This window comes from Hemibagrus wyckioides, linkage group LG21 (assembly GCF_019097595.1).
Source record: "Hemibagrus wyckioides isolate EC202008001 linkage group LG21, SWU_Hwy_1.0, whole genome shotgun sequence".
Taxonomy (NCBI): Eukaryota; Metazoa; Chordata; class Actinopteri; order Siluriformes; family Bagridae; genus Hemibagrus; species Hemibagrus wyckioides.
The window spans coordinates 12,352,445-12,424,533 of record NC_080730.1 but is presented as its reverse complement, the minus strand read 5'-3'; the positions used below and the strand labels follow the sequence as shown (position 1 = coordinate 12,424,533).

At 37.3% G+C, this 72,089-nt stretch overlaps 3 protein-coding genes and 1 long non-coding RNA gene across 6 annotated transcripts in view; 3 read left to right on the top strand and 1 right to left on the bottom strand.

Moving 5' to 3' along the window:
* The window catches only part of ipo9 (importin 9), a 43,365-nt gene extending 38,849 nt beyond the window's left edge, over window positions 1-4,516 (top strand). Inside the window, exons 23-24 of the mRNA XM_058373126.1 lie at window positions 3,490-3,566; window positions 3,660-4,516. Coding sequence (XP_058229109.1) covers window positions 3,490-3,566; window positions 3,660-3,770 — 188 coding nt within the window. The 3' untranslated portion in view covers window positions 3,771-4,516. The remainder of the gene's footprint in view (window positions 1-3,489; window positions 3,567-3,659) is intronic.
* Window positions 4,517-12,450: 7,934 nt separating this feature from the next.
* Window positions 12,451-30,278, top strand: shisa4 (shisa family member 4). Its single transcript, XM_058373124.1, has 5 exons — window positions 12,451-12,663; window positions 22,558-22,735; window positions 24,760-24,896; window positions 25,200-25,391; window positions 25,599-30,278. Exons 1-5 carry the CDS (start codon window positions 12,606-12,608, stop codon window positions 25,622-25,624), a joined length of 591 nt encoding a protein of 196 aa, XP_058229107.1. The 5' UTR covers window positions 12,451-12,605; the 3' UTR covers window positions 25,625-30,278.
* Window positions 30,279-31,454: 1,176 nt separating this feature from the next.
* On the bottom strand, window positions 31,455-37,171 carry LOC131342353 (uncharacterized). 2 transcript variants are annotated; one of them, XR_009203026.1, is made up of 5 exons: window positions 36,875-37,171; window positions 36,599-36,672; window positions 36,226-36,342; window positions 34,329-34,457; window positions 31,455-32,634 (listed from the first exon to the last, which is right to left on the bottom strand). It is a non-coding gene; the product is annotated as an uncharacterized LOC131342353 (long non-coding RNA). The 2 variants fall into 2 exon arrangements; XR_009203025.1 differs by having other exon boundaries at window positions 36,599-37,171.
* A 141-nt stretch (window positions 37,172-37,312) lies between these two features.
* Window positions 37,313-41,256, top strand: lmod1b (leiomodin 1b (smooth muscle)). 2 transcript variants are annotated; one of them, XM_058373122.1, is made up of 3 exons: window positions 37,313-37,733; window positions 38,608-40,294; window positions 40,727-41,256. In XM_058373122.1, the coding sequence occupies exons 1-3, from the start codon at window positions 37,467-37,469 to the stop codon at window positions 40,840-40,842; spliced, it is 2,070 nt and encodes a 689-aa protein (XP_058229105.1). In that variant the 5' UTR covers window positions 37,313-37,466; the 3' UTR covers window positions 40,843-41,256. The 2 variants fall into 2 exon arrangements, with proteins under 2 accessions (XP_058229105.1, XP_058229106.1); XM_058373123.1 differs by having other exon boundaries at window positions 37,314-37,733; window positions 38,608-40,365.
* The last annotated feature ends 30,833 nt before the right edge of the window (window positions 41,257-72,089 follow it).

Below are 72,089 nucleotides of genomic sequence, written 5' to 3'. Positions count from 1 at the left end.
TGTTTTGATGAATTCATCCAAGTTGTATTTTTTTTTTTTTTTATTCCTATTTATTTTGAACTTTCAAGCAGGAACAACCTTTATAAGTTTATACAACAGCACAATATGGAATGACAGTAAAAAACTGAATCACTCAATCACTTGCACAAATAAAGATGTGGTCTCACATTTTTGTAGCAAGATAAAGGACGACAACTTAAACTCGAACACCCTGGATGTAAATGCCTTCCAGAATATTCAGCTAATGCAACTGCAAGGCATGCTGCACAATGTACCTTATGTCCCTAGTGCTAATTCAGTATGAAGCAGATGTGTGCAGTTATCTAAATGAACAAAAACAATTTGACTTTTTATTCAACACAGGAGCAGAGCTAGCATGCATTCCCACAAAACTGGCAAAGAAACCCCTAATGAGGAGGGGGCACTTGTGAGACGTTAGCAATGTAGACATTTTTTGCAGTAGCTTTGCAGAAATATGACTTTTTTTAAATTTTTATATATGTTATTTTGCAATGTCTTCTTATTACCAAGTTTTAATATTGAAGCTGTATACAGTACAGTTCTCAACTTTTTTTCACTTGAGGGTAATATATGGTGATGGGTCGAGGGAAATCTGATGTCTCTAAAGCGGGCCGCAGTAAGTCTTGGCTATCTCTCAGGCCTGAATCCCTGCAACAGCTAGCGCTAGATGCTAATGAGAGTTTGTTGTTGAGTATGAAGCAAATGATGGATGAACTGTGTTTAAACAATTTCAGTAAATTTGACTCTAAGCTCAGTGGCCACTTCCCAGGTACTGTTGATCAATTGTTAGGTGTCTTCTTGGTCTCATGATGTCAAAATGTGAACAGCATGATGATGAGGACTGTTTAAATACCAATTCTAATTGAACCAGAAAATTTATTGGTCGATTCATGGATCAAACACCAGTTGTGAATTTTGCCGTTAAGCACCTTGTTAGAGAACAGCAAGTTATGCAGAAAGTACTGAAACACTGAACAGTTGGACATGTGCATTCAAAAGTGTTGAGAAGGTCAAATTAAATTCACCTGTAAAGGTTAGAATGCATTTTGGGTGCATCCTGAAATTTCACCCGAAAGCCGAATATCCTTAATTTTTTGTGAGTAGTGTATGTTTTCATCTTGGACCTAAACACTGAGACTGTGTCTGAGCCCCAACACTAATTGGAAGGCTGTTCCATAACTGTGGGGCTTTGTAAGAAAAAGCTGCCCTACACCTTGCTACTTGTGGTACTACCAAATAGGCTGCACCTTTTGATCGAAATGGTGCCAATAGGAGTCTATACAGGCCTGTGACAAGTCACAGTTAACTTGATTGAAATGCTAAACACAAACAACTCATATAGATCTTTGATGCATAGAGTCTAATTTAGAGTATTGGTCGAACACAGTTGGGAAACACCCTTTAAATATTCCCTACAGAATGCTTTAATAATGTGGGTGTAAAGGTTTCTTAGCACCTTAGAGGGCAGATTAAAGTCTGTTAAGCCTAAAGACACCTGACAGGCTTTCCTTAATAGGGTTTTGATGTGAAGGACCATGAACTAGCTCCGTTAGCTGCTGCCTCAAAGTCAAGCATGCTTTGAAAACGAGAACTGCTTCTGTAAACATGTTGTCATCAGGGCTGCACATGAACATGTTCCAGTCTGTGTCATGCAGTGTATCTTGCAGAGTGGCCACAGACTGGTCTGTCCAGCATGCAGCCTCACTCTGAGCCAGAGATCCTTGTTTAAATCCAGCCATTAAAATGATGGTGGCACGATTTGATTGAATGACAGTAAAATATATGCAATGTTAAATAACCATGTAGCTTTCCTAATTATCCAAACAACATTACATATAAGTTATAACCAAGGTGGTGCACTTTTCCTTATCCTCTTTTACTTTTCACAATGGCTACCATCAGATACACTGGATCCATGCTGGCCAAGCGAGAGGACCCTATCTGAAGGGGAACATCCTGCTAGCTAATGTCCAGTCTCTGGAAAACAAGCTCAACAACCTCAGGGCCAGGGTTAAGTTCCAGAGGGACATAATGTACTGTAACCACCTCTGGTTCACCGAGACCTGGCTTACAAGGAATCCAGCTTACAAGACCATTACATTCAGCCGACCGAGTTCTTCTGGGTTCACCATGTGGACAGAAAAATGGACGTCAAGAGGGATGTGGAATGCGTCTGATGGTATACAGCTGGTGCATGAGCATTTTTCCTCCCATGGTATTCCTGTACACAGAACCGGCAGCCCCCGGCCATTAAATAGCACCTTTCTACCTTCCTACTTTACTCATAGTTAGTACTGTTTATATTCCACCTCAGGCAGACATTGATACTGCCTTATGTTTACTACATAAGCATTTCACTTTACCCCAGACTTTTCACCAGGAAGCTGTGCTCTTTGTGTCGGAGGACTTTTAACAGCGCAACCTTAAAAGTGCCAAAATTCCACCAGAAAGGGGTGAAAGGATTCTGGACCACTGCTACACTCTGTTTAAAGACACCGTTCACTGCTTGGCAAATCAGACCATGCCACCATCTTTTTAATGGCTGGATTTAAACAAGGATCTCTGGCTCAGAGTGAGGCTGCATGCTGGACAGACCAGTCTGTGGCCACTCTGCAAGATACACTGCATGACACAGACTGGTCTGTCCAGAATCCTTTCACCCCTTTCTGGTGGAATTTTGGCATTTATACTATTATAAATTATTATAATTATATAATTATATATAATTAATTAATAATAATATTATAATTATAATATAATTATAATTATATTATAATTATTATATTATACTATTATGCTATTTATACCATCAGACGCATTCCACATCCCTCTTGACGTCCATTTTTCTGTCCACATGGTGAACCCAGAAGAACTCGGTCGGCTGAATGTAATGGTCTTGTAAGCTGGATTCCTTGTAAGCCAGGTCTCGGTGAACCAGAGGTGGTTACAGTACATTATGTCCCTCTGGAACTTAACCCTGGCCCTGAGGTTGTTGAGCTTGTTTTCCAGAGACTGGACATTAGCTAGCAGGATGTTTCCCTTCAGATAGGGTCCTCTCGCTTGGCCAGCATGGATCCAGTGTATCTGATGGTAGCCATTGTGAAAAGTAAAAGAGGATAAGGAAAAGTGCACCACCTTGGTTATAACTTATATGTAATGTTGTTTGGATAATTAGGAAAGCTACATGGTTATTTAACATTGCATATATTTTACTGTCATTCAATCAAATCGTGTCCCATCCAGAATGCAGTTTTCCAAATGTGTTTCCTCAACTACTTAATATACTTGTGCTGAGACTGTCTTAACCTGGAAAAAATGCAGAACACAAAATAACTGTTTATTTGTGCATATAAGAAATAAGGACTGAGATGGTCTTTTAGGGTCTTAAAATTGTTATGATGTCAGTTTGATAAATATCACCATGGGCTGTTGTACTAAAGAAAAATGTATTAATTTTTGTCTGTTTAGATGAAGATTTTTATGAGGATGATGATGAAGATGACCCAGATGCTTTAAAAGATCCTATATATCAAATAGACCTTCAGGTAACTTGATCACTATAACTCTGTACTGCAAGAAGCTGTGTCTTACCTTTTACAAATGGCTTTTATAAATTTTATACATTTTCTCTTCCCCAGGCCTATCTCACTGATTTCCTGTCTCAGTTTGCCCAGCAGCCATGTTACAGCATGTTTTTTGGCCATCTAAATGACTCTGAGAGAAGGGTTTTGCAGTCCATTGGTATTTAAACTCCATCATGAACTTTAAAAACGGTGCCCTTGTTTACCACTTAGTTGTATGTTTGCAAACTGGAGTGTGGTGCCATTGGAAAGATTTTTAGCCTGCAGTTGTGAACCCTGAAGACAATTGAGGGCTTTGTATTTTTTCCTCTCAAAGACAATGCAATGCAATGTTCTATCTCCTTATATACATAAGGAGATGCAGAAGAAATCCATCAAGGATCACCCAGGATGTAGGCCATGCTGAAGAACATAATACCGTTAACGCTCAAAATTATAGTTACCAAGGCACAAAAGTAAGTGTAATAATTTGATCTATAGGCATTACAAAAGTATTTGAAAGGAATTTGCAAAGGATCTGATACCATGAATGATTAAAAAATATACTGTCATCTGTTCTCTCTCATATTATGAATTCATGGAGATTTACAAATCATTCTGTAATGGAATGTATAGATTTTGATGAACAAAAGTCGAACTTGATATGGGGAGAAATTTACATTTTGTCATGAAAAGATATCATGATCTGCATTTTTATGGCCATGGAATCGGGTTGGTGTGAATGATTTTGTGTGTCTTGGTATAAACAGCCCCTCCTTGTACCAACAGAAATCCTGGAAACATGTTTAAAAATAAATCTATGAATTTTCCAACTATGTTCTAATTTCCATCTTCATCTGTATGTGTACAGTATCCAAAATCCCAGTTCACCAAAACACACCATGCCTGTGAACACTCCAGACCTGCAGATTTACTATTCTGTTCTCCTTTTTTATTTACAAAAGGCTTTACTATACTGTTTTTAGCTGAACACTAGTTGGAAGGCTATTACATAACTGTGGGGAAACTCTGCCCTTGCTATAACCTTAACTATTTGAGGTACTATTATATAGCCTGCTCCTTTTAATCAAATTAGGTGTGGCATATAAAAGACCAAAAGTTTGACTGCAGCTCAATTATTTTGAACATAGTAAAATATTTTGAACATAGTAAAAATAATTTTTTTAATAAAAAATCATATTAAAAATTACGAAAAAGCAAATCTAAGATTATTAAACCTATTTTTAGGCATTTTACTATTTGAAAACAACCTTGTTCTTTTAGCAGATTATTTTTGCTTTTTTTAAGCATTAATTTCTAAAAAGAAGCAAAATTATCTGTGATAATTTTGGTGATTGTGGTCATATCTTTTAGTTCTAGAATGCACCCTTGCTGCTGCATTCTGGACCATCTGGAGCTTGTTTATGAAGCTACTGGACAGTAATCACAGTAAACAGTAACACGTTACAGTAATCAAACCTAGAGGGAAAAAAAGCATGAATTAGTTTTTCTACATTGTCTAGTGACATCATGAGGATATCCTAGTAAAATTGTGTTTGAACTTCAAATTATTGAATCCAGTCTTTGACACTGGTCTGAGCCAGTGGTTAGCAATGGTTTCTAGTGCATCGAGGAGAATTGTTAGGACTAATAGTGTCAAAAGCTGTTTGAGGTTTATTTATTTGTCTATTAAGGCTGACAATAGATAAGGTAAGGTTTTTTCAATCAGGTGTTTGATAACTGCTAGTTTAAAAGATTTATGTACATAGCCTGTATTGAGAGAAAATTTGATTATATTAGACAAGGTTTGATTGCCTGTTTAATAATTGATTATTTTGATGAGGAAATCAATCATTTCTAATCTTTATATTATTATTATCTACAGGGTTAGCAAATTTTGCTACAGTATTAAATAAAAATTTAAATAAAAACATCTTTATCTTAATTAACTTAATGTACTTTCCAGAGAAACATCTGCTAGATCAGTCCTAAGTACCAAATTGAATACATGTGGGGTATGCTAGAAACCTTGAGGTAGTCTTGTGTACAGTACTGTGCAAACGCTTTAGGCAGGTGTGAAGAAATGCTGTAAAGCAGGGGTCTTCAACTAAAATTGCTTGAGGTCCAGAAAAATGAACCCTCCTTGCCAGCTGATTGCCAAACAATTATATATACCTGCTTATATATGCTCTTTTTTTTTTGCTGAACTGGAATTAACAATCATAATTAATGAACGCAAACCTCACTGGTTCAAACAAAACAAAAAAACAGCAGAAATCTCATACAACAGATATCTATATGTTGAACCAAACATGCTCAAGGTGTGTAGTGCCACTTTTCTAAGACCAGGAAAAACAGCCTCTGGCACAGTCTGTATCCAGAAGGTGGCAGGATCACAACCTCCACTCTGCTCTTTCAAAGCCAAATTTTCTTGAAGATCAACAAGTTCCATTTGTAGCAGTCCCACATCTGCTCACTTGTATAACTGTTTTGCTTAAAAATGTTTTTACCAGATGGATTCTTAATGAAAAGGAGATGCTGGTCTCCAAGGCTGAAGTTCTCAAAGTTTCCAATCAGTTTCTGTATGAACTCCACATGAGAGGAAGCATCTATCTCATTGATTTGTTTCAGTGCAGGAAAATGTGTGCAGTCCTCTTTGAGATCCTCTTTGAAAAGTTTTCCAGCTTCTTTTGGAAAGACTGGACAGCTGCCACCAATCCAACAGATGAGCTACTGTTGCTCAAATTGCTGAAAAAGTTAATGCTGGTTCTGATAGATAGGTGTCAGAAGTCCCCTTTGCTGCCAAAAACAGCCCTGACCCATCAGGCACTGTGTATTCTGACCAACACAATATTAGGCAATAATATAATGTTATGCCTGATCATTGTACATGTCTTCTCTGGTGTGTGTTGTAAGTGCTGTAAAACGTAAGATGTTCTCAATGAAATCTTTTTTCTCTGCATTGTAAAATCTGGTGTACACCACAGCATTGTCATTAATATCAGTCGATTCATCAACTGCCAAAGCTATGGAAGGTGCAGTCTGAATAGCAGCATCAAGTTGTGACTGCACATCCTCTGCTAACATTTCAGCTCTTCTTCTGGCTGCTGCGACTGAAAGGGGTGTTTAATTTTTTCTCTCAGTTCATGTCTTTCATTTCCATATAAAAGTGCTTCACACGCAGCCTCCATGCACTCCTTTACTATTTCCCCATCTGTAAAGCGCTTGTTATAGATTCTCAGTGAACACTCATGCTCTCACTCAGTGAGTGAGTGAACCCGTGTAGATCGCTCAAACTGGGCTTTGAGCCATTTATTTTCCATGCCCTGCTGAGGGTAAGTTTTTTCAAAGTGTCTGTTTAGTTTCGTAATGACGTTTAATGTTTCCACTTTTGACAACCGCAACAGACTCCGAGCAAAAGAGACATACAGGGTTCGTAAAGCTTGATGCATGATAAATGCGTATTTTCCCACCCATTCATCTCGGAAATCTCGGATTTCAGCGTCAACTGTCCTTATTTTTTCATTTTATGCCATTGTTTTTCACTCACTGAAAGTTTTATCTGTTTTCACACCGCTCTCTTCACTGCACACACAACTGCACGTCTGAACGCAGTAACAATGAGCATAGTAACTGTAGTAGCAACCCGTGGTGCCGTAGGGCCCAAACGGCTCTACTGAGCTGACCTTGCTGCGTCAGATATAAATTTGATTTTATCTGAAAATAGTGATTGGCATATATTTGAGACATTCCAGAATTAGAGGACAATTTAGGCACCAGAACATTTGAAAAATGTGAAAACCTTTATTTTATCATTTTCTGTTATGTATTAAAAAAAAAACAAGTAATAATCTGTCAAATAATTTGATTCGTCCAGCTCAAACATCAAAGGTACACTTTTTATAAGATATTTTATTTGTTGTGTGTTCTGCTTGGCGCAACCATGTTACAAATACTCAGGAACCTGAAAAATGTGTATTTTAAAATATTGCTTAATAAATCTTTTACCCCTAAGTAAAGAAAGTCACATTCACACTGAATTCTCATTTAATTTCAGATAAGACTTGTCTTATTTTAATGTAAACAACTTTTGAAATCTATCTTTCTCAACTTTTTGGTAATCACACATTTATTTTTACTCATTTAATTATTTATTTTCAAATATTTGCTCAAACACTATGCATGCAATCATTGAAACTTTTAAAATGACAATAGCTTAAACCCTCACAAGCTTATAAAAGCATTTAAGATTATTTTATGAAAAAATTATATGATAACAGGGTTGAAATTAAAGTAACAGGGTTGAATGGATACATTTCTTTTGATTGTAGATCATGACATAAATGTGACAAAGAACGAATGTTATTTAATGATATTCAAAAGAATGAATTCTGTATGAATGAATGATAACAATCAACAAGACCACAAACTGGATCTGATCAAATATTCGGACATACGGACATAAATAAAAAATAGCCATGTTACACTAGGCTTACGACCTGGCATTAAAATGAATCATCAAAAACTGAACAGTATGACCTGATCCATATTTTAGAAAGCATGATGTTCATGTTTAATTTTCTTGGCTGGCCAGCGTATTCCATATCTCTCTTGCGATGGCCATATGGCGTGAGGTAACATTCTCTGGGGGAGGAATGAGGGTCAGCACATTCTTAAAGGGATACCAAAGAAGATCGTCCCTTAATGGCCAGAAAAAAACAGTTTACCCCCACTCTATGCATACATTTCACCTGACAGTGGGTCTCATTCACCTCTTGGATGATCCCTGGGTAGATAGTGTGGTCATATACCAGGGCACACCATTTCCCCACAACCTCTGGACTGTGCCACTGCACTTCTTCTGTTGTGCTGTACATGGGGCCTTGTGTGTGGTCACCTGTCAGATTAAAACTGAAGTAGTTGTTTTTTTGGCAGTCACACTCCAGATTCCCTGTTGCAGAACACATGCAGCTGACGTCACGGTAGATTATTTTCCCAGGTGAAAGAGTGTCCACCTGGTGGAGCCTCATTGTGGATGGTACAGCTGGAAGGGCAGCTGGCATTTCTTTCACTGCATGGTCCACTGCTTGCTCCTGAATGTAAAACAATTTCACCTTCAATTGTCCCTCACTAAGAGCTTGGTACAGTGACAGTGGCGTGGGGATATCAACTCCTTGGCTAACAAGTCTGTCGGCCCTCCTTTTCAAAGTGCCACCCACACCATCTTACCATGGTTGGATTTGAAGTAGTTCCAGGTTCCTTGTATAAACCCCTTCTTGGAAATTTCTGAATTAACTCGGTAAGAGTCAACCCTGTTACTGTAGTGCAACCCTGTTACTCTAATTATAGTAACAGGGTTGCAAGTAACAGGGTTGCAATTCAATGCTAATTTTAGCTTTTTCTCTGGAATAGGTGCTAGCTGTGGAATATAACATTACTGTCAAGGTCCAGGACAAACTTAGTTATATAAATAAATAAAAAAATCTTTGAAAATTTTTTGCCTTACTCTGATAATATGAGTAACAGAGTTGCATTGGTTAGAGTGACACACTCACTTGAAAGGTTGGATAGGTTGGTAAAATATGAAAAATAGAAGAGAGGACCTACCTTTGGTCTACCCATGGTTTTAGCAAATGGCTTGATGATGTTAATTCCTCGTTTCATGTGACTCAGTTTTTTTTTTTTCTTTTACTCTGCCAGGCTAAATGGTTTTGGTAACAGGGTTGCATGCATGTTGTGGGACATGAATTCATGGCATTATTACATTTATTTAAAATGTGTTGATCATTAAAAAAATGTTAAAACAATTGTAAGAGACATATATCAACAAAATCATACAAAAAAAAGGAGATTTAAAACACATCAGGAAGTTGGGACAAGAGAAAAAAGCCATTTTAGGGGGTGCTTGAAGGCTATTTGATATATTAAATAATATTATAAATAAGATTATATTTTAAATAATATTTTGGAACCAGTTTTTCTGCAACTGTATTCATATTTTCTCTCAGGGAAAGTACAATTTACACAACAAGTGCATGATTTAGTATATTGCTTATGGATTATTTGAAATTTCACAGCTGGGACTGAAAATGTCCTCCATTTCTGGAATGTCTCATTTATTTCATTATGTGAAAAGGATCTTGTGTTCTGGATTCAGACCAGAGTCCGCCAGTTGGCGACCCATGGGCTACATCATGACAAGGTGCTGAGGAGTAGCGGTGTTACTTCACAGTGACTCGAATCTTTTTATTCCGTTCAACAAAATGATCCTTACACCAGTAGGTGGCATTAGTGAATGTCTTTTTAGATATTATGAGTAAGTCATTTTTTCATTCTCTCAATACATTCATTAAGAATTTTAGAATTATGATTTATTGTAATTGTCATGTCCAGTCCACAAAAATGTTATTAGTTAATCAAATTTGTTCATCTTGTTCATGAATGACAATTACCAGTTTATTAATTTTAATGATGAATGACAATTACATTTGTTCATTTTGATCACAAACTGCAGGTACCAAAAAAAAAAACATAAGGGGCATATTCATTCAATTCTTCCAACCGATGATGATGCTTCTTCACTGACTGTACTCTACTTTGTGTTATATCTGTCTTTGAAGCCTGAAGGAGACAGCCACAAAAATCAGTCATGTCAGTTGCTGTTTGTTGTCATCAGAAACTTGCTGTAATAGAAGAGGCTTTTTTTTTTTTTTAAATAAAAGTTTTATACAAATTAAAAATTAATTAAATGACTCCCCAAATAATTAAAATATTTTCAGTGATAGATAGAAAAACATCAATCATTACATAATCATAAATAGGGATTATACGTTGTGCACAAACATAAAACCTTTCCAAAGTGCTACATTCTTTTTTGAATTCTCATAGCAGGGCCTCTTGCCCTCCTTCTCCTCTTAAACCAGCAAGACTCACATCCACACTGACTGAACATGTTTATTCATTTTGTTTAAGACTGACAAGTTCTGTTTTGATCATAATGTTCATGAACTAGTACTAATAGGTTTCAACCAATGACATTGCTCCTTCACAACATGTAATATAATGCAGCCTTTAAAAAGCAGAAAAAACTGCCAAAGCAGTCACATGTTTTACATGGCTGGGACTTGGATGAAAAATGTGAACAAGAACAGTTCATTCCCTTAATTAATCAGTTCAAAAACAGATTTGTTCACAAACAAAACTCCACTTCTGTTGAGTTGTGGGTGTTGTCATCAATAGGGGGAGGTGTTAAGTTCAGAAAACTTTCTCTTGACCTATAAGTCTGAGCTGAAATGCGAGATTCTGCATCTTTATGCAAATCTGTAGTAGTCTCATTTAAGACAACGTGGTTGTTTAAAACAAATGACTGATTAACTATGAGCAATCATAAAATTTAACTATATCTAACTATATTTCTTGTACATGTGTGGAGTTAAGCATTCACTTTAAATCATTTTTTTAGATAGCACAACTTTAAATCTTGTTTTAAGAAAATAACAAACATATATTTATAAGAAAGTGGAATTCATTCAGGGCTACATTGAGGATGGACAAAAAAAAATGAAAAAAGAGGATGAAAAAACATCTAAGACCGTCACACTAAGAACTTGCTCTTCACCCTGTTGACCCATGATTGACAGATGACACAACTGTAGTGGGCCTCATCACCAACCGGCTAACTACAGGAGCGAGCTGAGCCAACTGATCCAGTGGTGTAACAATCTCTTCCTCAACATGGAGAAGACCAAAGAAATTGTCATCAACTTCAGAAGAGGACCTCCACAGCACCCCCCACTAACCATCAACAGTGCCACATTGGAGAGGGGGTGTCATACTGCTTTGTGCATCTGTCTTGCACCTTACAAATGCCTTTATATTCAGAACTACTAAACGTTTACATTTATTGGATGTATATTTGCACCTTATGTATAATGGACTTTTGGAAGCATATTTGTATATTAACAGAATTCACTGTTTACATTTACTCAGATGTATATTCATTCAGATGTTTACAAGATATAGTCACTTGGTTTATTTATATCTATATATTACAAGTACACTGCTGTTACCTTCACACAGAAATCTGTTTCTATATTGCACTGACTGCATTGACAATGTAAACATTTGATGAGAGAGAAGAAAACGGTATTTCGATTCCTCTGTATGTCTGCACATATGGTGGTGTTGACAAATAAAAATGTTTACGTTTTTACATTTCAGTTAAATAAGTCTGTATCTTATTAGACTTAAAGTTGAATTAATGGATGAAGAGACAGAAGTTCTCTTAGCAAAGTCAGGGTTTTAAAATCTTATGTTTGTTAACTGTATATATTTGACCCAATTTGTCTATAGCAGAGCTGACTCTTTTTTTTTTATTATAGTAAATATTTTAAATCTTACAAGTTTAAGATCAGCATTTCCTGTACACTGAAGACATTTCTGTTTGAGATCAAAAGATGAATATGAGATGATGGATCAGAATTTCAGCTTACCTTCCTGATATTTACATTTAGATGTATATATGAATATTATTAGGTAAACAAATCTAAAGGAAAATATAGTATTAAAGTTAATAACAGTAATATAATTTACATTAAAATTCTCAAGTACTATATTAAAGTAAAATTGATATATAAATGTGGAGGTGAGGGTTACAGAAGCGTAGGTAAAATTTAGAGGACGTAGCTCAAGCATGCACTCCCCTGAATCCTGTGAGTGGTTTACAAATATCCCATGAAAACTAGGGGTTAGCTACGAGAAGGCTTTGTTTCACCTTTTTCTTTTTAAATGTACTGTACAACGGTATGGCTGACGCAAACAATCGTGTAAATGATCGTGTGCCTTTAATTGAGGATGTGCTGAACTGGCACTGCTTCACATAACCTGGAGCGCAGAGGAAGTGCCGCGATGCGTAGCCTATTCCGGCTTCTGGGCCATTAAAATTGAAATAATTATTTCAGCATAAGCAAATGTAGCACTTACCTTCTACAATTTACCTGACAGGAGAGATTAGCTGGAATTGAAATGCCGATATCAGCTGTGCTGATACCGCTACTCTGCATGTTTTTATCTGCTTGGCATGGTAAGGCGGTGTTTCTCCACAGGCCCTGATCGACTGGCACATATGTGAACGCGAAGCACGACAATATTAGCTTCGATTACACCCAAGTGTTTCTGTATTATCCGGTAAACTGTTATATAGGCTACGTAGAGATCTTTTAGGGGAGAATGGGTTGGTTGTCCAAAACGTATATCTGCTACAGTTATCTGCTGAAGTTAACGTTGCCCATGCAGTTCAAAGTGGTATTTTAGAGATTTTTTTTTTAGAGATGTCACTTGGGGTTGTAGACCATCCAATTGTTAGCAAAATAGCAGATAATATTAAACTAAATAGCTTATAATTTGGTTCTATATCCCTTTGTGATTTCTTGGCATTCTCAACTGATCTAAGATTAGGCTAAATTCTTCCACATTTCCCCCTTTGTTGTGTGTTTTGGATGATGAAAACCCTCCTCATTAGATGCATTTCTCTGTAAATTTACAGACAGAATGTTTCTGTAGACTTATTAATTTATTTTGCTGCTTCCACCATGAGTTACATCATCAATAGGGATTAGATGAGCTTGTATGTTTTTGATCATGAGCAGATCCAGATTCTTTCTCGACACTTTGGTAGAGGTTAATCTTGGTTGCGGAACCTTTGTGGCTTATTGCTGTTTTTCTTTGTAAATTACAATCTGATACAATCCATCTGATTCTTGCTGCTGATGAGTGGATTGGATCTTATGGTTTCTAGATTTCTGCTGTCAAAGTCTTCTTTGAATGGTGGTTTTGTCACTAAATGTTGTTTTTGTTACCTTTTTGTTTACTCTCACAGAATTCCAAGAATTCCAGAATTTCACAGAATGTCTTAAACTTTGTTGTTTTTCTTGGCCTACCTGTTTCTTTTTTGTTGTTAGCACAACAGCAGTTTCTTTTTTCAGTATATTCCAAATTGTTGTACTTCCAAACAATGATTACTGTCTGTATGTGCATGTTTTCATTCCCCACTGGAAAATCATGATCTCAACATGTACAAATGTACAACCTCATTACAGAAACATTGCAGACTGCAGTAACTTTGTTGGTCTGTTAGCCGCAATGCACTGTGCTCACACTGTTCACTGGAGGATGAACCGCAGGCTGTGAACACAGACACACACACACAAACAAAAGTCTTCATGACCCTAGTGCTAACTCCACCAGGCCAGAGCCTTGTTTGTGCAGATTTTCCCTATTTTCTCAACTTCAAAATGTCTTGCTTCTCTTTACTAGAGAACTGGCACATCTTCATGTGTGTCTGTACTTTTTCATTCACAACCACTCTATTTTTTTACTGGTAACCAGTGACCTGAGCTTTTTATTTTCTCTTCTCCACCACAACCTCTAAACTGTCCAACAAGCAGCTCAACTCTGAGCCAGCCTTTATGGATAGAAATATTAGGTATGCTTGTATAAATGTAATGGTTAAAGATGATGTAAATTATGTGTAAAGTGCAGGCAGGGACTTCGGCAAGACTAGTATGACAGCATAACTAAAAAGGGTTAGCCAGAAGGTGACAGACAGGAAGGCAGATAAAGCATCTAACCACTCCAGTCAGCAAACCTGAGCAACTTGAGAGTGGTAAGGTGACAGCATCCAAACATCCCAGTACAACACTTTATGCCCATGAACCTTCCATATCTGCTTTTACATTTAGATACATTTTACCTATGAAAAACTATACATAGACAGCTTGACTAAGCAAATGTGTTTTAAGCCTAGACTTAAACACTGAGACTGTGTCAAAGTCCCAAACACTAATTGGAAGGCTGTTTCATAACTGCGGTGCATTGTATGAAAAACCTCTGCCCCCTGCAGTAGACTTTACTACTTGAGGTGCTACCAAGTAGCCTGCACTTTTTGATCGAAGTAAGATGGATCATAAAAAAAGGTCACTCAGATACTGCAGCACAAGGCCAGTGCTTTATAGGTCAGTAATAGCATTTTATAATCAATGCAAAATTTGACTGGGAACCAGTGCAGTGTGGATAAGATAAGAGTGATGTGTTCATATCTTCTGGTTCTTTATTTTTTGTTTATGCTCCCACTGGACCATCCAGACAGTAAGGCATTACAATAATCCAACATAGAGGTAACAAAAGAATGTACTGGTATTTTTGCATCATGTAGCAACATCATATTTCTTATCTTAGCAATATTTCTGAGATAAAAGAAGGTTACCCTAGTGATATTACCTACATGAGCTTCAAATGAAAGACTGGAGTCAATAATAATAACTCTGAAAGATTACTTCTGTCTGCATGTGGTCCTAGTTCAAGCACTTCTGTCTTGTCAGAATTAAACAGGAGGAAGTTAATAAGCATCCACTCTCTATTGTCCATTACACATTCTTCAGTCTTAATAATCTGGTGTCTCTCATCTGGTTTAGCTGAAATATATATCTTTGGGTAATTAGCATTACAGTGAAAGTTAATACCATGTTTATGAAAAATTGTGGGTAGCATATACAGTGCCTTGCAAAGGTATTCACCCCCCCTTGGTATTTTTCATGTTTTGTTACATTATAACCTGTAATTTAAATGTTTTTTTAATCTGAATTTTATGTGATGGATCTGCACAAAATAAGTTGGTGAAGTGAAATGAGAAAAATATATATGAAAAAGAATTTTTAAAAATTAAAAATCTGAAAATTGGCATGGGCATATGTATTCACCCCCTTTGTTATGAAGCCCCTAGTTCTAGTGCAACCAATTACCTTCAGAAGTCACATATTTAGTGAAATGAAGTCCACCTGTGTGCAATCTAAGTGTCACATGATCTGTCAGTATAAACACACCTTTTCTGAAAGGCCCCAGAGGCTGCAACACCACTAAGCAAGAGGCATCACACCATGAAGACCAAGGAGCTCTCCAAACAAGTCAGGGACAAAGTTGTTGAGAAGTACAAGTCAGGGTTGGGTTATAAAAAAAATATCCAAATGTTTGATGATCCCCTGGAGCACCATCAAATCCATCATCTTCAAATGGAAAGAACATGGTACCACAACAAACCTGCCAAGAGAGGGCCGCCCACCAAAACTCACAGACCGGGCAAGGAGGGCATTAATCAGAGAGGCAGCACAGAGGCCAAAGGTAACCCTGAAGGAGCTGCAGAGTTCCACAGCAGAGACTGGTGTATCTGTGCATGGGATCACAATTAGCCGTACACTCCATAGAGCTGGGCTTTATGGAAGAGTGGCCAGAAAAAAAGCCATTACTTAGTGTTAAAAATAAGAAGGCATGTTTTGAGTTTGCCAAAAAGGCATCCCCAAATGTATGGAGGAAGGTGCTCTGGTCAGATGAGACTAAAATTGAACTTTTCGGCCACCAAGGAAAATGCTATGTCTGGCACAAACCCAACACATCCCATCACCCCAAGAACACCATCCCTACAGTGAAACATGGTGGTGGCAGCATCATGCTGTGGGGATGTTTTTCAGCAGCAGGGACTGGGAAACTGATCCGAGTTGAGGGAAAGATGGATGGTGCTAAATACAGGGATATTCTTGAGCAAAACCTGTTTCAGTCTGCCTGTGATTTGAGACTGGGACGGAGGTTCACCTTCCAGCAGGACAATGACCCGAAGCATACTGCTAAAGCAACACTCGAGTGGTTTAAGGGGAAACATTTAAATGTGTTGGAATGGCCTAGTCAAAGCCCAGACCTCAATCCAATTGAGAATCTGCGGTCAGACTTGAAGATTGCTGTTCACAAGCGGAAACCATCCATCATGAAGGAGCTGGAGCAGTTTTGCCTTGAGGAATGGGCAGAAATCCCAGTGGCAAGATGTGGCAAGAGACTTTGTAGAGACTTATCCAAAGCGACTTGCAGCTGTAATTGCCGCAAAAGGTGGCTCTACAAAGTACTGACTTTAGGGGGGTGAATAGTTATGCACGCTGAAGTTTTCTGTTATTTTGTCCTATTTGTTGTTTGCTTCACAATAAAAAAAATCACATCTTCAAAGTTGTAGTCATGTTCTGTAAATGAAATGATGCAAACCTTCAAACAATCCATTTTATTTCCAGGTTGTGAGGCAACAAAACATGAAAAATGCCAAGGGGGGTGAATACTTTTGCAAGGCACTGTATAAGGAGAAAAGCAGTGGATCTTAAACAGAACATTGTGAAACACTGAATATAGCCTTAGTATGCATAGAGAAGTAACCATTTAGTCTAAGACCTGAGCCAGGAGAGGGCTGTTCCCTTAACACCACCTTTTTCTGGCCTATCAAGTAGAATAGTATGGTTAATGGTGTCAAAAGCTTCACTAAGATCAAGCAACACCAGCAAGGAGACATAACCTTGATCAGAGGCCAGTAATAGATAATTTACCACTTTAACCAGTGTTGCCTCTGTGCTATGATGAGGCCTAAGTCCTAAGTGATACATTTCATAAATGTTGCTCTTATGTGGGTATGGGTATGTGCATATGTGCTGTGCTTTAACCTTTTCCAGGATCTTGGAGATAAAGGGGAGATTGATATTGGCCTATAGACAGAAAATATTAGTAAATTTATATCAGACATATTTATATGTCTCTCGAAGGGGAGTAAATCATCCTAAACACTGATCAGAAACAGTACTCTTATTATCTGATGGATTATTTATCATTATAGTTTGGTTGTGACAGTTCTGGTTTTGAATTTTGCTTATCCTGAGTACAAGCTTGATCTTTCCCTTGTTTTTGTTTGGCAGGCTAGATTTGTATATAATCACTTGTTTTTTTGTTTGTTTGTAAATATTGATGTACTCAACATACTGTATGGGTGTGAAGGCAGTGAGGGTTATGTTGGGAGTGGGGTTTGTCTCTGTTTCTGTTGAGGGGAGTTTAGGGAAGAGAATTGTGTCTCTTTTGTGTCGTTCAGTTTCCCCAACACCATAATTTTTCTGTTTGTTATTTTGGTCTACCCTGAAGTTTTATTTTGTTGTACATATTTCACATTATATATCTCAATATCCATTGTGTGACTGCAATACAAAAAATCATGTCAAAGCTTGCTTCTCAGAGCCAACTACACTGTCCCTATTTAGGTGGTAGCACCACTATACATTGTGAGGCATGTATCCAAGTCTTATATCTCTGACATCACACTGACAAATCAGTTAACAGGAGAACTTGAAAAGGACCTTTCCATTTCACCTTCAACAGATCAAGTGGAATGATTTTTGATTATTACCTACTGTCTTGGCAAAATAGTACAAGGAGTCCCATCACCTTTTCAAGACCTCTTTAGCACATAAGAGGTAAGCTGCACATCTGAAAGGACCATGAATCAACCTGTAATGATATTGTATGAGTATGAGAATACTGCAAAATAGTCTGATTTTGAAGCTCCAGCTCTCCAGAAGTTTGAGGCCTATATGGGTAGTGTGGCATCCATTGAACATTTATCATTCTCCTGTATGATTTTGTTAGAGAATTAAGTTATGTTGTCTGAATAAATGCATTTTGGCGATCTCCCAGATCAGGACCATACTTCTAATGTGGGAGCATTACAGTACATGTCCATCAGGGAAGACCAAATCTGCTGTGTGTCAGACTTCAATAAAATATGAGGTTTTTATGCCTATGATCACTACAGAAGGAAGACTGCATGCATCTTTAAATCCTGAATCAGCCCAGCATTACCTCATGCTTCAGCAGTGTCAGGGGAGAGCAGTAAGCCTTGATCTTACTGGCACACACCCCACTGAATAGACTGAGTGTTTACTACATTAGCAGCTGTTTGCTACCAAGTAGACAAATGCATTTTAACATTCAAGTCTCTTTCATATGCCACAAGATTATCAACAAGCTAACAAAGACTCACCTACAAAATCAAAATAAAAAAGGCCTTGCGTAAAACAAGAACATCAGTGATGGAACACACAAACACTTGAGCATAATGCTGTATTTACTCTATCAAAGACTTGTTTCAGCCATTGACAGTCATCTCTTTACATCTTTACAAGGCCATCAGTACATTTCTGTTATCACAATAAGCATTCAACCTCTCCACTTCAGTAGGCAGAAATATCTGAGAGTGTATGGATATAACATTTAAAGAATGCAAATTGTGAATTATATGTGAATTATATGAGTCAGGAATGGACCCATACCCATTTTTAAAATCTTTTGCCATGCCATCTACTCGCTACAGACTCCTCAAACCTTTTTTAACTTTGCCTCTGTGGGGTCATCTGATTCTATGTCAAAAGATGACAAATACTGAAGAGTGTGTCTTTGATTGGCAGTTAACCTTTGAGGAGAAGGATACAGGTTTTTTACTTTAGAAAGTAAAGCCAGTGTCTGTTTTTATAAACCTCAATCTTGCCTTGAGTAAATGGAGTGTTGAGACTGCTTTCAATTTTTTAATAACAATTACCCTGGAAGAATTACATAACTGGTTAGAAGGAGCCCATGTGATTTACACAGAACCTAGAGCAGGGAACTAAAATTGCTTGAGGTCCAGAAAAATGAACCCTCCTTGCCAGCTGGTTTCCAAAAAATTATATACCTTAAAACATGAGGGTGATGCTGATGTGATTAGATGCCCTGAGAAAGTTGATCAGTTGAAGAAAGTTGTATCCATAACTTCTGCATACTCATCTTACAGAGTGGAATGAGCACAGAACAGAGTGGTGGATAATGCATTGATATGAGCACAGGTCTGGATTATCGTCTTTCATCCAAGTTACTGCTTCTTTTTTTTTTCCTATCATGGAGGGTGCTCTATCAGTGGTGATTGACACAACATGTTTCATTTCAGGTTGATCCCTCTTAGCGTTAACATCTCTTTACTGGCCAATTACACTGATCAGCCATAACATTATGACCACTGACAGGTGAAGTGAATAACACTGATTATCTCCTGCTCATGGCACCTGTTAGTGGGTTGGATATATTAGGCAGCAAGTGAATACTTTGTCCTCAAAGTTGATGTGTTAAGAAGGAGGAAAAATGGGCAACCGTAAGGATTTGAGCGAGTTTGACAAGGGCCAAATTGTGATGGCTAGACGACTGGATCAGAGCATCTCCAAAACTGTGGTGTTCCCGGTCTGCAGAGGTCAGGTTGCTGAAGAAGTTAATGCTGGTTCTGATAGAAAGGTGTCAGAATACACAATGCATGACGGGTCAAGGCTGTTTTGGCAGCAAAAGGGGGACCAACACAATATTAGGCTGGTGGTCATAATGTTATGCCTGATCATTGTACATGTCTTCTCTGGTGTGTGTTGTAAGTGCTGTAAAACGTAAGATGTTCTCAATGAAATCTTTTTTCTCTGCATTGTAAAATCTGGTGTACACCACAGCATTGTCATTAATATCAGTCGATTCATCAACTGCCAAAGCTATGGAAGGTGCAGTCTGAATAGCAGCATCAAGTTGTGACTGCACATCCTCTGCTAACATTTCAGCTCTTCTTCTGGCTGCTGCGACTGAAAGGGGTGTTTAATTTTTTCTCTCAGTTCATGTCTTTCATTTCCATATAAAAGTGCTTCACACGCAGCCTCCATGCACTCCTTTACTATTTCCCCATCTGTAAAGCGCTTGTTATAGATTCTCAGTGAACACTCATGCTCTCACTCAGTGAGTGAGTGAACCCGTGTAGATCGCTCAAACTGGGCTTTGAGCCATTTATTTTCCATGCCCTGCTGAGGGTAAGTTTTTTCAAAGTGTCTGTTTAGTTTCGTAATGACGTTTAATGTTTCCACTTTTGACAACCGCAACAGACTCCGAGCAAAAGAGACATACAGGGTTCGTAAAGCTTGATGCATGATAAATGCGTATTTTCCCACCCATTCATCTCGGAAATCTCGGATTTCAGCGTCAACTGTCCTTATTTTTTCATTTTATGCCATTGTTTTTCACTCACTGAAAGTTTTATCTGTTTTCACACCGCTCTCTTCACTGCACACACAACTGCACGTCTGAACGCAGTAACAATGAGTAAATACTTTACAGCATTTTTTCACACGCGCCTAAAACTTTTTCACAGTATTGATGTATTAAAATATTGAAACAAATATGAACAGAACTAAAAGTGTTATGATGTCATTAATGTCAAAATATATTATGTCTGTTAAAAATACAGTTAGGGAAAAAATTATTTGAACCCATGCTGATTTTGTAAGTTTGCCCACTAACAAAGAAATGATTTCCATGTCTATAATTTCCATGGTAGGTTTATTTGAACAGTGAGAGACAGAACAATAACAAAAAAAATCCAGAAAAATGCATTTCAGAAAAGTTATAAATTAATTTGCATTTTCATGAATGAAATAAGTATTTGATCCCTTCGCAAAATGTGCTTTAGTACTTGGTGGCAAAACCTTTGTTGGCAATCACAGAGGTCAGACATTTCTTGTAGTTAGCCACCAGGTTTGCACACATCTCAGGGGGGATTTTGTCCCACTCCTCTTTGCAGATCCTCTCCAAGTCATTAATGTTTCGTGGCTGGTGTTTGGCAACTCGAACCTTCAGCTCCCCCCACAGATTTTCTATGGGATTAAGGTCTGGAGACTAGGCCACTCTAAGACCTTAATATGCTTCTTCTTGAGCCAATCCTTTGTTGCCTTGGCCGTGTGTTTTGGATCATTGTCATGCTGGAATACCCACCCACGACCCATTTTCAATGCCCTGGCTGAGGGAAGGAGGTTCTCACCCAAGATTTGACGGTACATGGCCCCATCCATCCTCCCTTTGATGCGGTGCGGTTGTCCTGTCCCCTTGGCAGAAAAACACCCCAAAGCATAATGTTTCCACCTCCATGTTTGACGGTGGGGACGGTGTTCTTCGAGTCATAGGTAGCATTCCTCCTCCTCCAAACACGGCGAGTTGAGTTGATGCCAAAGAGCTCAATTTTGGTCTCATCTGACCACAACACTTTCACCCAGTCCTCCTCTGAATCATTCAGATGTTCAGTGGCAAACTTCAAACGGGCCTGTAGATGTGCTTTCTTGAGCAGGGGGACCTTGCGGGCACTGCAGGATTTCAGTCCTTCATGGCGTAGTGTGTTGCCAACTGTTTTTTTGGTGACTATGGTCCCAGATGCCTTGAGATCATTGACAAGTTCCTCCCGAGTAGTTCTGGGCTGATTCCTCACCGTTCTCATTATCATTGAAACTCCACGAGGTGAGATCTTGCATGGAGCTCCAGACCGAGGGAGATTGGCAGTTATTTTATGTTTCTTCCATTTGCGAATAATCGCACCAACTGTTGTCACCTTCTCACCCAGCTGCTTGGCGATGGTCTTGTAGCCCATTCCAGCCTTGTGTAGGTCCACAATCTTGTCCCTGACATCCTTGGAAAGCTCTTTGGTCTTGGCCATGGTGAAGAGTTTGGAATCTGGATTGATTGATTGCTTCTGTGGACAGGTGTCTTTTATACAGGTAACGAGCTGAGAGGGATCCCAATGTCAGCTCGGTACCTGTATAAAATACACCTGGGAGCCAGAAATCTTGCTGATTGATAGGGGATCAAATACTTATTTCATTCATGAAAATGCAAATTAATTTATAACTTTTTTGAAATGCATTTTTCTGGATTTTTTTTGTTATTGTTCAGTCTCTCACTGTTCAAATAAACCTACCATTGAAATTATAGACTTATCATTTCTTTGTTAGTGGGCAAACTTACAAAATCAGCAGGGGTTCAAATATTTTTTTCCCTAACTGTATATGTAGTTGAGTTTTATTAGGTTAGGGTTTGGATTTGACTAAGATGTTAATAATACATCCGTGTTCACCAAAACATTTCAGTATTTTTGGCTATTAGCAGTCAGAAATTACCATGCACAAAATAAATGCTCTACAAAAAACGCATTACACAGACTAATCTACAATAATATATGTATGTGTCTGCAGTTTTTTAGACTTAAGCATTGTAGACTTAAGCTACAATATTTTGCTTTGTACAGCCAATGCTAGTGAGGACTGCCTGTGGTACGTGGACAAAAATGGGACCTGGCACAATGGCTTTGCCTGCTCACCCATTACCTTCTGCTGTGGAAACTGCCACTATCGTTACTGCTGTCTGGATAGGAGCAAGATCATCACAGAAAGTGGACAGAAGCGCTGCATGCTCTTTCATCTTAGGTACTTTTTTTACTCTCTTTCTATTTCTTTCTGTCTCTCTCTTGTACACACACACATATATATATATACAGTATGTATGTGTGTGTGTATATATGTAATCAGCAGGGCAACCGTCTAAAACTTCATAGTTTACTATTTACAAAACTAGTAACCTTGAAGGCTTTATCTGTTTTACCAGAATTTCGAGCATTGGTGGACTTAAATTAATCATGAATGCCACCCCAGGTGTTAAAACATCTTAAGATAAGTTACATGTCAAGTGAGCCAATCACTTGAGTTTAGATTTGGCTCTTCTCCACATGGTGTGTGACCTGAAATTTATATTTCAAATTAGAATTAAAAAACAGCTTTCTTTAAAAACTTGTCAGTCTCTACTTGTCTCAAGAAAGGAAGGTTATTCTCTACAAGATATAGCCAAGAAATTAAGGATTTGTTTAAAAGGTGTACAGTAATACCTTGACTTACGAGTTTAATTCGTTCTGTGACCGAGCTCGTAACTCAATTTGCTCGTATATCAAATCAAATTTCTCCTTTAAAATGAATTGAAATGCTATTAATCCGTTCCAGCCCCCCAAAAACCACACCAATTTTTTTGTTACGTGTTTTTTAAATAAGAAAAATACTTTATAAATAACAAATAATGTATAAAACAATAATAATACATAATAAAAGAGAATGTAAAGAAATAAACTGGTTTTATTAAGTGTATTTACGTTGAAGATCAGACGAAGATGCTGGCAGAGGTGGGAGGAGATTGGCGGAGGAGGGTGGCGGAGTTTTTCATTTCATCACTAAACTTAACTTACTCGCTACACACTTAATGCTACAATTAATTGCTAAATTTAACTTACACACTATGATATACTTTATCGCTAAACTTAATTTCTACTTTTTTATTTATTTTTTTTTAAATTTTCACTTCACTTAATCATCTTCTTCACTGACTTTTGCCTTTTTCGCCACACTTTCTTCGCTTTCACTTGCAGGGCGTTTCAATTAAAACCTGTCCAAGGAGGTTTGTTTATTCCTCCCTTTCAAAATGTTTAGAAAATGAGTGAGGTTAGTGAAGTGTGGAGTGTGAAGTGTCGTTACACAGCGCCAACGCACGACCTGGAGAGATCACCACGTGAACTGACCGCTCGCTGGGCTACCAAGTGGCGGGTGGCGTAAGCTCGCTCGCTCGTAACTCAGATCTCGGCTTGTATCTTAAAGCAAAAAATTGCCCAAGCGACGGCTCGTATCTCGGAAAACTCGTAAGTTGAGTCACTCGTAAGTCAAGGTTTCACTGTACACTATAGTCTCCAGAGACCTGCTGCAGCTGGATCCAATTAGTACAGAAGATGCAGTGGAATTCACAATCTGCCCAAGTACTTCTGAGTGTCATCCTTGAGAAATATATACCTTACTGCTCCTGAATTGGCTGCACTGTTAAATAAAACAAGAGAGAAACCAGTGTGCAGAGACATTCTCTGCAGGAGGCACACGTCAGCTGGCCTCATGGGCAGAGTTGCCAAGAAAAAACTTTCTAGATTGGTTAATAGGAAGAAAAGATTGCAGTGGGCCAGGATGCACAAACAGTGGACTTTAGATGACTGGAAACAAGTCTGTGGACTAAACCTCAACAAGTTGGTGTGGGAGAAACTGGACTGAAGTTTCACAACCTTACCTTAGTGGCTGTTCCTCACCCAGGTTTAAGCCTCTTACCCAGCTGTTTCTGTTTCACTGTGTTTCATCCTACATATGAAACTGATGATCATTACCACCTGCTTGATATAACTGGTTAATCATACACCTGACTTTGATCCTACAAAAATCCCTGACTCCATGCAAGTGTACAAAGGGTGCAAGTATAAGAATTGATGCTGGTTTGAAGCCAAAGGGTAGTCAAACAAAGTATTGATTTAATTTTGATTTTTCTTCTGTTCACTTATTTTGTATTTTGTTGTAGGAGGGAAATAAGCAAATTGCATACAAGTAAGTTAGTAAGTATTATATTACTGTCTAATCAGTGCTCTATTTCTTAGTCCCTCCACAATAGCAGGTATTGCCTCATCCATCCTACTCTTTGTGACTGCCATTGCCACCATAGTCTGTTGCTTTATGTGCTCTTGTTGCTACCTGTATCAGCGGCACAGACAGCATGGCAGGACATCTTATGATTGTAAGTATGTTTAAATACTCCTTATACACAGCATTCCTATACATACCATTTAAATATTTTCCAGCATGGAAGTTATTTGGAACATTTTACAGAATATATGAAAGTGCCCTTTACATATTGTATACTTTCTGTTTCAATACATTTTTGTTTATTTTTTTACAGCATCCTCAAGTAATTTTTAGAAAATTGTCTTAATGTTAAAAATTATGGCTGAAGTAAATCCATCCACTTTAACACAACAGCATTATTGGTCTTGCTGAGAATGAGATTATCCGTAAAAATAAACATGCGCTTTAATTTCAGCTCAGCAGATTCCTATGTCCAGCTACCCTGTCGGGCCCGTGTATGATGTCTATGGAAAACCTACTGGAAATTTTGAGTACTCTGGTTATGCAGTGACACCTCAGTATTCTGGTATGCCTCAGCAATGTCCCAGCTTCCCTCAGGTGCCATACCCCACATGTCTTCCTTCCAATGCAAGGCCCAGTCAAGGAGGTATTAGACAAAATTGAAAACTGAATATGAATACATTATTTAGAATGAACAGATAATTTGTTCTAGACAGACACAAATAAACATTGCAAACTATAAAAAGAAGCAAACTATAGACTTCTTTTGCCACAGTAGCCTGACTGTGTAATTGCTGTTGTGCAAACATGATCAGATTTTGCCTAACTCATCTTTTGTGTTTGCATATTTCAGCGCCTCCACCATATTCTGCTTCTTAGCCACAGAGCACAAGCCATATAGAGATCCTCCAGGAAGGAGAGTATAAATAAATTTGTTGCATGTGTCCCTGCTCTTGAGAAATCCTCAGAATAATGTACAACACTACAAACATATCTATTGTATTTATAATCTTTGGATCGAAGCCTGAGTGGCCTGGATTTGCCTGTTATTTTTTGCCTGAAGTGTAGAGATGCAGTTACTGACTGGTGAAACAGTTTCCTCTAAAACACTCAACTAATTTTTAATATGTCAGGAAGTTTGCAAAAGAATTAACAGCTCCTGGTTTTGGTTTCCAGCCTTGATGTCTTAATAAGTGTTACCTTATGTGTATTACTTAAAAAATGTGTGCTTATTTTTTAATAATAACGAGGTATAAATTGACAAGGTGTGCAGGCTTTTCCTGCAATTACTGTCCATATTAATTAACCTAATCTACCCATTTTGCTCTTGAATTTTAAATTGAACTTAGCAGGTTTGTATTACTATATTAAACATTCTTGCCAGAATATACTATACATTACATAAAATATAAGAACTTATAGTTCTAAGAACTTTTGGTTTTAATGGTGTTCTCTTTAGAGTTTTACAGTAGTGTATATGTTGCTTCAATTAGTTTTAGCTGCAGTAGTTAGGTACTAAGATTAAACATATTGGTAAACAATGTTTATAATGCTAAATGAGATGCAAATTGGTGGTGGACTTGATATGGACTGAAAAGAAGTTGTTTTTGAAAACCAGGAACTTTTGTGAAAATATTTGTAAAATGTGTTAAGCTAAACCAACCATGCATTTGCAGTACCTCTTGAATTAAACTTCTGTGGTACAATGTGGGTAAAAAAAAAATCTAGCAGTGGCTGTGTATTTTTTAAGTTTCTTTTACTTTAAAGCTATTGTCAACATGATTACAAGATAACCAGAGGTGCTTTGTTTGTCCTTTGTTGTCCATTAATTTTGTTGTTAACTGTACCATATATTATAGATGGATCATGCAAAAAACAATTAGAATAAGGGTATAGGGTGTCTCACATTGTATTGACATTGCTATCTCTTAGAAAAAGTATACAACCTCACAACAGCCTGCTGAAAAATGCTAATATGCTAGTGAAAATTGAATAATGTACATTGTGAGGGAAACCAGCACAGTATGTAATATTTTAATGAAAGAAGAATAACTCCTGGAATGATACATAGCTTTATTTAGGTCATAAATTCAGATGAGAGAGATCTTAAAAAAAAAAAAAAAAAAAAAAAACCTAAAATACTGAAATGTAAGTATAACATAACTGAAATTTTACAATAAAATATTTGGTCTTTTACCTCTCCCTTTTATCCTTATTTGATCATTCTCAATTATATTGCATTTTTATGTTACTATATTATGTTGTATAGCCTGCAAAATAATAATGATACAAACTGCAAAGGCATGTTTGTAGAGTTGTCCAGCACAATTTTAAGTAAAGTATTAGTATGTTTTATGAAAGAGAATAATTTACATCTTAACATAAAATATATGTTTCTTAGGAGTGTAAATATGATGCTACACAAAATCCGTTTGTCCAGTATCAGCATGGGACAAAATAAACATCCAAACAGATGTTATTTATCAGTCATATAAAACACATAAGCAATGAAAATATTATGACTACATTAAGATTATACATTATGACTGCAATTAAAAAAAATGGAGCAGTTGCAGACAAGTTTCCTAGAAAGAACACACATGAGCACACTGAACCCCTGATTAGAAGGCAGGCAAAGAAAGCCCAACAATTAAAGATTCAGAATGATACACTTTACCTGATTCACTGAAAAGAAAAGGAGTCACTCGTTACTGGGTTAAATTTACTATTAATTTGCATGAGCTCACAAAACTAGAAAAAATAAGTATGCAATGCAAAGTGTGGATATGCAAATCAAAAACATGACTATACATATTGGTTCAAGAAAACTGGTTTATTTTAGGCTGTTCTGGGTGGGTTGCTATCTATCTATCTATGTCTGTCTGTCTTGTCTGTCTGTCTGTCTGTCTGTTTATCTATTCATTCAATATAAAACGGAGTTACAAAATTACTGCAATGTACACATGTAATATATCCAAACGTTCGGCACAATGAACTGTGTTAAGTGTATTGTGGTGACATGCAGATCAATGGCCACAATAAGTAGAATCACTACACTTTTGCAACTTGGACATGTGACATATCTAACCGCTCAGCACAATGAGGAGAGCTTTGTGACAGAATTTTAATGACATCACATGACATCACGCATGCACAATTAACTGGAATTACAAAAATTTCCACATATGCCATATCAAAACACTCAGCACCAGAGGCAGCCGGGCAATAGGGGGAGCTGGGGCACTGCCCCCTTAAAGGCAACTTTCCATTGTGTGTGTGTGTGTGTGTGTGTGTGTGTGTGTGTGTGTGTTTAATGATTACCTTCGTTACTTCATTACTGATTTACTTATAATAAACCCACATTGAACTCAGTTTCACTAATTCACACTGATAGTACGTTTATTGCATGCTTTAACAGTTGACTTTAACAGTAACATTTTCAATATTTTATCTTAGCAGTAATGTTACATAATCACCTGATAAATGGCTATTTACAGTCCTGCATTATTAACAGTTTGATTTTAAGTTTGTTTGCACCACCCCACCCCACCCCACCCATTTTCCTCGGGGTTGTGTGCTCAGCCCATTGCTGTTCACTCTGCTGACTCACGACTGCAGCAATGCACAACTCAAACCATATCACCAAGTTCACCGATGACCTTGATGGGTCTCATCAACAAAGATGAGTCAGCATACAGAGAGGAGGTGCAACAGCTAGCAACCTGGTGTAGAGCCAAAAACCTGTCTCTGAACATTGACAAAACTAAAGAGGTGGTTGTTGACTTTAGGAGAACACAGAGTGGCCATTCTCCACTGTACATTGACCGATCCTCTGTGGAGATTGTCAAGATCACCAAATTCCTTGGTAGACATCTGATGGAGAACTTCACCTGGTCACTCAACGCCAGCTCTATCAGTAAGAAAGCCCAACAGCGTCTCAACTTCCTACGAAGGTTAGGGAAGCCCATCTCCCTCCCCGCATCCTGAGCAGCTGCATCAATGCCTGCTTTGGGAATTTCTCAATTTCTTATCTCAGATCGCAAGGCCCTGCAGCGAATAGTGATGACAGCTGAAGTGAGAAGATCATTGGAGTCTCTCTCCCCTCTTTCCTGGACATTTACACCATACGCTGTATCTGCAAAGCCAAAAGCATTGTGGATAATCCCTCACACACCCTCTTCATCTTCCTGCTATCTAGAAAGAAGTGGCGAAGCATTTGGACACTCACAACCAGACTGTATAAGAGTTTCCTTGTTAACAGTTCTCCTATTTTGCACATTGCCCTGTATAACATGCATATGTACAGTATGTATACTGGTCAGTGTTATTTTGTGTATTTGTCCTGTACTTTTTTGATTTGTATTGATTGTTGTCATTTTGTCTTGAACTGTTTGCAGTAGGTTGCACTTTATGTGGCTAGTACAACTTACTTTCAGTCCTTAGCTCTGTGTTGTTATGTAGCTCTATGTTTTATGTAGCACCAGGGTCCTGGAGAAACGTTGATTCATTTCATTGTGTACTGCGTCAGCTATATATGCTTAAAATGACAATAAAAGTTAATTCACTTGACTTGACTAATAAAGAAATAAATATAGATGAATTAAAAAAAAAATTTAAAAGAAATAAAAAGAAATCCCTGTCAACTCACATACAAGTGTTTCTGTAATAGATAAATAAATGACCAGACCATCACCCCCACTATACCAAACATGATATTAGCACTCAGCCATTCCGAGAAAGTTATGTTAGTCTTAGACAGCTGGAAAAAAGGGGGCCCCATATTTCCCCAAATGCATTAGGAGAACCCATTAATGAAAGTCTAATCTTCTCCACTTTGACAAAAAATAGTATATGTCTAATCTTTTGAGAAAGAGAGGGAGGTTTTGTTGTTTTCCAATTGATCAATATTATTCTTCTAGCAAGTAGAATAGCAAAGGCCAGGGCTTCCTTTTTGATCATAGAAAGGGAAGACGAAGGGGAAAAGACCACAAACAATGCAATAAGAAAGTTTAGTTCTATTTTTCCCCCAGTCAATTCTGACAAGGTGTCAAAGACTCCCATCCAAAAGCCAAAGCATGTGTAAGAGATCTGCAAGAGTTCTGTAAGTGCTCCAAAACCTCTGACCAATCTTCTGATATTTCCTGCCCCAGATCCCTCCTCCCATTGGGCCTTCATGGAATTTAGGGGATCTAAATACTAAAGTACTACTGAGTTATTTTGAGTTGCTGCAATGAAATTTCAGCAAAATGGACTAGCCTTCTGCATCATTTTTTCACTTTGATTTTCAGCCCTCTGTAGGTTCATAATTTTTATTTTCATCAAACGATGTGGCATCCTTTCATTCCTAACACATTACCCAATCCATATCAGTATTTTATTTGAGCAGTATATTTATATGTGGATTGGGTAGTTGCATATATTCAATCTAGCTGAGATATTTGTTCTGTTCTCTAGAAGGAATGTTGACATGTTGATGAAATTCTTGTAGAACTGAACACAGTTTACACTGATTAAAGTCCCCAGCTATAATAAAAACAGTCTGGATCTGTGGTCCTATGCGTGCTGATAGTATCGTGAATAACATCAAGTGCCGTCTGTGTATCGGCTTGTGGTTGAATGTAAACAGCTGTGATAAAAATAGCACTTCTATTCTCTCTGCAGGTAGAAAGGTTGGCATTTCAGCATCAGTAGTTCTATATCGGGTGAGCAGTATTTATGCATAACTTGGGCCCATAGTATTCTAACCTTAGCTTGAACATTGGATAATTTAATATCCTGGTCATTAGCCACATGTTCAAGGTGTGTAAGGGTGGCACCATGTGAAACTATTTTGCTCTCAAATGGTTCTAGAGCTGCTGTTATCTCTCTTTAAACAACCTCCGAGATGATGGAGTCAAATTTACTGAAATTGTTTAAACACAGTTCATCCATCATTTGCTTCATACTCAACAACAAACTCTCATTAGCATCTAGCGCTAGCTGTTGCAGGGATTCAGGCCTGAGAGATAGCCAAGACTTACTGCGGCCTGCTTTAGAGACATCAGATTTCCCTCGACCCATCACCATATATTACCCTCAAGTGAAAAAAAGTTGAGAACTGTATACAGCTTCAATATTAAAACTCGGTAATAAGAAGACATTGCAAAATAACATGAATAAAAATTTAAAAAGTCATATTTCTGCAAAGCTACTGCAAAAAATGTCTACATTGCTAACGTCTCACAAGTGCCCCCTCCTCATTAGGGGTTTTTTTGCCAGTTTTGTGGGAATGCATGCTAGCTCTGCTCCTGTGTTGAATAAAAAGTCAAATTGTTTTTGTTCATTTAGATAACTGCACACATCTGCTTCATACTGAATTAGCACTAGGGACATAAGGTACATTGTGCAGCATGCCTTGCAGTTGCATTAGCTGAATATTCTGGAAGGCATTTACATCCAGGGTGTTCGAGTTTAAGTTGTCGTCCTTTATCTTGCTACAAAAATGTGAGACCACATCTTTATTTGTGCACCCAGCAAGTGATTGAGTGATTCAGTTTTTTACTGTCATTCCATATTGTGATGTTGTATAAACTTATAAAATTTGTTCCTGCTTGAAAATTCAAAATAAACAGGAATAAAAATACAACAACTTGGATCAAAACAGATTTGTTGCTCTAAATGAATGGTACATTTTCATATTTAATTTATATGGAGTGCCATTATAGGAGTCATATACAAATACTATAAATACAAATACAAATACATAAATCTAAATGGCTTAGCTAGCTGACCTGTATAGCTGATGTTGGGCTGCTAATAACTGTCACTTAACAATTATTAGCACACATATGAATGAAGGAGGTTGTAATTTATTTTTTCCATGACTGTATGGTAATTTAGCATTAGCTAGTTGATTATTATTGGCAATAATTATTTTATTATGCAAGCTAAAATTACTATAGCAGAGACGGGCAAGACAAAAATTTTCTGGTTCAATTAGAATTGGTATTTAAACAGTCCTCCATCATGCTGTTCACATTTTGACATCATGAGACCAAGACGACACCTAACAATTGATCAACAGTACCTTGCCATTGCACTTCAAACAGGATGTCCTCAGAGGGAAGTGGCCACTGAGCTTAGAGTGTCACAGAATGTCATCAGCAGGTTGCGACAGAGATACAGAGAGACTGAGTCACTTAAAGGCATAGAAGTAGACGTCCTTTGGCCACATCCCACGTTGATGACCGCTTCATTGTGAATGGTGCCCTGCAGAACCGGATGATGAATACCACTCAACTCCAGGCACATTTAAGGGAGGTGATAGGCATCCAAGTGTCACGTCAGACCATTCGAAACCATTTACATCAGCATGGTCTGCGTGCTAAATGACCTGCAAGGGTACCTAACCACACCACCAGGCACAGGCGTCGGGAGCATTTACACTGGACGAGGGACCAGTGGGCCTCAGTGCTGTTCTCTGATGAAAGTCGATTCACACTGAGCAGAAATGATGGCCGCCAATGATGTTGGAGACGTCAAGGACAGCTCTATGCATCAGTCACTGTTGTGGTGGTGTTACAGTCTCAGTCTCAGTACTCAATACAGAACTGCCCTACATCTTGTGAATGGTACAGTGACAAGCCAATACTACCTGAATAACATCATTAATCCAGTCATTGTGCCCCTGCATGAACAACACAGGCCTAATTTCATCTTCATGGACGACAATGCTCCAGCTCATCGAGGTCGCATCATTAGGGAACGGCTGCTGGAGTCGCCGTGTAGAGGCTCGTAAACCTGCACCCCAGAACCTAAATGACCTGAGGGCCGCCCTTCAAGAAGAGTGGAGTGCCATGCCTCGTGACTCGTGAGTCGACTCGTGAACAGCATGAGACATCGTTGTCAAGCTGTAATTGATGGTCAAGGGCACATGACAAATTATTGAGACGTTGACATTTTTTGCTGTGGTATACCCACCAATGTTGTTGGCTTTTGTTTCAATAAATTGTTTGAGATGAGGAAATCACCACTGCATGCTTCTACTTAAATGCCCTGTATACTTTCATGATATAATATCACTGTAGCATGAACTTTTTACATTTTCCATAAATTCACCCATATATATATATATATATGTATATATATATATATATATATATATATATATATATATATATATATATATATACACTATATTGCCAAAAGTATTCGCTCACCCATCCAAATAATCAGAATCAGGTGTTCCAATCACTTCCATGGCCACAGGTGTATAAAATCAAGCACCTAGGCATGCAGACTGTTTTTACAAACATTTGTGAAAGAATGGGTCGCTCTCAGGAGCTCAGTGAATTCCAGCGTGGAACTGTGATAGGATGCCACCTGTGCAACAAATCCAGTCGTGAAATTTCCTCGCTCCTTAATATTCCACAGTCAACTGTCAGCTGTATTATAAGAACGTGGAAGTGTTTGGGAACGACAGCAACTCAGCCACGAAGTGGTAGGCCACGTAAACTGACGGAGCGGGGTCAGCGGATGCTGAGGCGCATAGTGCGAAGAGGTCGCCAACTTTCTGCAGAGTCAATCGCTACAGACCTCCAAACTTCATGTGGCCTTCAGATTAGCTCAAGAACAGTGCGCAGAGAGCTTCATGGAATGGGTTTCCATGGCCGAGCAGCTGCATCCAAGCCATACATCACCAAGTGCAATGCAAAGTATCGGATGCAGTGGTGTAAAGCACGCCACCACTGGACTCTAGAGCAGTGGAGACGCGTTCTCTGGAGTGACGAATCGCGCTTCTCCATCTGGCAATCTGATGGACGAGTCTGGGTTTGGCGGTTGCCAGGAGAACGGTACTTGTCTGACTGCATTGTGCCAAGTGTAAAGTTTGGTGGAGGGGGGATTATGGTGTGGGGTTGTTTTTCAGGAGCTGGGCTTGGCCCCTTAGTTCCAGTGAAAGGAACTCTGAATGCTTCAGCATATCAAGACATTTTGGACAATTCCATGCTCCCAACTTTGTGGGAACAGTTTGGAGCTGGCCCCTTCCTCTTCCAACATGACTGTGCACCAGTGCACAAAGCAAGGTCCATAAAGACATGGATGACAGAGTCTGGTGTGGATGAACTTGACTGGCCTGCACAGAGTCCTGACCTCAACCCGATAGAACACCTTTGGGATGAATTAGAGCGGAGACTGAGAGCCAGGCCTTCTCGTCCAACATCAGTGTGTGACCTCACAAATGCGCTTCTGGAAGAATGGTCAAAAATTCCCATAAACACACTCTTAAACCTTGTGGACAGCCTTCCCAGAAGAGTTGAAGCTGTTATAGCTGCAAAGGGTGGACCGACGTCATATTGAACCCTATGGATTAGGAATGGGATGTCACTTAAGTTCATATGCGAGTCAAGGCAGGTGAGCGAATACTTTTGGCAATATAGTGTATATATATATATATATATATATATATATATATATATATATATGATGTCTTGACCTATATATGTATATATATATAGACAAAATACATGGTACATGGGAAATACAACCCAGTGGTTTCTGAAAATTACCTGATAATACTTAAAGCATTTCATTATAATAAGTATACCTTTTAATTTCTCTCAATCCTTCTGCTCTGATCCATCCTGATGCCCTGCTTCTGGTTGGAGTTCTCCTCACTTGGAGGCAGCTTGCTGTTGCTAAGAATGGCCCCAGATGGACAGTCTACAGTGGATTGCTGTGAATAGTAGCAGGGCACAAACTAATATGAAGCACATTATAACAGATTTCATTTAGTAGTTTTCACATATACTGGTATGATGAAGCTTCCTTAATTTACTGGTTGCCAAACCAATACTGTGTGTATAAAAAGCCATGTAAATTCAAACAGCTCCCTTTTTAATTATTTTATTTACTGCTGTTAGTTACTCCTGTCATCAGCAAGTTTTCAGAGAAGATCAGGAGCTACATAGCCTCAAAGTTCTTAGACACCATCTGCCATGTACTATATGCCTATACTAATTCATAGATAGCCTACACAGACAGGTAATTAAGCATATACTGTTTTTTTTTTTATTTAAATAATTTGTTTATAATTTAATGGATATTTTACTGACACAATACTCAACTCTTCTATATTTTATTAATATCTGATCAAATTGTTTCAGGGGGATTTTAAGCTCATTTGGTCATGTTACAACATAAGCACAAAAATATTTTATTCATAAAACAAGACCACATATTGGCACTAGTCCCTTTTGAGTCTGGTTCCTCTCAAGGTTTCATCCTAAGATAATCTCAGTATTTCTTTTCACCATAACCTCTGGCTTGCTCATTAGGGATATTTTTAAATATAAATTGAAAAATTAAAAATATATATTTATATATTAATATATTAATATTAAAAATATATATTTCTTTAAAGCCACTTTGTAATAATGTACATTGTTAAAAGCACTATACATAAAAAAATTAAATGGACAATGACACATCTCAACTTCATCCATATTGCATAAGAAATAAATAACAATTTTCTTGTGTGTACTTGTGATTCTTAGACATGCTTTAATAAATGAATCACCAGGATTCCTCTGCCAGTAAGTTAAGACTAGATTGATCTTTCAACCAGATAATAACAGACATATACACTAATCAGGCATAACATTTTGACCACCTGCCTAATATTATGTTGGTCCCTCTTTTGTTGCCAAAACAGCCCTGACCCTCAGAGGTATGGACTCCACTAGATCCCTTAAGGTGTGTTGTGGTATCTGATGTTAGTAGCAGATCCCTCCATGGGCCCCACCTCGCAACTAACAGGACTTAAAGGATACTTTTGATAGATACTGAGCACTACAAACCAGGAACATCCCACAAGAGCTGCAGTTTTGGTGATGCTCTGATCCAGTCGTCTAGCCATCATAATTTGGCCCTTGTCAAACCTGCTCAAATCTTTACGCTTCCCCATGTTTCCTGTTTCTAACAAATCAACTTTGAGCACAAAATGTTCACTTGCTGCCTAATATATCCCCCCCACTAACAGGTGCCATGATAAGGAGATAATCAGTGTTATACACTTCACTTGTCAGTGGTCATAATATTATGTCTGATTGGTGTAGCACTAAAACGGCTGTAGAAACACAAAATAATTTTTGCAAATCATTATCTCCATAAGCTTGTTGTCTGAGTTAAAAGGGGCAGTCCACACGCAGAAGTAAAGAAAGTGCCTAAAATCTCTCTACCAGTGAAGAGACTTTGTCCTGGTATCAGGGCTGTACGCAGGTTTTTATAACGACTGAGGTCCCAAAAATTGAATTGGTATGGGGGTTCATGCTCCAAATTTTGATTTTCCTGACCTACATGTGTGCATTTTAAGATGTTTTGAGGCTCATAAATTTGATAACAATATAGGTTTAAAACCAAGTTGGCAGTAGTAGCATAAATTTTTCAAGATAACATATTCTTAAACATGAAAATCAGATTAAATGTTGCATTGAATGGCCTACCTGTACTTCTCTCTTTTCCATCACCATCTCTCTCTTTGTCGCAGTCTGCTTCTCTTTCCCTGTATTTATTCCCTTCCCAAAGCTGAGCTTTGACTGACTGATACTTTTCATTGTCATCTGTGTAAGTGAAGAATGTAAATATTGGGTCAGCTGATATTCATGTTTATTCATTTTAGACAAAGTTATTTTGTTGTTAATGTCTCTTGCCTCATCACATTGACAGTTACGAAATAGTACATTAGCCTAATCACGTACATAATTCTAAATAGCGAAATTAGACAAAAGTTTATTAGTTTACATCAATGAATCGGTCGGTCAACATTTTTATCGTATAACAGCGGTCAAATAGGAAATATTTGGTTTAGCTACTTACATCTTGCGCTTCATATCTGTCTGAGGTGTCAGAATTTCAGAGGCGTCAGAGGCTGGAATTTTTACACTCAGCGCCTGTGAACATAAACCCCGCCTACTTTGATTTGATTGGCCATCATCACAAACACTTTGACATTGATGAGCGTTGTAAGATCGCTGAGGCATCTCAGATGAGAAAGATCTATTTATCTTGGCTTTTTATCCTTGCAGCACCAAAGAAGAATTAATATAGGGTGTTTTACAACTCTTGTTGTTGGAAAAATACCGAGGTCCGTACCTCGAGAACCTCAATGGTGGGGACGGCCCTGTCTGGTGTTTCTTGAGGGTAGCAGACCTGTTAATAGTATATATAATGCCGAAAATAATTTCGTGTACTAAAGACTTTTATGTTCAAAAATAAAACAAACCAAAATTCTAGGCTACCGCATACCCACACGTTTAAACTCAAAATATCACTGATTCCTTGTTTGTTAAATCTTGCTGTTTCATGAAGGATATGGCAATAATTTTTGTGGTTTGTAACCTACTTCATCAACGCATAGGAAATGCTGTCGCACTTCTCACAAGCAGGAAGGAGTATGTTTGCATCTGGGATGCCTTGGAGTTTTAGTAAACCACAAACTCCCCATGGCCTTTAAAGGAGTGTGTACTGGTGACTAAATATGGGCATGGGTTCGGAATGGATTTCGTGGAATTTCCAAGCAGTACACTGGAGCGATGACAGCAGAGCCGAAACGGAGTCCATTTCACTCAGCAGCTTTTTCTGAAATGTTTGGTCTGCTTTATGGAAATATATAAGGAGCGACTAAAAACTCGAGGGACGTGCCAAATAACTTTATTCTGTCTATCCTGCGTCTTTCAAACTCATCATGTCTAGGAGAAAAGTGAGGGGACTCACTCGAACCGGGCGCCAGGTAAGCGAGGATCCGGATCTCGACAACTTGCTGTCAAACCTGTCGCCTGAAGAGATGGAGGAGCTACAAAAGGAGGTGTCGACAGTGCCGGACCCAGACCCGAGTGAGATTATCGTAGTAGAACAAACCGATTTAAAACAAACTATTCCTAATAAAAGAGATTCCACCTTGATCAATCACGGCGAGTTAAAGACAGGTTTCCAAAGAAACCTCTCCACCGAGGTATGAAAATGCTTCACTTTTAATGTTAACTGGCTCGTTTATCATCTACTGCTCACAGACTGTTGCTGTTAAAAGATAGACAGGCAGGCAGATAGACGGATAAAGTAGATCTATCAATTGTTAAATTGGTCATTTGTGCATTTTAATGGTAGAAACTCTGATCGTTGGTAGTTGGTAGCTGAAGCCAAAGCTTGATGGGATACTTTGATTCATTCCTACTTTACACACTGCCTTTTAAGGTTACATCTAACAAGGCTGCAGGCATTGTACAGCAAACAGACTGTAGCTCACAAATTAAGACATCGTGTGCTTACTAGACTTGTGCCTCAACTATAAAATGCTTGTTTAATCTAAACTAAGTATCTGATGCTAAATGTTCAGCATATTGTATATAAATAATTATAAACATAATTACCTGTACAACAACCTGTAGCCTTGTAGCTAACCGAGAGCTTGCATAATTGTAAAAGTGCACAATTGTAATTGGCTTGTTTTCTGTAAATGCTTTTATGCAAGTGTGACATTATCCCCATTTGAAAAGAACAATAAAATCAAAGACATTTTATTTGTCATAGCTACAGCATGCCAGAGAAAATTGTACCTTGAAATTCTTGTGGTGAGGTAGCAGTACAACAGAAAATTCACAAATCCCACAAATGAATAGTGGGATATAGGTACTGAATTTAGTATAATTGTAACACATATGGAATATTGCTTCAGAGGTTAAAAGTGGTGACAGAAAAGATTGCATACTAATTTTTGCCAGCTTAAGAATGAATTCCAATTGATGAGTGCAAAAGTACCTTAGCATTTTTAAATAATAAAATTCTATTCAAACCATGGTTGTAATTTCTTGGCTATTTTTTCTTGTTAGGGGGAGCCCAGAAGGGAAAGTCGGAAACAAGAATATCTCAGAAAAATGGGCCTGAGTCAAGAGACAAATGTTTCCAGTAATGACAGCAAAGAAGGAAGCCATTCCATTTTCAATGCCCCTGTTCAGCAAGTGAATAATATGGAGGACAAGAACACAAGCACCACACAGCATTCTAAGGATGATAGGGTAATGCAATTCAAGAGGAGTAAGGAAAGTGAAATGAAATTTGAGGTCAAGGTGAAAGAACAGAATCATGATGATAAGCACAAAGATAAATGTGACAAAAAAGAAGGCATCAGCAAGACAAAAGAGTTGATATCCAGGCTTCAAGAACAAAAAGAGGTTTGTAAGGAGAAGGAGAAAAGAGATGAAAGCTGGAAGAGAGAATCAGGAGACAGCAAGACAAGAGAGATGATTTCTAGGTTACAAGGGAAGCAGGTGAAAGAAGAAAAAAGAGAACATGGAATGAGAGCAGAAATAAGCAAAAGACAGAGTAGAACAAAAAGCCTTGGTTTAGGGGGAAACCAAAATTTGGTTGTTGAGAGCAAACAACAGGAAAGCAGCAGGGTAGATGACAAAGAGAAGACAGATGAACAGGTAGAAATAGTTAGATTAGTTAGCAATGGTGAAAAAGAAATTGTTCTAAAGGATGCTAGGAAAAATATTGAAAGTATAGATAAAGAGAGTGATAAAAAGAAGAGGGAAACAGATATTAATGAAGTGAAGGAAGTATTAAAAATGCGTTCTGTTGACATTGGAAAAAAGAAACCAAAAGCCCAAAATGAGATCCAAAATGAAACACCTGAATCCACCAAAAAAGAAATGGTTGGAAATTGTGTGGCAGAAAATAACTCAAACACCATGTCTAAAGAACAACAGGAGGAAGATGAGACTGCCTCTATGTTTGCAGAAGATCTAGAGAGACTTCTAAGCAATGATCCCAGCATGACTGAGGTCAATGTCAACAATTCAGAAGTCATCAATGTCAAAACCCTCATTCAATTTGCTGAAGCACTAAAAAACAACACACATGTCAAGACATTTGCCCTTGCTAACTGCCGTGCAGATGATCATGTGGCCTATGCTATTGCAAGCATGCTTTCTAGCAATAAAATCATCACTAGTATCAACATGGATTCTAATCTTCTCACCAACAAGGGCATCATGGCACTGGTCCAAGCTCTCCAGTACAACACTTCCCTATCTGAGCTTCGCTTTCATAATCAGCGGCATATCTGTGGAGGCAAGACAGAAATGGAGATGACAAAGATTTTGAAGGAAAACACAACTCTACTCAAACTGGGCTACCATTTTGAATTGGCTGGTCCACGCATGACCATGACCAACATACTCAGTCGTAACATGGACCGGCAGAGGCAGAAGAGGTTGCAGGAACAGAAACAGACCACAGCCCAGGAAATTGGAGATAAGAAAGACTCACTGAAGGTCCCACAACCTGGCTTCAAAAAAGGTTCCCCAAAACACTCACCAAAGCCATCTCCTTCTCCATCTCCTGCACCATCCCCCAAGTTGACCCCAAAGGCCTTTAAAGGACCTGGTGGTCCTCCACTTCCACCACCTGGAGGTGTACCACCACCACCACCACCAATTCTAGATGGTGAATTCCTGAAGAATTCTCTGACCCCTATGTCACAGAGAAAGCTTGAGGACAGGACTGGAGGCCGAGGTGGGGGTCTAAATTCAAGGGATCAACTTCTAGCCTCTATAAGGGGTGCCAATATTAAACAGTTAAAAAAGGCAAGAAATAGTTTATCATTATTTCATTATTTTAAACCCTTTTAAACATGTTAGAATATATTTAACATGTGTTAAAATATTTTTGCATGCATGAAAGATACTTAATGTAAAACATTTTAAAGCCACTAATGAATATATATATATATATATATATATATATATATATATATATATATATATATATATATATATATATATATATATATATATATATATATATATATATATATATATATATATATATATATATATATATATATATATATATATATTCATTCATTAGTGGCTTTGTAGCATTTCATACTCACAATCCATATAATTACTAAACATTCACTGAGCATCTTTTTTTCTTTTCACATAGGTTGCATTACCAAAACTACTGCAATAATCAGACAGGGAAAAGTTAAACACAAAGTGACGAACAGGTGGCAGACATCTCACCTTGTGAAGAGCAGGCCTTGGCATCTTCTACATTGAGTGTACTATGGCCTATAAGGCAGGCAAGGATGTGTTTGTTGAATACAGTATAATTCTGTAGGATACAGCTTCAGCCCAGTTTTCTGTCATGATCTATGGAAAGGAATGGAAGCCTGGTACAGACATGGTGCTCAGAGTTTAAGAGTTCCAGACCGTGTTGATATTTGCACTAAGTGAAATAATACATGTAAGAAAACTGATGTGTGTGTTACAGGATATGTGTCTATTTGTTTATGGAGAGCTTGGCAGGCAGGAAATCTTATTGTAACGAAATTGGAACTCAAATATTTTTGTTAAGCTGCAGCTGACATTTAAAAAATATGGAATGTGTAATGATTTTTTCTTTAAAAAAACACACATACACATGCACACACACACACACACACACACACACACACATATATATATATATATATATATATATATATATATATATATATATATATATATATATATATATATATATATATATATATATATATATGTATAGTTTTCATGCTTTACTGCATTGCACATAGTTGATTAGTGCACATCAATATAATTCTAAATTAATTTCTCAGGATAATATTTTATTCTTTCCTAAAGAGTATATGACTTTAAGTCACTACAACTATTACTTATGACATAATAAGATAAATTATACTCATAATTAATCTCATTCTATTCTCCATTGGATTTCATTTAGGTGCTGATCCTCTTTTAAATTAGTATTGTGCACTGCCATGTATTGGAGTTCCACTTCTCTCACACTTATATCAGCTGGGCAGTTGAAAATAGTTTATAGTAAAATAGTTTTAAAATAGTTTTATGTTATTTAAATGAATGCATCTGTTCTGGATGGTTTCACTGAGATTATTGTGTGACTACAGTAATATGCTTACATAAGAAGAAACTTGTAAAAGCATGTTTCGATTTTTATTTTATTGACACGCAGTATAATTAGTAGACAAAAACTTGTTTGGTTAAATATTTTACTTATACTACATCCCAATTTAGGGTTGAAACAATAACAGAAATATGTGATGGAGCAATGTGGATGAATAAAGAACATACCAGCAAATAAAGAACCTCCAGAATGATTAAAGGAAGAGAAACTGCTTTGCCTATACAAATAAAGAGAAATAAGAAAATAGCCAATGATCAAAGCTTCCATTTTTCTCTAGAAAAACACCCACACCCAGCAGTGAATGGCAGCCAAAACCTTCACTCACTGACCTGGACCATACACAAGGATATTTACCAAAAATGACAATACACAGTAGAAAGCTTAAGGTCAAGAACAAGTCACAAATTACAAGCAAGTGAGCAGAAAAGGTGTTGTAATTCACTCTGGCAGTACTATAAATGCTATTGCAACAATAAAATGACTTCCCAGGACTCTGACACAAACAAGACATCTGGATACAACATAGGAAACACAGAATCACACAAAGCACACAACCAGAATGTGCAGAGCATCGCATAATGTAATACATACAGAAGGATTAAATTATTTTTTGGCTAAACAAGGGCAATGTTTAGATTGATTAATACTAATTAATAATTAATATTAATGGGCTAAAATGTCTGTCTAAAATGGCACAGCTGAAACTAAACAAAGATGGTGTTACAATGAACATGCTATTGGAGGTTAAATAAGCACAATATATATTGTCTGGTTATTTTGAAGTATTTCAAAATAAATAAGTATCAGTTCAATTCAAGTGACTATTCAATACTAATGCTGCTTTTCCTGATTTTTATTCTTTTCTGGCCAAAATAAACACTGCTCTAGTAACTGCGTTGTTACTTTGGAAAACCTTTTAAATACTTTTTGTACTTTGGTAGAGCAATAATTTAACCTGTAAATATGTACAAAACTATTTCTCACTAAATGTCAGTTGATAAATGTTAGAGGTAAAATTAAGTACTCCTTCTGTTTAAGATAGGACATTTCCATACTGCTGTAATATCAGATCCCCCACACCAATAGTGTGGTGTGGTGTAGAGGTAGTGTGAAGGTTATGTCTTGTTTTAAAGGCATTTATCCAGCAGTAAATCCCTTCTTTAAATGTGGAACAGGGGATGTACAGCAGCAGCACAGTTTATATTCAGCTGTCTCAGACTTACCCTCAGCACCCATGAAATGCCTATATTTGGTCATTCTCAATGGCTGCATCTCATTCCTTTCCCCTTTCTAATAAGGGGAACAACACAGCCAACAATGTCTGTCTGTCCACAGAGAAAAGAGAGAGAGAGAGAGAGAGAGAGAGAGAGAGAGAGAGAGAAATTATAGTTCATATTTATGTTGGCTTGAAAAAGCCAACATTCTGTTTTTCTTAATAATCTTCTTCTTATTATTATTCTTAGACAATTAATTATACTTTTTAATGCGGCCTAGAGCGTTAGAGCTACATGCACCAAACTCGGCAAGTTTATTCATCCTGATCTGAAGTTTGTTGCTGTTACTTTTCTAAGCAATCAGAATTCTGGTATTCCCGGTACGGAAGCTCAAAGTGGCCTTTTTCCAGATAGAATTCCATTCAAAATTTATTGAGGTTTATAACTCCGCAGGCTTTCGAGATATCGACACCAAACTCGGCCAAAACTCGACACCAAAATCTTGGGCTGGATGAAGCTGTAAATTTTGGAACTGATCGGAATTTTGGTTTTCCAGTAGAGCCCTGCCCCAAAATTAGCAAAATCACAAAACTACTGCAACATACACATGACATATCAAAACACTCAGCACAATAAGGGGAACTTTGTGACCTGTGTCGGAGTGATGTCACATGATGTCACGTGCGCACCTCGCCCCCAAAATAAGCGGAATTGCAAAATTACTCCAACATACACGTGACATATCAAAATGTTAAGCACAATGAGGGTAACTTTGTGATGTGTGTCCAAGTGACATCACGTGATGTCTACTTGCTTCATCAAGCCAACATCAAAGTTTGTCACGATGAACTTTAAAAATCTAGTTTTATATACCAAGGTGACTGATTATGTCTTGGCATTTTCCTTCCTGAAGAATTCCTGTAAACATGACTGTTAAATTAAGGTTACTTGTTCAACAGTAATGAATTGCAAAAAAAAAACTCTGCAAGTTTGACATCTAGGAAAATGTGTGATAGGCACCCTGAATTGTCAAGCTCACCTGAAAGCTTACCTACATGTGATGATGGCAATTGGCATTTGTGAATGTTTATATTGCTCTGGAACATTTTTATTAATATTGCCTAACAAATGGAATGGGATGTCTAATAAGTTCACATTAGTGTGATGGTCAGGTGTCAACATGCTTTTGGCCATTGAATATTAGACACTGTGTGTATTTACACACTGTGAGCCATGTAGTTCAAGAATAGTGTTAACAAAACCTCAAAAGTATTTAGTGTTTTCATACAATTTATTGTATTATTACAAATTATTAAATTCATTTTTGTATTATTTCCACACAATAATTCATAACCACAAAGCAAAACAAGTTAATTTATAAAAAATAATAAAAAATGTCTAATTTTGACAAAGTATCAAGACAATTTATTCTGTAGTTTGTAGAAGCAACCCTTTGAAGACTGGACTTGATTTTCATGTGACAGTCATTAGTTGCAGCTATAATGGCATTAATGCCATATACCCTCTCAAAACCTCCAGCATATACTCTTTTCTCCTACTCTAGAACTGTGGAAAATTTATCTGGAGGTTTTGAGCACATATCAGAGAAAACAGAAAACAATTAGTTCATGTAAAAACATTACTTCATGTAGGAATGAGAAAAGATGTAATTGATATTTATAGGACAAACATGTTAAATTTAAAGGATCACTTCCAGCTACACCCATATGTAGGTGGGTCTTTCAGTGGATGTTTAATATAGCTTAGCCACTCTTACCTGGTAACTGCTTATTTAGAAAGAGGGAGGGGGAAGAGATGCACAGAGGTTAGTCAAAATAAGCTAAAGCTATTTGCTTTTATTTATTTAAATATTAAACGATCCTGCCGTACATGGTAGTTTATTAATTGTAATATTGTAACTCCCAACTACCACTGTAATTACCAAACTTAAAGTAAACTAGAACCATAAATCTCATTATAAATTTTTAGCATCTTGACTATTTTCTTCTCAATCTGAACCACTGCTAACAATCACACAAATTTGGCTTTGAGTCTTCATGAGCAATAGATGATTCAGGGTCAGTGTTTCCAGGGTCATCCAAACACCTAACCATTACACAAACATGTAGGCCTTTCTCATACTTTTGCCACAAAGTTGGAAGTACACAAATATATGTGATTTTCCTTCAATGCAGCCTAGTTATTAAATGTTAAGAGGCTTAGCCCAAACATGGTCTAGCATGACAGTGTCCCTGTGTGCAAAGAGAGGTCCATGCTAGACATGGCTTGTACAGAGCCCTGACCACAACCGCACTGATCACCTTTGGGATAAATTGAAACACTGATTTTGCCCCAGTCCTGAATAGTTTCTGAAAACTACTGTTCTGCTGCCTGAATGGGCAAATCCCCACAGTCACATTCCAAAATCTAGTGGAAAACCCTCTAGCAGAAGAGTGCTGGGCCCATAACCCAGTGGTCAATTGCTCAAAACCATCCTTCACTACTATGTGCAGCCTGCTCTTTGAGGGTGGTGGTAGCTCAAGTGGGTAAGGCTCTGGATTGTTAATCAGAAGATTGAAACAAGCTGCCAACATTGGGATTGGATATGTAAAGATAGAATTGTACAGTAATGTATATGTGACAAATAAAGGCTACTTAATCAAAGGGAAAGATTATTCTCACAGCAAAGGGTTGACTAAATATGGAAAGCAATTTAAAAAAGCACTCATAGGTAATCATGGGTATATAATGACTCACACTTTCTTGCTGGTGTTTCTACAAAATGCTTCAGTGATTCATTCAAATATCAGCTACTCAAGTCCTGTCATTTGAATCATTCCAGTTTAATTTAGCTCAATTTAATAATAATTTAATATTGACTGTATGAACTTAGCATGAACCACTTCCTGGTTTCCGTACGGACATTTAAGGAGAGCGCGCACACTAGTTCGGGTTTTTCAGACCGCTATTGTGTGTAACGTCAGCTAGAGTGAGAGAAGAGGTTTTTTTTTTAAGGACGCATCGTCTTTAAACTGTTCCTACAGCTTGAATTCTTACTCTACAACCACATGAACCACCTTAAACTTTTTAAACTGTGACTTTAGCTTGTATGTATTATTTGACAGTGTATTGCAATAGTTCAAGCAACATAGCGCTTTGCTTTTCGCAATCACATGCAATTTCTTCTGGAAATGCAACATTCTAGTATGGAACCTATTGTTTTAACAAAAATAAAATCAAGAAATAACCAGCTAAATAAATAAAATTTAAAAATAAAATATTCAGTACTCAGTTGTTAAAGTGCAGCATGTGAATAACAACCTGAGACCTGAAAACAGACCAAATCTTATAATGACTTTTTTTTTTTCTTCCAAAAAGACGAGGATGTCTACATTCACTATGTCACCTGCTGTGAGAACACCCTCTCACTAGGAACTGAAGTGGCAGGCACAGCAAGGTAGCGTCTTGCCATCTTTGCAATTTGAGGGTATTTACACTCATGGTGTTTCCACCATGCCAGTGGATTACCACCATCCAATGGCATACTGCTTGCTGCCCTGTACGATGCCACCTCCTCTTTGATGGTGTTGGAAAATGTCTTGTCTGTGTCTGACTTCTTCACAAAGGTATACCCAAAAAGCTCTTCAGTGGCCGACTTCTTTTCTGGAGGAGATGCCTTTGGCTCTGTGTCTACTCCAGTGGGTGTTGGCTCTGTGGCTTGACCCTGCAAAAAAAATTACTCGGTTATTTAACCATATTTCTTATCATATATTTCATAGGCAATCAATAACATATGCCAATATTATTCAAAATAAAAATCAATTATTCACATAAAAAAATAGCTTAACCTAGACTGCAGTTTATATAATTATTATTATTATTATTATTATTATAAGTAATGCACTCTTAACTTTATTAATATTATTACTATTTTACCTCTTCAGTAGCCACAATTTCAATTTTGAGATCACTGTCTTCTAGCATAGGGCAGGTTCTAAGTAAAGGACTTGAACATTGGATCAAGTGCAGTAGATTTATGAAGACAATCTTGTATATCAAGGGGGTCGGTGTATCTGGAAATCAGTTCCCCTCTTATGGCAGCCTTGACATCTCTAGTAATGCTGCTGTCTTTGATCGTAGAATCCTAGTTTTCGGAGGTAGGATCATGGACACAGACGGTACATTTTCAGTGCTTAATAGGGCTGTGACTGTCTTAAGAGGTTTGAGCAGCTGGAGGACATCCTCTGCCATTTTCACATCATCATCAGACAAGGTGACAATGTCACATATTTTTGTCCAGTGTCTTCTCTGTCAGTGCTTCACTGCTGCCCGCTGTTCTAGATAGTGCTCCAACATGTCATATGTGGAATTCTGTCTTGTTGTGACATTGTGTAATGAGCTTGTGGGCTCGTAGCTGTAGCATTTCTTGCTTGGTCTTAAGCACATGAGCTGCTGTTGTCCTTCTGTGGAAGAAGGAAACCACCTTCCTGATCCTCCCAAGGAGGCAATCCATCTGGTTCACTGAGATTCCCCTTTGGCATGCTAAATTTACAATTGCTAAATTGTGCTAGATTTGTGCTTGTATGAGGGGGCGTGTCTGTAGCACTGGACTTCGCATCTCCCACTCCACTTTGACATAGTGAGCAGTCACAGTTACGTGGCTTTCTGTAGACCTTGATGTCTGTCGTGATAACATTAGAGGATGCATCTGATAAGTCAGCGATGATTTTGTCTTTTTCCTGTTCGAAAAGTTCAGGCACAATCTTCATGCTGAAGTGGGAGTGTGAGGGTATTTCGTAGCGTGTCTCAAGCACTTTCAACATGTTTTTAAATCCTTTGTTTTCCACAAGAGAGTATTGCCTCATGTCTGCCACAATAAACATCCAGATAGATTTGGTAATCGATTTAGCCCGCTCTGATTATGGTGCAAAGGGCTGCTTAAATGCAGCGGTGAGCAGCTGTTGCTGTGGTTGTTGCGGTTTGCATCCTGGCTGCACACCAGGGTGATGTCGCTTCAGATGCGTGGTCATGCTCAATGTATTGCCACTTTCATGTGGCTTTCTCATGCCACAGTGCCTACACACTGTAACCGTTTTGTCCACCACCCTTCTTCCGTCATCATTAAATTTTACGGAGAAGCCAAAATGCTCCCATAGATACGATTTGAATCATGGGAGGCTTTTCAAGTTCTTCTGCTCCACCACTAGCCATTGTTGTTGACTGATTAAAATGCCCCGTTCACATGAACACGACTGCTCTGTGTAATTAATTACTTGAAAAGCAGTATCGACAGAATAATGTCTTTCACTTTGCGATCATTAAAAACGTAAGATTAATCCGCAAATTTAAAAAATGTCCAATTAATCCACGGGTCACGTGCATGCCAACTGCGATCCGTTGCACCCCTAGTAATCTTCATAATCATTAACCAGTATATATATATATGTTTAAACTCATGCAATGGACACTAAAAATCTTTTTTTCTTTTTTACTGTAGTATATCACCACCAAGGCAGGTGAAAGAAAAATATGGCTCTGTAAGTGTCAGCTTTGATTTCTAATTCTGTGCTGACATTTTAAATGCATCTCACATACCCATACTACAGGTGGTGTACTTTGCTGTTGAATTTAAAGACTTTTTATCTGTATTTTCCTCTTTCTAAGGAACATTATTATAATGGCGAAAGCGGTACTGGGTACTTAGCTTGGCGAATCAAAACTACACAGAGAGGCTTAGCTAAAGAACAACGTGCATCATTTGAAGGTACACAATGAAATTCTGAAATCTCATACCTTTTTTGTTTTTATATAGGTAATGCTGTCATCTTTCACAGGAGTACTGTTGCTAAGTTGCTTTTTTAAGGATTAACTTAATTTATCATTCTTTAAGCAGTGTTGAAGCTTTTAAAATGTTTTGTTGTTCATCAGGACAACTGAAGCAGGGTCTGTGGGACAAACTGTAAGACGGCAGTCAGAGTTTAATCCAGAGGACATTTTTAAAGCTTCAACACTGCTTAAAGAATGATCTTGACTGAGGATGAATGCAAGGAAGCAATTGCATTCATGAGCAATTCTTCTGATGAGAACGCCATCAAGAAAAAAAATGAAATTGATATTTGACTATCGCTGCAACATTGTTCTTCACCCCATGTAGTCAAGTGATATACTGACAATCTTTCCACAATTCAAAGACATTAAAGGCTTGGTAAAGTGTTAATAACACTGTAAAACTTTTTTAAAATTTAACAATACAATGAAATGTACATATAAATGTAAATATAAGTTTATTCAATGCCTACATTGGTTTATATCCATAATAATTTGTCTGGTACAAAAAATATTTTGGGTCATCCTTTTCTGCCTCTTCTTAGATTGAGTAAGACTTTGTTCTGATGTTTAGAGAAGGAGTGTCAGGCAAGCTACTGGACAAGTGGACCACTGCATTCAAGAAAAAAGCAGTGCAAAAAGCTTCCAAGCACCAGTGATTTGGAAGAACTACTGATAGCAGCTGAATCTCCTACTGGTGACTCAGAAAAAGTTGTTAATTTTGGTAAGATGTTTAAGATTAATTTTATACTTTAAATATTATTGAACAAATTATCTCAATTTGGAATTCAAGGGTGAAAGATTTAGTCCCCATACATTTTTAATGTTCTTTATTATTCTTTGATTTCACTTCCAGTTTGCATTATTGATCAGATTTTGCTAACATAATGTATGTGTTTAAACAGGTTGGGACAGTGACCTCTCTTCTATAATACTTCTGTTGCATCTGATCCCACCTTCTGCCCAAGGCCGGAAAAGACCCGTAAAACAGAGAAACACCTTGTTGTCTTCAAGAAGGTCTGTTTTTTTTTCTGCTTCTTTTAATTGTCTTTCTGTTTTATATTTAACATATCGTTGATAGTTCTCTTCAATTTGCTTGGTTTTCTCAGAGTGGAACAAACATTGAGGAGCATCTTCAAAAAATCACAGCTATTGCTCAGCCCTACCTCCTGGCCGTGGGACCTCAAAAGTATTCAGTTCACCAGTACTTCATACTGTGGGAGGGTAATTTACGGCTTAAACCATTTTAAAAAAGCATTTCGGTGGTGGATGCCACCCCCGAAATGCTTTTTTATCCCGCGATAAACGAAAATCCGCAATACATGGACGCCACCCTGAAATGCTTTTTTTTAATTGTTTAAGCCGTAAATTACCCTCCCACACTCTTAAAACACACAGAAAACATTAGCAATCATATAGGGAGATGAATTTTGGGTATATTCACAGAAATATCACATTTATAGTGAGTACTGTATGTATGTTTCTTGCCAGAAGCCTGACCAAGGCTGAAGGCATGACCATTTATCTTAAACATTTTATAATTGAACATCACCAGTATTTCCCGAAAAAAAATCTGTTGCCAAAGCATCACATAATGATACATTACCCACAGTGTATAAGACAAATTGGACCAATTATGCACATGTGGTGTATGCGTTATGAAGCTAAACACAAATTCTTTAAAACAATTAAAAAGCTTCAAAAACATCACCAAAACACTAGCCAAAAAGCACCAGAGTTGTATGACAATGCACCGGGAGTCTTTTAGACAGTACAGATTGATTCTTGGTCCAGGGAAGGTGGTGGAACTCAGTGGACTTAAAGGTGGAATGGACATGGCTTCCAAACTAGGTATAATATCAGAACTTGTCTATTCTGTAAAGTGGATCAAACATCATGGCACAGAGTATCGCCCTGACTTATCTGTACAGAAGTAGCATGTGAGATGCCAGTAAGATCAAGACTATTGCTGTGAAAGATGAAAATGTTATGTGGAACACTGATGGAAACATTCTGTTTTGATGACCATTACCATGCATTTACAGTCAGACTGCATCCAGACCGAGTATTAAAGGTGGTAAACGTTAACAAGCTGAGTTATTCCAAACCATTTGACCTTCAAATGAAATATGGTACAACAGATTCTGCACTGCATATAGTGCCCTATTGCAATTTTATGCAGATTTGTGCATGTGCTTGTGTTTAAGCCTGACAATGTTTTAATAAATGTTTTAAATGGTACGTTGATGAAGTTGTTTTCTGTTCTGTTCTATTCCATATATTCAATGTAAAAAAAACTTGGAACTGAAGTAAAGAAAAGTAGTTACACCACAGAGTGAAATATTGACACTTACTGGAGCTATTTGATCTGCATTTTAACCTATTTTTTCACTAATAAAAATGTAAATAAACTGTACAAAAGTGAAATATTAACACTAGTTGGTGTTAATTTTCCCTTAGTGTAAAACTGTATTAACACCATTCTGGGTTAATTTCCTTTAGTCTTAAATTGTAGTAACACTATTCTGTGCTAAGCAGTGTTCTTTTTTTTTACTCATAAAAGAGTTAATTTTAAAATTAACACTATGACTATTTTATCACCAATTCTGAGTAGGACCAAATACACTCAGGTCCAGTGTTAAATTTAACTCTTAAAGAGTTATTTTAACACTGCAAAATTTACTGTGTATTCACAGAAGGTACTTCCAAATCAGGAAACATAACATTCCATCCTGATTAATACCATTTAGTCATAATCTTTCTGTGCTACATCTGGGTTGAAAGTGAAGGGTTCACTGTCATTATCTGTTGCAATGACGGAATAATAATAAATAATTAAATAATAATTTTAAAAAGCAGAATAAGTTATAAACTGGTCAAATTCTACAAAGAGCATATAATTTGTTTGCATTAACCTACCATGATTTTGTAAGTGGTTTGAAATAGTCAGACCTGATAATTATGTTGGCACAGTTAGGACAACACCAGTTGCTTTTTTCCACTCCTTTGATCAGGACTGTAAGCATGCCATGGTAAACTTGCCTTCAAAGACAAGAAAGTGTTTTCAGATACAGTGAAAATCTCTCCTACACTGCAAAAAATAAAATCTAATTAAGATGAAACATATACTTGTTTTTTTGTCTGATAAGCTAGTTCTTTTAACCAGGCACTTTTTATATGAAAACATTTCACTTGTTTTTGTCCTAAAATATGTTGATAAGCTATTATACCTTGTCATTGAGGTTTTATTGCTTATTTTAAGCATTTTCTTCTTCATCCCTTCCCATATTAATGACAGATGCTTGCCAAACTGAATTCATTATTTTATTGTCATTACAGCACAGCTATCACATATTCCTACAGACAGTACAGTACAAAAACAGTACTTAAAGTAAAGCAATTGCTTTAAAAACAGATGTATGTTCAAGTCTAAGCCTTTACAAATCTGAAGTGGATGAACATTGTGTTCTCATTTTGAAATAAAGTTTGCCATTACATTCATTTGACACCACCATGTGGTTGAAAATGATACATTTTAAAATATACATTTATAAAACCTCAAAGAAATTGTATACAGCCATTACATTACAAAGTGTAACGTCTGGGACCCCCGCCCTATGCGGGGCTCGACCCCAGACGCCAGTGGTGTGTGTGCGCACGCCAGCACACGGTAGAATGAGACCCATGCGCAGGATTCAGCGAAGCACTGCTTTTATTACATTTAAGACGCGACATAGGGAAACAAACGTAACACTAGACATGGCGTGGTTAACAAAACAAAACAAAACAAGACCTTAGCTTGGACATGGAACTTAAACAAAACCCCAACAGAGACCACGGTACAGATAACAATCATGGACCAGGACACAAACACAAGGATCCCTACTTATAGGGGTAGACATTAGGGCTAATGGGATACAGGTGACAATCAGGATAGGAACAATAGGAAGGGCGTAACAAGAGACACACAAAGAAGCAGGCTTCCAAGGTTCACCTGCCAGCGCCCTCTCTGGGCCTGGCAGGGAACTGTCCAGCTGTTCCTGACACAAAGACTTGATAGCTTATTTAAAGAACACACAGTGAAGCTACTAATACACAAACAAGTCTGGAACTAAATATTTTCTTCTACACTGAAATATCCTTTGGTGTGTCAGGGCCTTAACCAGCTGAAAATTACAAGATTGCTTTAAGAGCATTATGGATTTTTGTATATGGGGAACACACTACAAGTTATTTGAACTTTTGTACTGTTCTATTACATCCCCAAGATGTTATCTCATTTGAACATAAGATTGGCCCTTGTTGTAAATTGTGTAATAAGAGGTAAAATCAACCAACTGTTTAGCATCCACTAGCTCAGTGGCCTGTGCAAGGTGTGAAAGCTCAACTTGATAAGCAATTATATTTCTCTTAAAGCATATCGTTTAAAATGGTTGGTATTCCAAACAATAAAGCTTACTCCACAAGAAAAATGTTTTTGACCAGTCCAAATTCTGGCATGTGATCATTTTGCACTTGGGAAAAGATCATAGATTTCTGAGTTACATATTTATTATCATTTAACCCTTTGACTGATACAGCATGGTTAACTTCACTAAAACCTAGGAAGTCCCTCAATTTTCCGTGCAAATATTGTGGATTTTTAACCTCAGATAAACGCCCCATCTGCCTTACATTTGTAAAAAATTATTAAAAAGCAATTGAAGTGTCAACATTTTGGCAGCTTTCATATAGTTGGTGTTGCTTTATCAGACTTGCCATTATTTTTTTAAAATTAGGCTTGTATGCCCATTGTTTAAAGAAACAATTCTTTGACTCAAACTGCATACACATACGTCTAATCATCTGACCCAATGATTTTAACTGTGATGGCAAATGTATCATATAATGCTGCTTATGTGTAACACTGTGGTCTGGAAAAATCTCCTTCCAGTGCTTCAAATGATTTTCAATGAGTAACTTCAACCTAGGCACAGCTACAATGCTAATAATAATAATAATAATAATAATAATAATAATAATAATAATAATAATAATAATAATACATTTTATTTATAATGCACTTTTCTCATACTCAAAGTGCTACAACAATGTAAAACAATTAAAATACAAAATGCAAAGATACAGTATAAAACAATGAAATAAATCAAAACACTAATCAACAGCTTAAACATTTTTCTTTCAACAATATTTTTATTGATTTTTAAACAGACATAACATACAAGGTAAATGTGCAGTGTGCTTTTCAAGGCACACTTGTATATTTGAGGGAGATCAGGGAGTGTCATAGACATAACAGCATGAGCATGATCAGATATCACAATGCTCTTATAAGCACAAGAGTAAAACATTGGGATTAGTTGATTGTCTATAAGGAAATAATCGATTCTAGAAAAAGTATAATGAACATGCAAAAAAAAGAGTATTCTCTCTTTTTTGGATGAAGGAAGCACCGTATGTCAGAGATACCATAACTGCAAAGATAAGACTGAAGTAGCAAAGCAGATTTACTGAGTGACACAGGATTGTGAGATGACCTGTCAAGTGATGGATCCAAACAGCAATTAAAGTCTCCCCCTAATATGAGAGCGCTCAGATCTGGTAAAGCAGAAAAAAACATTAGAAGAAGGAAGCATCATCATAATTAGGAGCATATAAATTAGCCAGCAGTACATTAGTATTAAATAATTTCCCTGAGACAATGATATAGCGACCATACTTGTCTGGAATGACATAATTGTGCTCAAAAGAAATGTTTGGGTTAATAAGAATTGAAACCCCCCTAGCTTTGGCCTGAGTTATCAGATCTGCGAATGTGAGTTTCTTGTAAAAAAGTAATTGCGGTGTTAAGTTGTTTGAGGTGTGAGAGCACCTTCCTTCTTTTGACTGGATGGTTTAGTCCCTTAACATTCCAGCTAACAAAGTTTAAAGAACTATTCATTATCGTTGAAAGAGAGTGCAGGCTGGTAAACATAGATTATATTGTAATGCCAGTTGTCAGCCTTAAAACAAAAGTGTAAAACAGACATACGAAAGATAAACTGTCTAAACAGTTCTAACAAAGTACTGTCTTTGGAGATCCCACAACCCAATGAGGCTGTGTGAGTGAGAACACATGTTGCTGAGTTCTGAATATATTGTAGCCATTTGATAGATTTTGCTGGTAGACCAATCTAGATAGAATTGCAGTAATCAAGTCTTGAAGTGATAAAAGCATGGATGAGCCTTTCAGGTGTAGAAAGGAAAGGCCTAATCCTAGCAATATTTCTAAGGTGATAAAATGCTGATTTAGTAACACTCCTTATGTGAGCCTCCAGTGTCAAATGATTATCAAATATCACACCAAGGTTACGAGCTTGTGTAGACGGCAGTACAAAGCTGTTATCCAGTGACAGTTTAAAGCTGCTACATTTGTGGATGGCTGCTGGTGTGCCAATAAGAAGAACGTCAGTCTTGGAGCTATTTAATTTTAAAAAGTTGTGACGCATCCATACCTTTTTGTCTTGTAAGCATTCAGAAAGGATTGCAGAACTAACTGTAACATCAGACTTTGAACTGATGTATATTTGGGTATCATGAGCACAAAAATTATACCCAAGACCATGTTTCCTAATGATTTATATGCTTCCTCTCCAGAGGACATAAATATATTAAGTAAAATTGGGAATAGATGATCTCTAACATACAGATGGGAATAAGGAAAAACATGAATCCTGTTCACTGAGTCCAGATCAATCTGTCCTCACTGAACAAGATGATTCAAAACACATTTGGTTTCCAATGGGGCAATGCCCTACAAAATTTCATGCATAATGTTTTGTGAAGTTTTTTGTATGACATCAAAGGCTGGGATTTCAAATAACTTGCTTCTTCTATTAATCCCATATGTTGTTCTCAGGCTGCTGCAAAGCAAGTCCATTATTTCATTACACTGTCTGACATGGTTCACATTACTGTAGGCAAAGCCCACACCGTCTTTGAATCCTGCTAGTTCATGATGTGCCAGCGTGTCTCCACAGAGAGATCATGTTAATGTCTTTTCTCTATTAACAGTTTGTATTTTAACCCCACTATACCATGCATCCATGTCTTCCTTGATTCTATTCAGTACTACATCTATACCAGTCTTATGGAAGTCTGCTGATTTAGCAATTGCAAGAAATCTGATACTGGCCAGTTTAGTCCTGTACTTTGTAACTTGTTTTTTTATGCAAAGGATCCTACTGGATTACAGATCTCTATTTCATCCATGTACAGAACAATCTGCAATGCATTTGATTTTTGTGAAAATAAAGGAATGTGATTTTAGAAGAGCACCATCAACAATGTAAAAAAAAAAAACCTTCCTTGTACCTCTGTGGTCCCTTTTCAACCATGGACAAAATCAATCTGATAAGAACTGTTCTAGACTTCTGAATAATGGTACATAATGAAATACTTTGTCTTTGATGAAAAGGTAAACAACAACAAAATCTGCTCAACTCTGCATCATATACTGTAACACATCTTACCTGTGGGAGACAATGCTGGACATCTGCATATTTTTAAAAAAGTGGACATTGAATGTAGTATCAGGAAGGATATTACTAGTTCATGACAAGTATAACATTTGTGTAACCGAGCTTCCATATCAGGTTCACCTAAACACGTTTAGAATAATAAAATAATCAAAACGAGACTGAGAAGTTCACTGAACGGTGCACACTTTTATTCCACTTTCTCTGCATGCCACAAAACCAGGGGCATTCTCTTCAACTCATTCGCATGCCCATTCTCTTGCCTACGGCAAGCCCCAAAGGACAGAATTCCTTACACACACATGCATGCAACACCCCATTGACTTAACTTCCATTCATTAATTAATCTGTTAATACGTCCCATCCCGATAAACGTCCCCGTTTATCTATCAAAACAGTGAAGGATAGAACACATTCAAATAACAGTAATATACATTAACATGTATAATACTTGAACCCATGTCTGACAATAAAACTGTCTGGACCACATGAAACATTAGTACAATTTTCACCTACAGTTTTGATTTCTCCAACAATTTTTTTTCATTAATACCGCACAAAATCTTTAAACGACTAGGAGGCTTCAACCTCCTCCCAGCCCTACACACACTCTTCAGGTCCCTCAAGTGCCTCACCCAAATCCCTTTGAGGTGAACTGCATTCCAACCTCCCCAACATGTCAGACTCTTTAGAAGGGAAATCACGCAAAGAATAAGGAACCCCAGACTCTCCTCAGATGAATGTGTGGGAACAGCCAATTTATAAGGTCTCAGCCTATTGTAATGCACAAACTGTCCTTGTCCAGCTGATTCCATAGGGCTAACAATCCTGGATGTCAGTCCCAACTCTCCACCAGACTCTAAGATTTGTACAATCAGGTCGTTTCCAGTGAGGCACCAGTTTCATGTGTCTCTCCACAGGATTATGGAGCCACACCATGGCACCGACCTCATAAGGCTGGTGTCTGTGGCCTATATCATGACACAGTTTCTGGCAATCAAAAGCCACTTCAATGTACAATCTGGTACTCCTGAAAGCATTCTGTAATTTTTCAAGCAAAGTGGAAACAAATGCTGCATGAGATGTTAAAATGTTCTGGTTAAGTGTACGTGTTGCTAGTAGCAAGTCAGTAGGCATCCTTGGTTCATGAACCAAAAAGTATGGTGAGAACTGCTAGAATGAGGTGAGGAAATGTATGCAAACGCCACTTGTTTGATGCAATCATTCCACTCACCTCCACATGACAAAAGTGATCAGTGATCAGTCAACGTCCTGTTAAAACGTTCCACCATGACGCTTGATGCTGGGTGGTAGGGAGTGGTGCATGTTTTCTTCATATTCAACAACTGACAAAGGGTCAGGACCACTTCAGATTCAAACTGGTGGCCCTGATCTGAATGTAGTTTCAAGAATGCCATGAATTAAAATGTAGTCCTCAAACAGGCAGTGAGTGACAGTCTGGGCAGATTGGTTAGGCAGTGACTAAGAAAGTCCAAGATAGTGTCTAAATTCTCTCATTGCCCAAACAATAGCCCATAACTCCCAGTCAAAAGTGGACCAATGTCTCTGTGTGGCGTTTAAAGCACAGCTGGCATAGGCCCACTAAAAGGTATAAATGTTGAAAGGCACTTTGAAGTCTGGCAGTGTCACAATGGGAGCCAAAGAAAGCACCTTTTTCATATAGTTAAATGAGTTGTCACAATCAGTACTCCACACAAAAGGCACATTTCTGCCTATCAGCTGGTTCAGCAGAGCTACATGGTTAGAAAAATCCTTGACAAAATGTATGCCCCAAAAGACAGAATGCCTTACACAAACATACATACATTAATCTATCACATTTGTTAAAAGATAAGTATTTGTGAAATCTAAAATTCTATAGGTATGACTAAGTAATTAGGAGGGAAAAAGGTTCATTTTAGTAGATTGCCATCAACTAACTTGTCTTTCTATGACAGCACCGTGTTGGTCATTGCCCCTTTGGTTATTGGTTCTTTGATTCTTTAAATGATGGTAGAAGGAATTGTAGACTCTATATTCCTCAATGCACTCATCAATACCACAGATCAACCAGAAATCAGGGCTACAACTGTGCAGTCTATTAATATGGCTCAATAACAATTTCAGTGATAAAGTAATAAAAATGCAGCAGATGACACACCACCAAAGAATCTTTAAAGTTACTAAAAGCAAACTCAAGTAAAACGTTCCCACTACTGTCCATGAAAACAGTGGGAAAGAAGAAAAATGACATTCACAAGTATTTACAAGTACTGACGTGTTTCATGTTCATGTGGTACTTTTTTACTTATTTTTTGCTAAAATAAGGAGACCTATGAATAAAGTTTTTTTAAAATATGCTACGATGTCTATGTGAAAAACCTTTTGAACTCAGACACATTTTTATATTGATTTAGAAATTAAAAATCATCCCTTTTTCAGATTGTAAATTCTTACAATATTTGTAACATTTAGAAAACCCCTTGGGTTTAATGGTATCTTCCGAAGGAAAACTATGTCCGTTATGCTCCATGCTGTTGTCTGACGCTCTCAGTTACTCAGACACCACGAATAAAGATGGAACTGACAAAACATATCCACCTACATACTAACTAACTTATGTAGCCACAAAAAATAAGTTCACAGAGTCGATTCCATGATTCCACGACCCCCAGGGCCATATTCCGAATTCCTCAGTGAATTTGCACATTTCATTTCAAACCTCGTGTTTCTTTAGACAAAGCTTTAATTGTAGGAGACTTCAACATTCATTTTGATAAGTCAGAAGACCCTCTGAGAACAGCAGTTGTCTCCATCTTAGATTCAGTAGGTGTTAATTCACAATGTAATAGGATCCACTCATAATGGAGGTCACACTCTCGATCTTATTCTAACATTTGGCTTAAACATAGAAAACATAGTCACTCTTCCACAGTCGGAAGCTATCTCAGTTAAAATGCGTCTTAGACACAAGATGCACAATTTACCATGTCACCGTATTAAGCGTACATTTACATCTGCTACTGCAGAGAGATTTACCAATAGTCTCCCAGAATTATCATGCATGATTCGTTTGCCGTCTGACCCCACTGAACTTGATCAGGCAACTGAATACCTGAAGTCAGTGTTTCGCAACACCCTAGAAACTGTTGCTCCACTTTAAAGGAAAATAATTAAAGAGAAGAAACAAGCAGCCTGGTACAATGACCACACAGGAGCTTCAAAACAATAAGCTAGGAAACTAGAACGTAAATGGCATCAAACTAAATTGACAATATTTCAGTTAGCATGGAAGGAAAGCCTTCTGAAAAATTCTCGTAGTACTGCTAGATCAGCGTATTTCTCTGCCATAATCGAAGATAACAAAAACAATCCTAAATTTTTATTTAGTACTGTAGCAAAACTAAATAGGAGTAAAACCACTGTAGAAAAGCACACACCATCTATATGCAGCAGCAATGACTTCATGAATTTATTCAATGGAAAAATTGATATCAGACAAAAAATTCAGACTGTTAATTTAAAACCAAATTATTTGATAGATAAAATTTAGATATCTGATCAGAGCTTAGAATGTTTTACTCCCCTTCAAGAGCCTGATCTAATTTCACTAATTTCATATTCAAAACTTTTAACCTGCATTCTAGATCCTTTACCCACGTCTTTTCTTAAACAGATATTACCAGATAGCTACCGAACCCCTTCTAAAAATGATAAATTCTTCCCTTATCACTGTCTATGTGCCTAAATCTTTCAAGCTAGCAGTTATCAAACCTCTGATTAAAAAAACGGACCACGACCCGTCAGCTGTCAAATATCAAACCTGCCCTTTATCTCTAAGATCCTAGAAAAGGCTATAGCACTACAGTTCTGTTCATACCTGCATATGAATAACATTCATGAAATGTATGGCCTCATCAAGTGGTAAATGACCTGTTTCTGGCTTCTGATCAGGGATGTGTCTCCTTACTGGTGTTACTCGATCTTAGTGCAGCTTATGACACCATTGACCACACTATTTTACTTGATAGGCTAGAACATGTTGTTGGTGTTAAAGGAGCAGCCCTCTCCTGGCTCAGGTCTTATTTGACTGATCGCTATCAGTTCGTAGATCTAGATGGTGACTTCTCTATGCATACCAAGGGTATGTTCAGTGTTCCACAAGCTTCTGTCTTAGGCCCACTTCTTTTCTCCTTATATATGCTACCCCTTGGTGCAATCATTCATAAACATGGTATTAGCTTCCACTGTTATGCTGATGACACACAGATATATGTTTCAGCTAAGTCAGATAAGAGACACCAGCTTATTAAGATTGAAGACTGTGTAAAGGGCATTAGACAGTGGATGCTTACTAATTTCCTCCTGCTTAACTCTGACAAGACAGAGGTGCTACATTACAGAGTAACTGTGGATGGTCTTTCTCTTTCATCTTGTCCAGCAGTAAAAGATCTTACTGTGATTATTGACTCTGGTCTTTTGTTTGAAGCTCACGTAGATAGCTTCAAATAGGGTAGACTTCTTTCATCTCAGAAAAGAACGAAAATTTTTAATCGCAATTAATCGCATGATTTCTCTGCGATTAATCGCACTGTTATACACAAAATTGAACAGGTAGCCTATCTATCTATCTATCTATCTATCTATCTATCTATCTATCTATCTATCTATCTATCTATCTATCTATCTATCTATCTATCTATCTATCTATCTGCCGTGTGGAAGAAGTTAAAAATGAAACTGTCCATGTAAAAGTTCGTTGCCTTTCTCCATGTTTGTTTATCCGCCGGTTCTATTTCTTCTCCGGTTCCTGTGAGCGCCGCAGCAGTCTTACGGTCATCCCGTAAGTTTGCATGGGCAAATCGAAGAAAAAAGACATGAAAAGTGGAAAACCCAATACATCTGATGGAACGGAAATGAAGCTAACAGCTACTAGCGCTAACTCTGCTGCTATCCTCTCCCCTATGGACTCAGGGGAAGATGAAGCCCGCATATGCTTTGACTCCAGTTTAACTATAGAGAACAGTAGCTCTGTTACATCTGATCTACTTGACACACCTGAGAAACCCCGTTGTAAAAAAAAGAAACGCAAAGGTATAATGAGCAACAGGCAGGTTGATGATGATGTGAATATTCTTTCTGCGATTCGTGAGCTTTCTGCTAAGCATGATATGACATTTCAGAAAATTGCAACCATTGAAATAACAACAGCTAATACCTCCAAACAAATCGAAAACCTCTCTGCCACAGTTCAGCAACTGGTGATTGATGTGAATGCACACAAAAAGGAACTTGAACATTTACAAGCAGAAATTCATACGCTTAAGGAAGAAAACAAGTCTTTGACATATAGCTTGGAGGAATGTCGACGCTGTAACTGGAAACCTCTTCTGAAACTACACGGCCTGAAGGAGAGGATGTGAGAGAGAGTGATAGACATCCTGGCACATGTGGCACCTTCCATCCGCGACAGCCTGCAAGCTGGAGTTGACATCGCACACCGTCTCGGGCCCAAAGAAACAGGGAAGAACAGAGCCATCATCATTTTCTTTGCAGTACGACGTATCCGGAATGCAGTTTGGCTCGCTGCCAGGAAATGTAAGTTCTTACCTGAAAATAACTTGCGCATCTCAGAGCCTACATAGATGCTGTTATTCTTCACCATGCTAAATTAATCAGCAAATCTTTCAGTTCTCATATTTCAGTTACCAACTCTACATTTTTAATTAAGCTTAATTTAACCTTTCTTCAAGTTCCCCAGGTTATTGATGCCTTTCCTGTTCATAATTGTGAAAATGTTGTTCTTACCTGCCTTTTTATATATACAAAAAAGGGGGAAGAAACACCCTTATAACCATACAGATATTTACCTCATAGAGTACTGAACATGGAGAATCCCTTTAATTTTAAGTACTTTTATACTGTCATAATTCTTGCGGTTGTTTCCACCTCTGTTTCAGTAGGTGAGTTTTCTTACATCTCTAATCTTTTGTTCTTATTTGTTAATTACTGTTGATATGGTCTACACTTTAAGTTCATTGTCTGTCTTGTCCTTAAATGTGAGAGGTATACGTGATATTGTGAAAAGAAAAGCCTTATTTCTGTTTTGCAAAAGAAGTGATGCCGACATTATACTGTTCCAAGAGACACATTCGAGTGATTCAGACACTAAAATTTGGAGAGATCAATGGGGTAATTCAATATATTATTGTCATGGAAGTAGCCATTCAGCGGGGGTGGCCATTCTCTTACATAAATTTAAAGGGGAAGGTCTGGAGATGGTCAAATCAGACGAAGGTAGATGGTTGATTATTGTCATCAAACAAGAAAATGGTTTTCTTATTTTATGTAATGTTTATGGATATAATTCTCACTCTTGCAATAAGACTTTATTTGCTCACATCTCCACAAATGTTAAAAGGTTATATAACACATATAAGGAATCTTATATTGTGTTGGGTGGCGATTTTAACGAATGCTTTGATGTCAATCTTGATAGATTCCCTCCTAGATCTACCCATGAATCACTGTCACACAATTTAATTTTGTCCTTATGCTCTGACCTTGGTGACCTTGGCTTGGTGGATCCTTGGTACTTTTTTCATCCTAATTTAAAAGAATTTACCTGGTCAAGTAGCAACCTAACTCTTAGGTCAAGAATCGACTTGTTCCTAGTATCTCAATCAGCTTAACACTTTGTTCAAAATATCTCACACTCGTTTGCCCCCCTCTCTGATCATAAACAGGTATTGATTAAATTTGGTGATTGTTCAAACAATTCCACACTAAGAGGTTACTGGAAAATGAACAACTCTCTGTTAAATGATAATGACTTTAATATTAGTATTAAAAATCTTATTAGTGAAATATTTACTAATTTAAATGAGAATTGTAAACAAAAATGGGAGTTCTTCAAATATAGAGTTGGAAATATTGCAATTAAGAGAAGTAAATTAATTAAAACTAACAAATGAAACGGTGACTAAACTTATAAAGAAATTAGATAAGTTAACCACAAAGGCAAACACCACAGAAGAAGAGGAATTAGAGAGGAAAGATATTAGTTTACAACTCAATGAGTATTATATAGATATGGCGAAAGGTGCTTTTATAAGATCGAGGGCAAAATGGTTAGAGGATGGTGAAAAAAACTCAAAGTATTTTTTCTCATTAGAAAAACGAAATGGTTTGCGTAAAGCTTTAGCGTCCCTTAAGATTAACGGAGTAATCAGCAATGACCCTATTCTAATTTCCAAATCTGTCTCTAAATTTTATGGTAATCTTTATTCCTCCAATTTCGACCCCAATAATTGTAGTTCCTTTATCAAAAAAATAAAAAAGTGGATCCCTGTAATTAACGAAAATTATAAAACAACCTGTGATTCTAATATAATAATTGATGAGGTTAAGAAAGCTTTGTTTTCAATGAGAAAAGGTAAATCTCCTGGTATCAATGGGCTTTCAGTAGAATTTTATCTCCATTTTTGGGAGTATATCAAAGACCCATTATTTGGTATGTATAATGAATGCATAGAGCAGAAAGAAATGATAACTACAATGAAACAGGGGATTATCTCTCTCATTCCCAAACCAGAAAAAGACACACTTTTAATTGAGAACTGGCGACCTATTACACTTTTGACCATTGATTATAAAATTCTGGCGCGAATTTATGCTAACAGGTTAAAAATGGGTTTGGATAGTATTATTTCAGAGACGCAATCAGGCTTCCTTAAAAATCGACATATAACAAAAGATTGGTTCTTGACCTTTTAGATTATTCTGATTTAGTGCACTCGGATGCTCTTATCCTATTCCTCGATTTCTATAAGGCGTTTGACACTATTGAGTATCCATTTCTTCTGCAAGCTCTTAAATTTTTTGGTTTTGGTGACTCCTTTATTGACACTATTGGAATTTTTTACAAAGGAATAAATAGTTCTGTTATATTCAATCGACAAACATCCCACAGATTTGAAATTAATCGAGGAGTGAGACAAGGCTGCCCAATTTCTCCTTTTTTATTTTTGCTGGTCACTGAACTTTTAGCATTAAGTATCTTACATGATCCAGAGTTTGAAGGAATATCTGTTTTTGGTAGAGAAATAAAGATCGCTCAACTGGCAGATGACACTACTTTATTTTTAAAAGACGAAACCCAGTTGACTCTTGTTTTGAAATTAGTAGAACTTTTCTCCAGTGCTTCTGATATAAAATTGAATATTGCCAAATGTGAATTATTGCCACTTCACGAATGTAATGATTCTCATTTCAGTAATATTCCAGTGAAACAAACGGTTAAATATTTAGGTATTCAATTAACTAAAAATGTTGTAACTAGGCAAAATCTTAATTTTAATGGAAAGATCACTAATTCGAAAGTCATTTTCAACTCCTGGCTTCAAAGGGATCTGAGCTTGGTTGGTAGAGGGCTTTCTCATTTTGTTTACCCCTCCCTCTCTTTATTTATTAATGATAAATTTATTAAAGACATCAGTAAGCTTTTCTTGGATTTTATTTGGAGAAATAAACCACTTAAACTTAAAAAGGATGTGCTTTCCAGCTGTAAAACTCAGGGGGGCCTTGATTTCTTAGACTTTGCTGACACCATCAATACTTTTAGAGTTAACTGGATTAAAAGATGTCTTACGCATAGTAATTCCTTATGGTTCTTTATTCCAAATAATATATTTAACATGATAGGTGGCCTCTCCTTTGTCTTAAAATGTAATTATTCCCCTTTTAAATTGCCGATTGATTTGTCCAAATTTCATCAGCAGTGTCTTCTTGCCTGGAAAATTCTTTATACATAAACAAAGAATTTGAAAAGAACAATTGAATTTCCCCCTTTTGATAATGGAAATGACTTAACTTTTTAAGTCTCATAAACTAATTCGATTTAATAAGAAGAATAATAGACTTCTACATTTCTTTGACACTGTTTTTAACTGAAGTAAATATATCTCTTGCTACATCTTTCCCACTGTTTATATATCATAACTTTCCTCTCGTGTCTTTTAACGTTACTTGGACTGCCATATTATTTATAATTCTTTGTCCTTTGTGTTTGATTTGTTGTAATTAATGTTTTTTGTTGTTGTTGTTATTGTTAAACTGTATTTAATGTGCTTTGTATTCTATGTTGTATTGTCTCAAGTTATTTCAATAAAAAAAACAAAAAAAAAACAGTAGCTAATTAATTTGATAATTTGAACTGGAAAGTTGGTATGCTAGCTAATTTCAACTAACGTTACCTAGTAGGGTGTTGATTGATAGACTTTAATAACAGTATGGTTATTTGTTGAAAATGTAAATTTTCCCTTAAATGTACCCTTATGATTGACATTGTCCATTTAGTTATTTATTTAAAATTAGCATTAGCTTCGCTGTCTTTGGTGCTAAGTTACATAACTAACATTTGCAATGTAGTGGGAAAATTTATGGATGTCCTAACAAAGGAAATACCAAAAAACAATCAACCAAACAACATTTCGCAAGCAGCAAGTTGTTTTTACAATATTTTACTGTTAAGAATGTGTTTAATTTCATTTATGACACTAATTTACTCATATATTAAGTTAAGGTTAAGTGACTGTCCTGTTATGTTTTGTATACATATGTTATATATATATATATATATATATATATATATATATATAAATGTTAGTTAATTACTACTCAGAATATATTTACCGTATAGTTTAATGTGTTTTTTCAGCTGCTAATATAAGATCTCTTTCCAGGGCTTAAACACTTCTTCAGAAGGATCATTTGGAGACTTTCTCATGAGGAAAATGAGGTCATGTAGATTTGAAACAATTGTGAGACATTTAGTCTAACAGTGCAGTGTTTTTTGTTTGTTTGTTTGTTTGTTTGTTTTTATCAAAGTAGTGTTTCCTGGCCATCATATTTGTTTACAATAAAAGATAATTTTGGGGGTTGTTTACTGTTTGGTTGTTGTCACTTTTTGCTGTTCTTTGAGTTACAATTATTACTGAATAAATGTCCTGCATGTTTTAAACAGGGTCAAGAGTCAGACCTGTGTAGACCTGGCACCTCTTCTGGGACCTGTGATTTCAACCCTACCCCCATTCTCTCTTCCTCCAGCCCCCACCCCTCTCCATCTCCTGACCCTTCTCCAAACCCAACAGACCAGCCATTAGGACCGTACAGCTTATCACAGTATGTCATATACACAGACACAGAGTTGGAGCAGTCAAGAAGCACTTTTTTTTGAAAAACTGGACAAGAAGGAGACTATATTTTTTCCAAAGATCTTCACTGTTGATTAATCAGAAATACAGTAACAAGCATTACAGTAACAAGCTTAAGAGAGCAGCAGATGATGGCTTCCAGTATCCATGCAGCCATGAACTTACAGTAATGGTGAAACGTCTCATAGAGTACTAACCAATGCTGTGGGACAAATCTGAAACCAATGATACTGAGTGGGTATGTCACTAGACAGGTATTCATTACATTTCCAAACACAGTACCCTGGCATATAGATATATGGCAGCCAGCTTGCAAACATCTGACACTCAGAATTCATCTTGAATAGATTAATCCAGATTAATCAAAGCAACATGACTGCATGTGTGTTCATTTCTGAACTGATTTTGCTTAATGTGATTTATAACACAAACAATTTGTTGTTTGTCTTTTTCTTTTTAGGAATCTGTGAAGAAGCTTTTGAAAGCTTCAGAATGTGACAAGCACCAAAAGGAGCAGGGAGTGACCCCTTCAAGAAAGTGGCCATGAGCAGCCAGGATAAAAACTGTTGAGTCCACCTTCTCAACTTTGATTCTGGAAAGATCACCAAATACTAGATGTAGTACCCCAAAGTGTGAAGAATTGAATGGTTAGTAAAGAAAATCAAATGGTGGATAGTGTTTATGTAAAAATGTAAATCTGAACTACTCTAAAGAAGAGACTAGAACCAAAGTGACAATTTAGACTGTTTTCTACAGAACAACTGGTTGCTGTGGGGGCAATAATGTACATATCTGTCTCTTGAATAAGTTCAACAATATTATCATGCTATTTTATTTATTCATTTTTGACACTTTGAAATAGGAAAATAACACTTTGGATGAGTAATCCAGAAAAATGCAGGTGTATGGGTAATGCCAAACTCTATTTTGAAGTAATGTAAAAGTGGCACAAAATGGCACTTTAAAAGTACTAAAGTACATTAAATTTAAAAATTTAAAGTATTATATGGTAATTGTGCATGTCATTTTTTGTTTCCATTTCTGAAAATACTTCACAATAAAAGATTTGTTAGGAACTGAAATGCTAGAAGATTTTTAATTTGAAACATACAGAAAGTTTTCAGTTTGTATTAAAGGTGCTCTATTGGAAAAGTGTTGAATACCTGATTAGTGACTTGCCCATTTACCTCCAGTGGTTGTATATCTAAGAGACACACATGCACCTGGCCATCCACGTGATGTAAAAGAAAATGTGATTCATCAGACCAGGCCATCTTCTTCCATTGCTTCGTGGTCCAGTTCTGATGCTCATGTGTCATTGTTGCTCATTGTTGGTGGTTTTGGCAATGCATAGGGGTCTGCATGGGCACCCTGACTGGTCTGTGTCTATGCAGCCCGATCCACAATAAACTGTGATGTACTGTGTATTCTGACACTTTTCTAACAGAACCAGAATTAACTTCTTCAGCAATTTGACATTCATTATGTGTAATAAGTTTCAGCAATAAAACAGTCTCTATTTCAATGAAATCACGGGGTGAAAAGATTTTATACTGAATAATGTATCACCCCCACCTGTATATTATAGTGTAAGGATATATCATGCACTACAGTGATGCTGGTTTACATGTTAATCATTATGTATAACAAGTTTTAGCTATAGAACAGTCTCTTACACTGGAATCACAGGGGGGGAACAGGTTTCTTTTGAGGCCTGAGAAAAGTGTTCACCCATTGTATATTGCAGTCTATGGATCCAGAGGCATAATTTCCACTGGGGACAGGGGGGACATGTCCCCCCTACTTTTCAAAATCCCGTTTTTGTCCCCCTCACTTTTCAAATTGGTTTGTTATGATTTTTTAACCACACTCAATCATCTGCACGGAGGAGCCGGACCGAGCTGGACACAGAGAGTGTGCCTGTGTCGATGTGCGTGCTCGCGTCCAAGAACGTCGCGTGCACACTCTAAAACTATCTCACTGAAAGATGTAATGAACAGATATTGTGGTTGTGACACAGTCAGCGATGAAACACCAGAAGCAGCAACAGATGATTTTAATGTCATCATGGATGAAAAGAAAGAAAGGAGATGCGAGTTAAACAGTAAATTTAATCAGTAAATTAGCTCAGGTCAGGATAATCATATTTACTGTCTACACTTGTTGATGTTAGCCTAACGTTGACTGAGCTAACGTTAACTTACACTGTTGTTGCTTGGTAACTTCAGACTGTTAGCTATATATTTAATGTAGATTAGAACATTCTTACTATGAAAACGAGCTGACTTTAAACATTTTCTTTACGCATTTTCTGTCAGCAATGTATGACCAGCAGACTCTGGATGCTAGTTTAATGTTAGACTCAATATGATCATAACTCAGTCATTTTCATATCAGAGGACAGATGAGGTGGACAGTTAGGATACATGGAGAGATGGGATTGATTGATTGATTGGATAGATGGAGGACAATGAAAAATGTTCTTTATATTAAAGTTAATTTTTTTTAATGTTTGTGAGATTGTGTGACAATCTTGCATTCTGTGTTATCAATTTTCCCATCCTTTTTGGTTACAGAAGTAAGAATTACAGGTGGTTACTTCCTACACTGCTATAATACAGTGTTGGATGCATAAAAATGATCTACTTTAGGTATTTGTGCTGCACAGAAAATTAGCACCAGGAATGTAAATATCTCAACATTTCCTGCCCTGACCTGATATTTGATATTATGCCTATCTCCCATAAACGGAAAGCAGCTGAGGCCACGAAAAAAGGTTTAATCAAGTGACACAGACATGGGATTACAGAAAACGAGTTTCGTACTGGAATATGATTTATGATGGCGAAACAGCAAAGGTAAGTGCGAAGTCAGTGTTATGGCTGTAACAAAGCTAAGTGTTTTTTTGCATGGGGCTCAGTGAGTTTTGGTTGCAGAGTGCTCCTTATACCTTGGGAATCTGCAGATTTCAGGCTTTGGAAATGGTCTTTGTAGTCCAATAGCTGAGCTGCTTCCTGTTCTTCTGTTATGCTGTAGGTATAGATATATCCTCAGGCTTTGTATGCTAAAGAAGGATTTATGATATCTGCCCTGGCCCACCCCCGGTACCGGGGCCCTCTTGTTAAACAATTATGTACTCTTTAACTTATCGTAGGCCTACAGAATGCATAATGCACACCTCAAAATCCCTGTCTAACTGTTAGACACGTTTCAGTAGTATACATCTGACCAATAACCACAAAGAAAAAAAAGGTGGCATTCTTTACTTTTGCTACCGAAGTAAATTTAGTTTTACAGTTGGATATCAATAAGTTGGATATCAAGAAGTCAAGAAGCTTTTATTGTCATTCCAACCATATATAGCTGATGCAGTACACAGTGAAATGAAACAACGTTTACCGAGGACCCTGGTGCTACATGAAACAACATAAGCTACATAGCAACATAGAGTTAAAGACTGAAAGTAAGTTGTCCTAGTCACACAAAGTGCAAATTGTATAAACCAGTGCAAACAGTGCAGGACAAAAAGAATACAATACAAAACAGTACAGGACAGATACACAAGATATAATGTGGCACCTCCTCTCTGTATGCTGACTCGTTGTTCTATGTGTCTCTTATACTAAAACAATTCTGCTTAGGTGACTGCGCTATGATAGGAAACAAGTCTGTTCGATGAAAAACGATGAAAATTTCTTATGAATTTTGGCATTTTAATGTAAACAATCACATTTCATATCATAGTTCACCCCAAACGTGAAAAAGTCAAAGAAAACTGCCCCAATCAGCTGCACACATGCGTTTGTCAGATGTGTTGGCAAGTCTGCAGTTTGACTTCAAATAATTAACAAACTACACATGGACACAAGGGTGCCAGTCAAAGCAAAGAGATAAGAAAGGTATTTTTGCATAGGTGCATCCTAAACTAATTGTATGCTTCACCAACAGCACAAAACTCTTGTAGAATGGTACATCTCACTTCCATAATAGGAGCTATAGCATATAGAAAGACAAGATATACGAGTCCAGTCGTTCCTGGTACTGACAGGCACCTGGTTAATATCTTCCTCTCCACACACACACACAGCAGAGTTCCTAAAGGGTTACTTTTTCATCTATGTTACTTGTTAAAATTTCCACTACATTTCCCTCCTTTTTGTCCTTAAGGACAAACTACATATACAAAATTGTAACATATTTACTTTAAGCATTTTACAGAGCAACATCAGACATCATCTTTTCCCTTGGCTTTCCTCTTCATCAACTAAAACATAAAAAACTAAAATATAAACAATAGTTTTCTTTTTCTTGAGAGAAACCCCTCTAATTTTCTTTTTTTTCCTTTGCTAGTCAGAGAATCAGAATCAGGGAAAAGAAATCCATAACACAAAACATATCAGGATAAAAAAACAAAAACAAAACACAGTCTAAGCTAAATTAATTATTATCATTTGTCAACTTAGGGTCATAGTCTGTTTGTGTCAGATCCGGTGGAAAATCAATGTCTCGAAACTGCTCTCTCCATTCATCAAATCTGTCCTCCGTTTGTTGTAGCAGTTGATGCTCTATTTTCCTGTTGAGTGTTGAGGCAACTAATCATTGTAGAGTGGTAGGCACCAACTGACAGATGCAAGGAAACACACATCAGCGCTAGAAGTCCGATCACTATTATGGGCAGCAGTGTATGCACCATCCAGTATCCCCAGCCTCCCCAAAAGGCAGTGAACCAACTGAACTATGAATTGTCCACTTGTGGAGTGGTTGAGCATCTCTGTAACATTAGCAGACACATCTGGTATGTTAAAACAACACGAGATGTCAAGCATCTTGTACACTACTTCTTTCTCTGCCGTGAGCATATCTAACACTAGGCAATTTTGTATGACTGCACGCCGAAGCTGTGTAAGTTCATCATTGATCATTGTAGTCAATGTTTCAGTATTATTCACCAGGGTCAGAACCATATAAGCTAATCCAGTGATGTTATTTAGGGCTACTGTAGTTCCTCCTCCTTGAAATACTGACCATCCTATATTTTCTGACAGGCTAGTCCATGGATCTGCTAACATGTATTTATATTTGGATACTGCTCTCTTCTGTCTAGTATTGTTCTCATAATCAGGTATGTACACTGATGTACCAGTAGTGAGTAACACTGGGTAGAAGCAACCTCCTCCAACCTTTCATAGGGAGTCGGTAGAATCCCTTATTGCCACACACCCATATTGCAGCAGCTGAAGAAGTGAGTCTTGTGAAAGGGCATGTGAAATTCACCTGGGTCCCGCCACGCAACTTTGCTGTGCAGTTGGCCGGCCCATGTTGGTGCAGTCACCTTGCTTTGCTGAAAAGTCGTCGTTGTCCAGAACATACACGTTCAGCTTGTACCACGACATGCCCACGTTTGTTTTTCCTGAGTCTCTGCATACACAAGTATCAGCCTGCTCTTTTGTCACTCTGAACACTAGGTGTGTAGGATACTTTGGATGCTTTTCAGTGCAATTTGCTCTGTAGAAACTTACATTCCCACTAGTCAGAAGGCTTTTCCCCGTCATAACTACATTACTGATACTATCCGGGAGTTCGCAGGACA

What these genes read in the sequence shown, in the direction of transcription:
- shisa4 (XM_058373124.1), top strand. Translation starts at nt 12,606, where the DNA reads ATGCCGATATCAGCTGTGCTGATACCGCTACTCTGCATGTTTTTATCT. An exon ending in TGCATGCTCTTTCATCTTAG is followed by an intron (nt 22,736 to 24,759) that starts GTACTTTTTTTA and finishes TCTATTTCTTAG; the next exon opens with TCCCTCCACAATAGCAGGTA. An exon ending in TGGCAGGACATCTTATGATT is followed by an intron (nt 24,897 to 25,199) that starts GTAAGTATGTTT and finishes CTTTAATTTCAG; the next exon opens with CTCAGCAGATTCCTATGTCC.
- lmod1b (XM_058373122.1), top strand. Translation starts at nt 37,467, where the DNA reads ATGTCTAGGAGAAAAGTGAGGGGACTCACTCGAACCGGGCGCCAGGTA. An exon ending in AAAGAAACCTCTCCACCGAG is followed by an intron (nt 37,734 to 38,607) that starts GTATGAAAATGC and finishes TTTTCTTGTTAG; the next exon opens with GGGGAGCCCAGAAGGGAAAG. An exon ending in GGACAGGACTGGAGGCCGAG is followed by an intron (nt 40,295 to 40,726) that starts GTGGGGGTCTAA and finishes CTTTTCACATAG; the next exon opens with GTTGCATTACCAAAACTACT.